The sequence below is a fragment of the Quercus lobata genome, chromosome 1 (genome assembly GCF_001633185.2).
Source record: "Quercus lobata isolate SW786 chromosome 1, ValleyOak3.0 Primary Assembly, whole genome shotgun sequence".
Classification (NCBI taxonomy): domain Eukaryota; kingdom Viridiplantae; phylum Streptophyta; class Magnoliopsida; order Fagales; family Fagaceae; genus Quercus; species Quercus lobata.
This window is the reverse complement of record NC_044904.1, coordinates 52,083,037-52,155,125: the sequence shown is the minus strand read 5'-3', so window position 1 is coordinate 52,155,125 and position 72,089 is coordinate 52,083,037. Positions and strand designations below refer to the sequence as shown.

Sequence of the window (72,089 nt, the reverse complement as noted above, 5' to 3'; positions counted from 1 at the left end):
TCAACAAAAAGTGAATGATTGCTGTGCTTTTTCTGCAACAATTAGGAAAACAACCATTTCCACTATACTCTATCCCTAGTTGAGTGAAAATAATAAAGATAGATAACATATCCTTCCAAATTCAATACCTTAAAAACAAAGATTTACTAAGCAGTAACTAAATTTGAATGCTTAAAACAACTGAAACTAAAACTCTTTTCAATTCTCAATGCATATGTTTGGTTGCATTAAACTAAAACAGAATAACGACACAGACTCAAAATGCATAGAATTCACCCCCTCACATCATAATGTAATAATTGTTCAACATCTATAGTCTTACATATAACTACAAAAAAAAAATCTTATTTTTTTATTATTCTATTTCATTAATTATTTATCCAGATTTCGGTCAACTGTGTTTCTTTTGTAAAATAACACTAAAACTAATCATAAATTAATCTCAAAAACCAAATCTTGCTGGACTTTGAATAGATATGTAACACCTGTCTCACTTATATTTAATTTAATTGCTTCTAGAGTGGAGTTGATGAATTATTTAATTTATTTTGGAAGTGATATTATTTTTATATTATGATTTTTTTTTAAAGAAAAAGGATAACTTGAATAGTTATTTTGTGGTTTATTCAGATTCAAGTTTTAGTGGGCTTTAAATCTCAGCCCAAGTGGAATCAGTTTTAACGTGTAAGTAAGTTTGGGTTTCTTGCTGAAAAAAAAAAAAAAAAAAAAAAAAAAAAAAAAAAAAAGACGGAGAGAGAGACTGTGAGATTACAGAGAAAAAAAAAAGTGTACTGCATCGGTGTGTTCAAGTATGCCTCTCTCACAAAGATCTATGGGATAATCTATAAAGGTAGTGTAGTATATTAGTCTTGCATGAACTTTTCCATGCAAACTCATGACTTAAGCTTTTAGATGATTTGTTATTTGGGGTTTACGTAGCTTAATTACTAGTGGTGCTGACTTTATGAACCTGGTAATCTATAACATGGTTTCGAGTTCCAAAATTTTTGTCAATACATGCTATAGAATACTAAGTCCTATGGTTAGAGATTTTATGGATGCTATATATTTATTTTGGGTTGATATGATCTACAAGCATATGATTATTTGGAAGCCAACTTGTATTGGGAGAATTAAATAACATAGAGATCTACATATTCGGCTCATTAGAATTGTTCACTAGGTACTGATTTTTGGAGTACTTGATAAAGCAATTAAGTACTAAATTAGCTGTAGTTTCAGAATGAGTAGTGATATACAAATTTTAAGAGTGAAATTTATATTTTCATTGCTGCCTTAGTGTATTCATTCTTATCAAGCCGTCTTGTCCTTATTTAGGTTCTAGTTGACATTGATTCAGACAATTGAAGTGAAGCTTGGTTTAGCAACTAGAGGTAAGTGGACTTCAAAACATGATGTCTCTCAAGGCGTGTATATTTATATATATTTTTCGTAAAAATATATTTATATATACATAATTGCAAAAGTGAAGTTTTCAAAAACTTATACCATTATCAATGCTTTGTACGCATACTTGAATTTTATTATTTCTTAAGTGTTACCTTGAAACTATATATGTTAAGAATGATTCAAAACTATATTTTTGAGAAAGTATTTGTTATACGATATATGATTGGTATTGACAATATTGAAATAAATTAAGAATGATTTCAAACGGTCAGCTAGACAATTTGCAACCTTTGCCAACACAAGTTTAAGTGTTGGTCTTCGGCCGATGTAGTGTTATCGTGGTGTGGTGCAGTGTTATCGTTTGCTCTTCGGAGCCAGTGTTATTGTTTGTTCTTTGGAGTCAGTGTTGCCTCTTTGAGGTTAGTGTTATTATTCCCCATGGGAATCACCCACCGAGTGTTTAGCAACTTATGTTTTTGTCTGACTAATGTTTATTGTTTTCCATATCAAACTATTGTTTTATTGTTATTGACCTTTACAAGTGGAAAAATTGTTTATTACTAATATATATTGGTTTTACCTATTTAGTGTATTTTGGCTAACTAAAGTGGTTATTATTTTATTTAATGATTATAGTGTTATAGTTAAACGTTCTATTCTTAACAATTTTATAGAATATATTATATATGTTAAAGCTATTTGTAAATGTTGTGTAAAGACTATATTTTGTCAATGATACTAATGTTTTGTTTTGAAAGACAACCTCATGTTATATAGTCTCTTACAGAGCTTCTAGCTCACCCCCCTTTCTCCACCCTTTTAGATTAGAGCAATGGAATATCTTTTGGGGGTAGATCATTGGAGCAATAGATTGAAGACTTCTTTTGGAGCTATGTTAATTGATGGACCATTTTAGTATATTTTCTTAGGATAGTGAGTTTGTTATTTGTGGAACTCTTTGAGATTGTATTTGGAGATTTTATTGTTAAAGTTTTTATTTTATGGATTTCATAGGAGAGATTTTTGGGTTGAAGTTTATTTGTGGATATTTAATTACACTCTGTTCCATTATATTAGTGCTGATTATTTATAAGACAGGTTATGCATCTAAATCCTTGGGATGGGTTAGGGTGTTACAAGATAGCCCAAATTAACCTCCTCCTCAACAAATGCTTTCAAATTTCATTAGCCAATCAATTGCAAAAATTCAAATTATGTAAATACAAAATCAACCATTTGTTAACAGAAGTATAAATTAAGATTCAAAAAAATAAAGAGGAAAATTCGTAAAAACTTACCTTTAATTTTGGTACTCATTCTAATGCATTTCATGCCTCAATCACTGTGATTTGTGAACGCTGTAGCCTTTATCGGCAACTACAGGAAAAACTTATTATTATAAGAAAGAGCACTCAAATAACTTTACAAAAATGATCCAGAGATGTTGGTGGGGGCCTTAGGAAAAGTTATTTTTTTTGTTTAACAGTTTGCCCACCCTAGAAACGGCTCAATCGGAGGTAGGGTCCAGTGGCTAGAAGAGCACTGCACGTCGAGTGGTGTCCAGTGTGCCCCCGGTGGCCCTTGAAAATTCGGAGGACCAAGTGCCTCCCATGCCCGATTGTACTCATAACTGTATCAAGTCTCCAAGGTAAACAACCTCTGGTCAATGGAACAACGTAGGCAAAGGAAGTTGGCAAAATGGATCTGTAACCTCGAGAAAAGGATTGGCTCTGAAGGTTGGGCACGGGTGTCCCAGTCTTGAACTTGTCAGCTGTCGGCGGACTATTCGAGTTGCTCCCACAGCGAGAGAGGGTCGTCGCGTGCCGGTTGGGGGATGGACTGGGAACGACTGCTTCGGCGGTCTTCCCTGGGCGTTGAATAGTTGACTCAGAATTGGTACTGAGAAGGGGAATTCGATTGTTTAATTAAAACAAAGCATTGCGATGGTCCTTGTAGATGCTTACGCAATGTGATTTTTGTCTAGTGTTCTGAATGTCAAAGTGAAGAAATTCAACCAAGTGGGGGTAAATGACATGAGTAACCTTGACTCTTTTATGATAGCCAAATGCCTCGTCATCTAAAGTGATGCGCATGAATGGATTAACGAGATTCCCATTGTCCCTGTCTACTATCCAGCGAAACTACAGCCAAGGTAACGGGCTTGGCAGAATCAGTAGGGAAAGAAGACTTTGTTGAGCTTGACTCTGGTCCGACTTTGTGAAATGACTTGAGAGGTGTAGGATAAGTGGGAGCCAAAAGGCGAAGGTAAAATACCACTACTTTTAAGGAAACAAAAATATAATGAAGAGGTAATGAAATATATATCAATAATAAAAACCCCAAATCAAACCTCAAAGTCATTTTGATTTCATCATAATTCAAGAATGTTCAGAAACTGATAGGCCACAAACTGAATGACCCCTTGTGATAGAAATTAATTAATTAATTAGCTAAGTTATTAATTAATCAATTTATCATGCAAACGTGTAGTAGCACAAACAAATCACCAATAAACTAAATATGCAGCGGAAAATAAATAACACGGTGATTTGTTTACGAATGGGGAAAACCTAACGACAAAAACCCCACCGGGTGATTTTCAGGTCACCATTCCCGAAACTCCACTATTATCACAACAAGTGGTTACAAGTAAAGGAATCCAAGTACCTTACCAACCTACAGTTGAACCCTTACCCCAATACCCAATTGGACTTATTCTGTAGTGACAGTTCCCTTTTCAGATGCATGACTCCAAGTACGTGACTAACCAATTGCGCGGATCCCAGTACGCAACTTCAATCACCAACTAAGAAGGTTGTTGCTTGCAAAGTTCTTCAGTTCATCCACACGATGAAGATTAAGAAGATGCTTGGTCACAAAACCCTACGGTGCACATACACAGTAACTTCTTTAAGAGAAAGAGATGAACTAGGGCAAGAACTTCGTCTTCGGTCACAATTTGCTTGAACAGAGTTTGCTTAAAACTTGTGCAACTTGTGAACTCTTTGACGGTGGCCTTAAACTGATAATTTTATATGTCTAGGGTTAAGAGAAAAGAAAGCCCAAAGAAAAATTCACGGATCCCAAGAAAATCATATTGAAATTTTGAAAATCTTAAATCTCGACAAATAGCAGGTGTCGAGCAGCTGTTGAGCAAGTGTCGAGCACATCGAATGTAGAATAGTTTCCTTAAACTCGATAGATGCAGCTGTCGAGACAGTTGTCGAGTTTTAATGATTTTTCACTCTGAACTTGTTTTCTTGAACAGACTTGAAGGCTTCAATACTTGATCTTGAAACAAGATTTCTTGAAGTATTTAAAGACATCCTAAATCTACCCAAATAAAAGTAAAGTGCATTTTGTCAAAGGATAAGCCAATTACATAAAATCATGACATATGTTCTTAACATGTGAAACACATATGTCTTAACAATCTCCCCTTTTGGCAATTCGTGACAAAACCACAACAAACAAATGAACATATGAGAGACGTCATAAATTACTCAACTCATATTCACTTGTTGAATACAATAAAATCTATCCTAACACAAACTCTTGAAAAACTTTGCAAGAAGAGAGTTTATGGTAAGTAGATTTTGACAACCTGTATTTCTGAAACACTTTAAACAAAACTCATTAAGGCATCTTTGTGTGAAACATAAATAATAGATTGCATATAAGTTTAAGAAATATGTGTATAAAGAGAGAAAAGAAACAACACATGAAGGGGTAGGTGAAAGAAAAACATACATTAATATAAAGAGAAAGATAAGTACAATGTATGTCTATAAATGGTCACAAAACCTCATGTACAAGAGTAATGTATCTAAAAAGAAAGAAAAGAAAAGATACATACTATCCTCACTACATCCCTCAAAATGTATCAACACTCCCCCTAACAAAATGGTCCTATACTAACTCTCCCCCTAAGATAGACTACTCTCATGCCAAAACTACTCCCCCTTTTTGTCACGAAGGACAAAGGGTAAGAGTGTCAAGTAGACATTTCATTGGTAGAGCTAGCATCTCCATCAACATCATCCGAAGCATCATCATCATCACCATCATCATCATTCCCATCCTCAGAAGCAGAAGTCACGGGAGAAGATAGTGAAGGAGTAGCCTCAGGAGTAAAACCACCCATGGACGCCTGTCGTCGTGCAATACGACCGACACGAACGTTCACCTGATACAACTTCGTAGAGAGTGTATCTAGGCGAGCATCCATGTGCTACAGCTGCGCCATGATGTCTCCTAAAGTCACATCGCTTGAAGAAAAGGGAGGAGCAGATGTGGATGGAGCAGAACGGGATGAAGCTGAACGGGAGGGAGGAGCTGCTGAATCCGATTGCCGCGACTGAAGCTGGGCCTCGCTACGAATAACGGTAGTGTAATCTATGGCACATATGACGGTAAAATGGTCGGAAGAGGGAAAAGGAATGGAAAAATGGAGTAAGATCCTCGTGATAGCGGAAGGAAAGATGAGCTTATCACGGGACGCCGAATCTAGATGAACATCTATAATAAACATAATGAAATGAGAAGGAAAGTCTATGGTAAGATGCTCAAGAAGAGACAACAAAAATCGAGCACGAAACTCTGTGATGGAGTTATAGTGAGAGAGGGGATGCAAAACAAAAGTCATCACCATGTTCATGAATCTAGGACCTTTAGCAAAAGGTCGACATGGTGTAAACAGACGCTCACCCCAAGCAGTAGGGCGCTCACAGAAAGCAGACATGAGCTCATCCCTAGACACAGTCCTCAGACGCTCACAACTAGGATAGTCAGGAAACTTTATCCTAGAGACCCGAAGCACATCCGCAACAAGTTGTGGTGTGAAAGGAATGCGCGTACCTCGAACGTGAGTGAAGAAAAGAGGTACTGACCGATCAATCCCGTGCATGTTGGAGTAGAACTCCTGGATAAGCACGAGAGGACAAGTGACTGAGACGTCACACAGTGACTTTCATCCCCTACTGTGAATGACAGAGGGAAGGTCCGTTTCGGCAAAGTCCATCAAAATGACTTGGCGTTCCGAATGAATGCCTCGTCTAGAAAAGTTCTCCGAAAATGCCTTAAAGGCATCATCATCACAGAATCGATATGAGATAGAGTAGGATCAGACGAAGAAGAAGCAACGGAACGAAGAGGGTTCCGTGCAGGAGTGGATTTACGCTTAGGTGCCATAGACACGACTAACGTAAACTAACAGAGAGGGAGAGAAAGAATGACAATCAGAAAAGTCCCAAGTAGTTTCAAATATATCAAGTATATTGAAATGAAGTACATATGCATGGGAAATACATGAACATATGACATGCAAAAGAAATTGCATCATGGGCTCAGCCAAATTCAAACCTATCAGTACACAAACATATAGCACACATCTAAATGCATGGCAATACCATTATTATGCTAATGTGATGCAATGTATGAGGTTTTAAACACATTTAAGTGAAAACCCAACCCAAAATTTCAATGAAAGCTCATCAATTTTGAAAAACCCCAAAATTTTTCAAAAACCACAAAACCTAGGTTTCAAAACATGAAATGCATGAATGAGAAAGGATTAGAAGCTTACCAAGTAAAGAGAAGCTTGAACAAGCTTGTAGAATCCTTAAGGAACAAGTTTGGAGTGAGATGAGAGTGTTTTGGGAGAGAAAACAGAGAAGTATCGAGAGAGAGATTGAAGAAAATGATTTCTGGATCGCGCAGAAGCCTTATATAGAGCAGCCAGTAAATCTTGACAGATGCAGGTATCGAGAGGTATCGAGGGATCTGTCGAGGAGGTGTTGAGAAAATGCTCGTCGATAGCTGAGGTGTCAAGGAACAACACATCAGAATCAAGAACAGAAGCTCGATCGATCCACCAGGTTGAGAAGCTATCGAGGATATAGACCCAATCTCGATCGATCCACCAGGTATCGAGGTGCAGGCGAAATTGCAATAAGAAAAAGCTTAGGAAGCTCAACAGATAGCTAGCTATCGAGGATGTATCGAGGAGGTGTCGAGCCAGCTTTTAAAAGCAGTTTTTCGAGATGCGAAAAACACAGACATGAATGCAATCCAACATGCAACTCAACTAATGATCCAATCAACATATTAAGCTTTCAAAATCATCTCCCAAATAAAATTTAAGCACATGGATCTTCAAAAACACACACACATAATAAACAAGTCTAACCAATTTTATATTTCAAAAACAAGTCAAGACAGTTTAGTAAGCATACATTAATGCATGTAAAACCTCGTGATGACCAAATCACATTGTACCTGTACATGTATCAAGAATAGCAAAGAATATTGCGTGTTGTGTGTGAAAAGTATCGCAAGATTGCATGAGTGTATGCATGTTATGATGATTTGAGATATGAGAAAATTACTTTAACTCACACACAATCATAACTGCTTGATGGGGACTATCACCTTTGAGGTACATCCTATAACTCCCACATCTCCTAGAATACACGCTTGCAATCATTTTTAAAGTATTTTTGATCTTTTTGCTTTTGATTTTTCTTTGCATATTTTTCTTTTAAGCATATCATGCATGGGCATATTAGAGAGAGAAAATAAATACCCAATGATATTTGACATTCTAATTTTGCTATGTCTAAACACACAAATGTCATTGACACTGCACTTTTGTTATGCCGAAGCATACAGGTGTCTTATTATGATTGGCGGGCAACAGTGGTGAGATGGTCATTTATGCCTTTCTCTCAGGATTTTTTAGTCATTCCCGTCAAAAAGAGTGATATGTGTGTTAAGTTTAAGAGACAACTTAATCGTATTCATCACAAACACGAGCCACAAAGCTCACTTACTTAGTTGTGCATAGAAATGTTCATCTAAGTTACAAATGATACAAAGTTTAGATGATTTTGTTTCAATGGCCATCTAAGGAACACAAGTACTAAAGTACACAAAACAGACACTATTTTTGTATTTTTCTGATTTTTCAAATTTTTTTACTTATTTTTATATCAAAAACAAAATAAACAAAACTGAAAACAAACAAACAAACAAAAACATGTTAAACAACCAAAGTATAAAAACTAGACTGACTCAAAACATGAAATCAAAACATCTAAGTAATGCACACACAAAAACAAGAAGAGAGAGAGAAAAGTGACAGAATCACTTGGAGCCCTTTTCCTTCCACACCTTGGAATAACTTTTCCGTCTAGAAAACCCTTGAACCGGCGGTGAAAGGGAAGAATTAAAACCATTCAAGTTTGAAAGAAACATGAGGGCTTTGAGAAGATCTCCAAGGGGAGCAAGAGAGGATTGAAACTGATTTTGGTTCCCAGATGTTATCATGCCGTTGCTCTGTTGAGTGGTAAGCCACTTGTAGCAATTTGGTCGAGTATGACTGACAGCTCCACAATGATGACAGAGATGCTGCTTCTTTTGTTTAGGCTTTTGAGAGTTAGCCTTCTTAGCGCTAGGGTTTTTAACATCTTTCTTCTCAAGCTTAGGGGGTGCTCCTAAGATAGATTTACCCTTATCTATGTTCTCACTAGTTAATTCAGTTTTAATCTCATTGTTCTCAATTTTAACATTATTAGCAGGAGGAACAAAAACAGTAGTACTAGAAGAAGCAGTATTACTAGAAGAAGTAGTATTAGAGGAAGAAAAGCCATACCCTAAACCTGTTCGATTTGAAGCAGATTTCTGAATGCTTAGCATCTCATCCAGCTTTGCGCTTGAAGTCCTTTCCAGTTGAGCTCTGACTTGACATAGCTCTACTTCAAGCTTCTTGGTCTTCTCAGCCAAGAAATTGTTTTCAAATCTCAGTGCCCCAATAGTCTGATTAGCATCATCAAATTTTGTGGAAAGCTCCTCACGGTTAAGTTCCACATCACTGAACTTTTTGGTGGTTAGCCTATACAGTTTCTCATGCTTCTCAAAAAGCTTGTACAGTTTCTCATAAGCTGTATGGATGTCATCTTGATCATCCATCTTCTTAAATTTGGATTCCATCAATTCCTCTTCTTTAACCACATCTTCAACAATCCTATCAGTAGGATTGATAGTGGTCGTGAAGGCATTTAAGATTCTGTCATCTTCATTGTCAGAATCATCCTCAGGCTCAGTGTCGCTCAAGGTAACAGCAAGTACCTTGCTCTTCCCAATGCTTTTGAGGTATGTAGGACACTCATGCTTCATATGACCGAAGCCTAGACACCCAAAACACTTAGGTCCTGAGGGAACAGTGTACTGACCACCTTCCTTAGCATCCTTCTTCCCTTTGTCTTGGCCTTTAAACTGAGAAGAACTGGATTGCCTGCGGTCCTTGTCAAAACCCTTTCCATTGGCGTTCTTCATAAACTTCTTGAACTGCCTGGTAATATAGGACTTCATCTTGGAATCTTCATTATCAGAAGATTCATCTGTTTCACTGCTCTTGGTCTTTAGTGCCATACTCTTACTTTTACCCGACTTGCCTATTCTTGTCAACCCTAGCTCGTAGGTCTGCAAGTTTCCAACCAGCTCAGTCAGAGGAATCTTGTCAATATCCTTTGATTCCTCTATTGCCGTAATCTTGGCATGAAATCTCTCGGGCAGAGATCTGAGCACTTTCCTCACAATCTTGGGTTTAGGAATGGTTTCCCCAAAATTGAAGGCTAAGTTCACTATGTCCTTTAGTTTGGCATAGAACTCATCGAAAGACTCATCCTCCTCCATCTTTATCTCTTCAAAGCTTGTAGTGAGCCTCTGAAGTTTTGAGTCCTTGACAGCCTTAGTACCCTCATAGGTGGTTTGGAGAATGGTCCAAGCCTCCTTGACAGTTTCAGTTGAGGATATCTTCTTGAACTCCTCATTGGTGACCGCACTGAACAATGCATTCAATGCTCTGCTGTTTAAGTTTGCCGCCTTAATCTTGGCATCATCCCAGTAGGCTGGCGCTTCTGTAGGCTTAGTCCAACCTATCTCCACAGTTTGCCACACTTTCTCATCTAAAGACTGCAAGAAAGCTCTTATGCGTACTTTCCAGTATGCATAGTTAGTGCTATCAAATAAATGAGGTATGATTAATAACTGTCCTCTATCCATGACAAACAGGGGTCAATGGATCAACACAGCAAAGATTAAACCCTAATCAGAGTGTGCCTGCTTTGATACCACTTGATAGGCCACAAATTGAATGACCCCTTGTGATAGAAATTAATTAATTAATTAGCCAAGTTATTAATTAATCAATTTATCATGCAAACGTGTGATAGTACAAACAAATCACCAATAAACTAAATATGCAGCGGAAAATAAATAACACGGTGATTTGTTTACGAATGGGGAAAACTTAACGGCAAAAATTCCACCGGATGATTTTCAGGTCACCACTCCCAAAACTCCACTATTATCACAAGAAGCGGTTACAAGTAAAGGAATCTAAGTACCTTACCAACCTACAGTTGAACCCTTACCCCAATACCCAATTGGACTTGTTCTGTAGTGACAGTTCCCCTTTCAGATGCACAACTCCCAGTACGTGACTAACCAATTGCGCGGATCCTAGTACGCGACTTTAATCACCAACTAAGAAGGTTGTTGGTTGCAAAGTTCTTTAGTTCCTCCACACGATAAAGATTAAGAAGATGTTTGGTCACAAAACCCTACGGTACACATACACAACAACTTCTTCAAGAGAAAGAGATAAATTAGGGTAAGAACTTCGTCTCCGGTCACAATTTGCTTAAATAGAGTTTGCTTAAAACTTGTGCAACTTGTGAACTCTTTGACGGCCCTTAAACTGATCTTTTTATATGTCTAGGGTTAAGAAAAAAGAAAACCCAAAGACAAATTCACGGATCCCAAGAAAATCATATTGAAATTCTGAAAATCTTAAACCTTGATAGATAGCAAGTGTTGAGCAGCTGTCGAGCAGGTGTCGAGCACACCGAATGTAGAACAGCTTCCTTAAGCTCGATAGATGTAGCTGTCGAGTTTTAATGGTTTTGCACTCTGAACTTGTTTTCTTGAACAGACTTGAAGGTTTCAATACTTGATATTGAAATAAGGTTTCTTGAAATATTTAAAGACATCCTAAATCTACCAAAATACAAGTAAAGTGCGTTTTGTTAAAGGATAAGTCAATTACATAAAATCATGACATATGTTCTTAACATATGAAACACATATGTCCTAACAGAAACCATGGAAACAAAAACCATAAATTATTCATAAGCATATAGATTAGGACAAGAGCAACAAAAAAGGAAGAAGATAAGGAAGATTGAGGATTCAAGCTGATCTGATACGTACCTGAAAGATTCAAAGCTGGTGGAATCATCTTAAGAAATTGAACCAGAAAAGAATCACACATATTAGGGCCTGGGTGTGCAAATTGTAACGGTGAGAGTTGGTGGTGTTAGTTCTTGAAGAGGTTTAGGGTTTTATCGGGTTTGATTATCACCTCTTTGCGATACAGTATTTTGAATTGAAAAAAAAAAATCGGAGGAATTTGAAAGGGTCAAGAAGAGAGATGAGGGGGAGAAATAGAGAAGAGAGAGGAGAAGGAGAATGGTGTTCAGAGTTGGGTTTTGGGAAAGGAGAAGAAAGATTTTTGGGAACTTTTTTTTTTAGTTGAAATTTTTGGGTATTGGGGGTTTTGTAATTTTTATTTGGTAGGGAAAAAAGAGATGTATTATTATTTTTAAATAATGCTGATATAAAAAAGAGATTTATTGGTTAAGTTAAAGGTTTCGGTTATATATATATATATATGTATGTAGAGAGAGAGAGAGAGAGAGAGAGAGAGAGGAAGTGTTATTCTGTAGCAATTTTAGCACTGCACGGCCCATTGATAGCTCTCCTAGATTTTCAGCCTTTGAGGGCGTTTGGGCTGGACGTTTTCTTGCTAACGTGCGTTTGCGTTTTCTGCGTGGGACCCACGCTACAGTAACACAGCAAACACCTCCCCCTTTTTTTTTTTTTTTTTGGTTTTCTCGCGTTTCAAGAGTAATAAGTTACTGTGCAGCCGTATATGTGGACTTTTTCAGTGTGAACAGTGCATTTGTGCACTGTTCACGGACCCACAAATTTCACTTTTCACAATTTTTTTATTAAAAATGGGTCCCACGGTACTATTCACATATTTAAAAAATATTTCGCTACAGTGTTTTCAGTTTCAGTTTTCAGTTTCAGCAAAAATAAGCTCAATCCAAACGGACCCTTTATCCTCTTGTTTCTTGGAGGCAATAGGATATTTTCCAATATTAAAACTATTCTCTTAGTACTGAAATTTAAAGGTGTTGTTTCAGAAGAACTGTTAATACTCACTGCGACTTCAGCATCCTTATCCCGCCACAGGACTACCCCTTAAAATCTTCTTAGGAACAATAGGTTCACCTCCCACGTTATTATTCTTTCTTAAACACTCTTCCTTAAATCCAGCGAAGCCCCCTTACCTTTTAAATTATTTTCCCCCATAATATTTTTATCAATATCTCCTATAAGGATGATTTTTTATTTTTAGACCCCAAGACACTAATTTATTTTTTGATGTAAATGAAATTGAAACCTCAGTCACGCTAGATCTCTTACTCGATAACATGAGAATTATTTGTTCAAACTTATTAAATAAAAAAAGGGAGAATAAATTTCTAAAGAAAATTCTGGAAATAACTTATTTAATTTTTTTACTGAAAATATAATAAAGTATACTTGTAAAAAAAAAATTAAAATTTTAAAAAGTTATAAAACTTACCCTTAAAAACTTAAAAAAGAGAGTAAACAGCTGGCTTAGCTCGGGCCAAACACATGTTTTTTAATTTTTGGTGACTTTTCCGTTTACTCGGTTCTAGTTTCTGAAGAAAATGAACTTTTGTCTTTATTTAAAAAAAATTTAGCACAGTGTCCCTGTTTTAAAATTATTAAGCGTGTTTCACTTAAATAAATTTCTTTTTTAATAAAATTAAGTGGCAAAATTTTTAAAACAATAAAGACATTGTGCTAGATTCTTTACAAAATAATGGCAAAAGCCCAAAAATTTCCGCTAGTTTCTGACTTCTAAGAAGCCTTGAAAAACCCACGTGTGAGAAACTGACAAAAGAGTTTTAGCGTGTGATATATATCTATGGGTATAATATAAAGCTAGAAAATGTAGCAGTAAACTAAAAAGTTGGTGTGTTTCTCTTTTCTCCTCAAAAAACCAGGACTCTCTATCATGGCGGCTGTGTCACCTTGCCCACCACCATTACGTACCCAGAATCCAAACACACGTTTAAGAGTGGATTTGGGAAATGGGTTTTCAAAAAGCTTGGATTTTGGGCACTTTAGGACACCCAAATGTAGGAACTTTGAGTTCAAGAAGCTGTGGGTTTCTGCTTCTGCTAGCAATGACAATGCAGCGTATTTAAGCGAGTCCACACCATCACTGACTCTGTCTAAGTCTGTTTCTGACTCTACTCTTTCGGATATATATTGCTTGTTGTTTTCTGGGTTTTCTTAATTTAATATATGTGTCTATGATGCTTCACTTTTTATTGATTAATACATGTGTACATTGGCTTCAAATTTGTTGCCTTTTCCGTTGGGGTTTGTTATATCTCTTAAGTCTTAAAGGGGTTTGTTTTATTCATTTGTTGGATTTAGTGGTTGCATGGAATTGTTTCATTGCTCTATTCTATTTATTGAATGGTGTGGTTTCTTTTCTTCTTTTATTCTTTTTAATTGGAATTTGGCTTTTACAAAACAGTTCCATTTTGTATAAAAGTTTTGTGGTTGATTGGTTGTATTTTGAATTAACTGAATTCTGTAGTTTGATGACCTCGTAACAAAGGGTATTTATTCTCATGATCTTGGTTTAGAAATGAAATTTTAAAGAGAGTAATACTAATATGATGGAGATTATTACCACATTGGGTTTCTAGTTATAACTTTATATGACTTCTTTAGGGACAATTTATATTATAAAATGCTTGGCATTTGTGAAGCAATGTACCAATAAAACGGGTTTAGGTATAGGAAGAACACTGAGATGGGTTCTTTTCTCTGGGAAATCAACAAGTAATATATTTAAAAATAATTTAACTTTTAAGTTTATTTTTTTAATTGCTGTATCCAATTTTGTTTTTTGATAAATTTAAGCTTATCCAACCATTTATTAGGGAATAAGGGCAATGAACATTTATCCAACCATTTATTAATTTTAGTTTGGCTATACAGATTCCAACCAAAGAGAAGCAATGATCGGGTACCAAAAAATCCTTTTAAGGTTGATATGGATATAAGCATGAACATGCCAATAAAGCTTTTGGTTTCTTTATCTTTTTGTTGATAACTAATTGATAGGTGGTTTTGCCTTCCTTTTAGAGATTGCGATATTTTTAAAGACTTTTAATGATGTCAAAGCCTACTTATGAACCTCTTTTCTTTCCCATTCTGATATGCATATCTACTATGTTTTATTTGGTTGTAATGTGTTATGTTGATTTATTTTAGGGTGAAACGTCATACAATCTCAGTGTTTGTTGGGGATGAGAGTGGAATAATAAATCGAATTGCTGGGGTTTTTGCTCGGAGGGGTTACAACATTGAGTCCCTTGCAGTTGGCTTAAACAAGGACAAGGCTCTCTTTACCATAGTTGTCTCCGGAACTGAAAAGATTTTGCGACAAGTTGTTGAACAGCTGAACAAGCTTGTGAATGTCATTAAGGTTATGGCTCACCCTTAATCTTGAATATTCTATAGGAATCAAGCTTTCTTGTGTTGTTTCCAGAGTTGCTGAAGTTTTATTTATGTATTTTTAATATTATTTCGGGGTAATTCAGCAGAAAATAGAAGCTTCAAGACATTTATTTCTTTCCATCGCATTAACTCCTCTAGTACCAATTTTTTGTAGTGGCTCATTGGCTGTTCCCTAGATTTTGTTCTGTGCTTTACTTCTTGATTAATATTTGATATACCAGGTTGAAGATATCTCAAGGGAGCCACAAGTAGAACGTGAGCTGATGCTTGTAAAACTTAATGCAGATCCGAGTACCCGTCCTGAGGTAATGATTTGGATCATTTAATAGTGTTGAGATCCCTTTAAATTCCTTTGGTCCATGTTTGTAAGATCTTTGTAAGATTGGATGATTGCTTTAGACAATATACATTTTTTATTTTATTTTTTGACATCTTTAATTTTAGGTTGTTTGTAACTTTTGGAGACCCTCTTGCACCCTTTATTTAAATTTTTAATGAATTTATTACCTAATAAAATTAAATTTAAATCATTCAACCATTGGTCGAGATATCGCCACCTGGATGGAGTACTATGAATTTCAGTGGTTTTCATTTCATTTTAATGCATTGAAGCACCTAATCTATTTCTTTATCCTAAATCTCCAGATCATGTGGTTAGTAGACATCTTTAGAGCAAAGATTGTGGATATCTCGGAAGATTCTCTGACCATTGAGGTGAGTTTTGTGAAATTCATAGCCTTTTCTATTCTCTAGTGTGTTTCAGTTAGGACGCTTAGCTATCCATGCGATTTTTTGATATGAAGAAAAATATTTGTAATATAATAGAATGAATTCAAAAATAGCAAAAGTAAAGAGAATAATTTGGGACACATGTTTAACATAGTATTATTATTATGATTAATGAAATAATTTTTTATTTTTTATTTTTTATTACTGTGATTGTTATTTTTCAATATGATAAAACTCTAGTGTGAAGAGACATTCATGGTCATAACTGTGGGAAACTTCCCATCATCAATAATAATGAAATTAGCCCAAACTTTGAAAAGAAGCCAAGATCGCTTACCACAAGATAGTCTTATGTATCTTTTTATTTTTATTTTTTATATGTCAGTTTTTGGCTCAGATGTTGGGGTGCGATAACAAGTTTCTTCCACAAAAGCGATAGGTAGCGGGTTTGATTTTTGGGAATCAGTCTCCAAAAAAAAAAAAAATCCCGGTAAGGTTGCCTATCATGACCTCTCTCTTATCTTGTAAAAGTGAGAGTTTTGTGCATTGGGTACAATCTTTAAGTAAGTTTTTCACCTCAATGGGAGGGGGGAAGGGGAGATTCGAACTAGTGACCTCCACTTTATGAGGCACGGTCTCCAATCAATTGTGCTACCTCTTGAGTCTTCTAATGTACTGCTTTCTTTAAATTTTCTAAAACCATCTCTTCTCTAGCTACCAAGGGAGCAAGAGAGGAATAGTCTCCTCTCTCCCCTCCCACCCTTTTTACTATGAAAAGAAACCATTAACGATGTCCCCAAGAAATGGCAATATTTAGAACTTGAATTTTATCAATAAGTAGGTATGGCTACAGTGGAGGGCCTCGCATGCCTCCCCCAGCACAGCTTCTATTTCGTTGGTAAAATTTGTTACCTTAGATAATCCTAGAGGGTGGGGGGTTATTGTGGTAGATTGGTGTTATCGTGTAAGAAGGATGGAGAGTGTCGGACCGTGAGCTATGCCATTCCATCTCAAAACCATTTGGTGATGAGGAAGACACCCTTAAATCTTTTATGGTCTTCGACATCACACTACGCGAGCCGATTTTTAGAGTGGTTGTAGAGAGTGAAATTGTGATCTCTTTAATAATCCCTCCCTCACAATGACACTTCCGTGACTCGAACCCATGACCATGGCTTTGATATCATTTGTCGAACCTTGAGTTGTGTCATTTTACCTCAAAAACCAATTGGTGATGAGGAAGACACATTCAAATCTTTTATGGCCTTTGACATCACACCACGCGGTCTTGTTTTTAGAGTGGTTGTAGGGAGTCAAATTGTGGTCCTCCCATCAAAGAGATTGTAGATCATATATTGTTGCACTTTGATTAGAATAGAGTGTTATGGTTTCTTGTGTTTATGTGGAGTGCACTGGGTCATGCTGTTCTGGGTTGTTGATTTGTTGGCATGTTGGATGGGGTGGTTTTCAAAGTATCAGAGTGGCCATAGTTGGAATGTTGTCCCTTTGTGTCTTATGTGGGCCATTTGGCGTGAGCGTAATAGCTAAGCTTTTGAAGGCTTCAAACAATCTATGACAGAGATTAAGCTCCTTTTTGTATGATTGGATGGCTATTTACCAGGCCATCCAAGTTCCAATCTTGTAAAGTTTCTAGACTCTTGTACTTTGTCTTGATTTTGTCATTTCTGTACATGGTGTCTCTTACTCTTAATAAATTTTTCATTCAAAAAAAGTGCCAATGTCCCAGAGCTTGATTGAACAATAGTTGTTTTGAGGGTTGGTAAAAGTTGTTCCTTATCAAACAAGAAGAGAAAGAGTCACTTTGTATAGAAGTTCTCTCATTTCAAGAAGCTATTTTATAGAGTGAGGAGAACTGTTTTTTTTATAAGTAATAAGATTATATTGATATAAAAAAGGAACACCCTAGTACACAGGGAGTGAACAAGGGATAAGAAATCAAATACAAAAATTGCAGGAGTCTAGGAAATCAATAAAAGAAGGGAATGATTGATTTTGTAAAGCAAACAACCAATCCCTTAACACCCTGTTTTCAACTTCTTATTACCTGGAGAATTTAAAACTTGAGGGCAATGGGGATAATCTCACACAGAATTAATCAAAAAAATTATAGATCCATTTTGCATGAGCTCTCTCTCTCTCTGAGTTGAGAGGAGGCCCGGCTACCTCGAATTAGCCACAAATTTTGTTTTAGTTTTCATTTCCTAGGGCCAGTATGGGGGGATTTCGAAGTTTCTTTATTGAATCTAAGTTGTTTCAGTTGGTGATTGAGGAAGGAGGGAATTTTTTCTCCCTTAAGATTTTGAGAGCTCAAGGATCACACCCACCACATTGGAGCACCTTGTGATGTCACCGAAGGTATCGTTGGGCATGAATTCTTCCTTAGCACTTACGGAAGTGGTGGGTAAGGGCGGAGAGGACAGCACGATTCCACTAGCTTAGCCACCTACTGCGTACGGAGAAATTACAGAGACATTTTCTGTGGAATGGGATTGGTAGTGAACCTAAAATACATTTAGTTAATTGGGCCAAGGTATGTAGGCCGTTGCAGGTTGGGGGGTTGGGGAACTTTAATTCTGCCTTGCTAGGAAAATGGTTGTGGAGGTATGGCATGGAGACTGATGCTTTATGGAGGAGGGTTATAGAGGCAAAATATGGGAACATTTGGGGTGGTTGGTGTACGAAAAAGGTGACAAGTCCTTATGGGGTCAGCTTGTGGAGATACATTAGAAGTGGCTGGTTGAACTTCTCTAAACTCTTTGTTTATGATGTGGGGGATGGTACTAGAGTGAAATTTTGGAAGCATGTGTGGTGTGGGGATTGTACTCTCCAAGAGGCCTTTCTGGAGCTTTAGAGCATGTTTGGTAACTATTTTTGTTTTCTATTTTTGTTTTCTTGTTTTCAAGAGAAAAAGAAAAAAACAAATTTTTTCTATTTTCAAAATGAAAAACACGTTTGGTTAGTTGTTTTGAAAAACACATTTTTCAAAAACAAAATTCAGGAAATTTGTTTGGTAGTTGTTTCTGAAAAAGTTAAATTTTGTGTTCTTTGGTTAATTTTTTTTTTTAAATTATATTTATTCTAATTCAAAAACACGTGGTGATTCAACCTAATATTTGACTATTGATAGGCTGGAATACTAGAATGATTCATGTTGCTATTCCAACAACTAAAGAAGTATTTCTGTTACAATATGCTAAGCAATACTCCTATGGATATTACAGCTTTGTACTGATTCATTTCTTTTTCAGCTTGGTTTCACACAATTCTCACAATTATAATACTTGAGCATAATTTGCACAGTACTTTTGAAGAAGCAAAAATTGACAAGAACTATGTTGGGTGCAAGATGGAAAAATTCTAAGATGATAAATTGCCACAATTCAATTCTTTTATGAATTTCTAATGCACTTGAGGTACAATATACTGGCTTGCCTTAGACTGTCAATCATATGTGTAACTTAAGACATCCTTTGCCATTTACTTAGAAGGTCTTTGGCATTGCTGCAATGATACAACTATTTAGCTCATAATCTTCAAATGATTAGAAATACAAATTGAGTGCTAGAATTCTTGTTGAATGACAAGTTTATTAAATTTGCATCTCCTTACAACAAAGTAACCGCCTCAGACTATTTGACTTGCAAGTTATTATATTTTTGCTTACAAATTACATCTCTAACAATCTAAAGTCCAGCAATGCAAGATCCTTTTATTTTTCTTTCTCCAAAACTCTAGAAACAAAACCCAAAAGTTTGTTCCTTTTCAGCTATCAACAGAGCACAGAAAGTCAGAAACAATGACCAAGAAACAATGAGAGTATTTGCAATATATGTCCTAAACTATAAGAGCATTTTTAATATGCACAACTAATTTGAATGATTAGATATCACAAATTATTCTCATATTATGTTGCTGATTACAAAATTTTGAAGTTTATGATACACATTATATATACATATTCATATATGAGATGGGTTCAAGTTACACCTGGTGTAACTCTAAAGAGTTACACATTTTTTAAACCATTAGATTTAAATAGATCCAACAGTCAAAAAAAGACTAGTATTAATGCTAATATTTTAATTGATCTCATTTATTATTCCTTATTTAATACATTCTATACTTATTTCTAAACCCAAAAAGATTTGTACGGCTGACTCTATCTCTCTTTCTCCTCCATGGCTCTTCCACCCCCACAACCATGCCAGGTTGCCGGCAGCAAAAAAAAAAAAAAAAAAAAACCACAGCCTGCCGTACATGTTGTTCTCCACTGCATTTCTGTCTTTGGTCCTTTGACATGTAGATGAAAATTATAGTTGGAAAGTATTACCATCCTTGGTTCTCTTTGATTCTAAGGAGATTGAATTTAACCATACTTTTAAAATTATAATAGGTTGGAGACTGTAATTACTTTGATGTGATTATATAGTTTTTTTATAAGCTAATGTTAAGTTCTTTGAATTTGAACAATGAAAAGAAAAATATATCTCAGTAATAATCATTACTTCAGTTTTTTCTACATTCACAATGGCACAAAAGATTTTGAGGATAAGACCTCAGAATATGCTAAAAAAGAGAGTAAAAAAAGCTAATAACTGAAGCTAAGAAACATTTTATACTATGTGCTAATAACTGAAGCTAAGAAACATTTTATACTATGTGTCCAATGACAAAATTCAATGCGCTACCATGCCAATGACAAAACATTAACAAGTATTGCTCCATCTGTTGAATTCGTATCCACTCTTCCTCTGTGATGTTGACGCTATTTCCATCCATGACCAATTGCTTTTAGGCAGACAGGTTCCTTTATTATTCTACACCACTCTTGTTTAGCCTTGTTACCATTAACGAGTACTACACCATTTGTTGAAACCATATGTGGCTTGTTTTTTTTTTTGGTTGCTGGCGATTTGACTGTGGAGGTGGAAGAGCCTTGGAGGAGATAGAGAAAAAAATGTGCAGAGAGAAAGAGAGAGAGACGTGCAGTGGAGAAAGAAAGAGTCAACCGTATAATTTTTTTTGGGCTTAGAAATAAGTATAGAATGTATTAAATAAGGGATAATAAATGAGATCAATTAAAATATTAGCATTAATGATAGTCTTTTTTTGACCGTTGGATCTACTTAAATCCAATGATTTAAAAAATGTGTAACCCTTTAGAGTTACACCAGGTCTAACTTGAACCCATCTCTTCATATATATATATATATATATATTTTTTTTTGAGATAAAAGATAGAACTTTATTGAAATTTAATCCAAAAAACCATTTACACCGTATAAGTGTATACCCTGTTCAGCCACTACCAGAACAGGGGGAGAGACTACCATTCATTAATAAACAATAACACAGTCCAGTCAAGCCGAGGTTTGTTGCAGCTAGCTTCATGTGCAAATATCAACCAAATTTCATTAATTAAAGCATGACCACCATATATAAACGCGTTTAATTGACCATATATTGTGTATAACCAAGAGTTGGCAATTTGGAAGTTTCCTTTGAAATTAAAATGTTATTAGACTTTCTTCCTTTCTCTCTTTTCTCCATTGCTCTATTTTTTTTTTTTTTTTTTTTTTTTTTAAATTTTCAGATGTGAATGTGAAAACATGTTCAAGCATTGATTACTAATTTCAATTTGAATATGGCATTGTAGACAAGATTCTATATTTGAATTAATATTAGATTATATCATTGTGGACTGTTTCTCATTGTTTACCTCACACTTGAATAAACTCCATGGGATCAAGGACTTTCTCAAACCTTCAATTCGGAATTTATACTTATATATATATTGGACAGTTTTTGATTAAACATAGCATATTAGATAGCTAAAGAAACAAAGTGAAAACATGTTCAAGAAACAGGGGATGTAACACTCAAACAGGGAAGAAAACAGGAATGCAAGACACACACAAACCCAACACCATAGAGCCCACAAGCTTACCAACACAGCCAAAGCAAACCCAAAACCCCCAAAATCCTAAATCAAACACACAAAAAATACCCATTCTGAATAAACCCAGATTCAACGCACATGCAGATGCAGTCATGAAGGACAATCCGGTGAAGACCATTCACTTACCTTACAAGTGGTTCACTCAGTTCACCCAAAAAAGGATGTCTAGAGTTCTTTCTGACCACTTTCCTATATTGTTGGAGGGTGGGAGGCAGCGAAGAGGAAAAATTCCTTTCCGTTTTGAAAATATGTGGTTGAGGGTGGATAATTTTGTCGACAAAGTGAAGATGTGGTGGGCTTCCTACTCGTTCCAAGGAACCCCAAGTTTTATTCTTTCTAAGAAGTTGGCTGCCTTAAAGTTGGATTTAAAAAAGTGGAATGAGATCGAGTTTGGCAATGTCACTTTTAAGAAACAAGACCTTTGGAACAAACTGAATGGTTTGGATGCTAAAGCGGAGACTCTTAGTCTATCTGTTGAGGAGAAGTTAGCTCAAACTAATCTTCGTACAGATATTGAAAAGTTGACTCTTATGGAAGAGACTAGTTGGAGGCAAAAGTCTAGGGTGTTGTATTTGAAGGAAGGGGATGCCAATACCAAATTCTTTCATAGAATGGCTAATTCTAACAGAAAAAATAATGGTATTGAAAGCCTAATGGTTAATGGTACCTTGTCTTCGGATCAGGGTATAATTGCAGACTACATTACTCATTCCTTCATGAATCTATACTCTGAGCAACAGGTTGAGCGGCCATTTCCAGAGTCGTTGGTTTTTCCAATGATATCTGGTGAGAATGCGGATTGGTTAGAGAGGCCTTTTGAAGAGGCAGAAATTTTTGATGTCATTCAAAGTTTTCATGGTGATAAAGCCCCTGGTCCAGATGGTTTCCCTATGGCTTTTTTCCAAGCTTGCTGGGGGATTGTTAAGCCTGATCTCATGGCTGTTTTTCATCATTTTTATGCCACTGGTCAGTTTGAGAAAAGTTTAAATGCAACTTTTATTACTCTCATTCCTAAAAAACATGCGGCTAATGAGACTGGAGATTTTCGGCCCATTAGTTTGGTTGGAGGGGTTTATAAAATTATTGCTAAAGTCTTGGCTAATCGTCTCCGCTCGGTGATGGGGGATTTAATCTCAGCTTCTCAAAATGCTTTTGTGAGGGACAGACAGATCCTTGACCCTGTTCTTATTGCTAATGAATGTCTTGACAGTAGATTGAAGTCTGGGATGCCGGGGCTGATTTGTAAGTTGGATGTTGAGAAGGCCTTTGACCATGTAAACTGGAATTTCCTGCTGCAGATGTTAGAAAGAAGTGGTTTCTCTGCCAAATGGAGACAATGGATCCTCTTTTGTCTATCCACTGTCCGTTTCTCCATCTTGATTAATGGCTCTCCTTGTGGATTCTTTGGTAGCACTAGAGGCTTGAGGCAAGGTGATCCGTTGTCTCCTTTCTTGTTTGTCTTGGTGATGGAAGCTCTTGGAAGAATGTTGGATAAAGCTGTTCATGAAGGTCGCATGTCGGGTTTCAGTGTGGGTAACTTGGAGGGAAGATCTAAGGCGGTGTCTCATCTCCTTTTTGCGGATGACACTCAAATCTTTTGTGAGGCTGATTTAGATCAGATTTTGATTCTTCGTATGATTCTTATCTGGTTTGAGGCGGTGTCAGGCCTAAAGATTAACCTAGGCAAGTCAGAATTGGTTCCAGTTGGGGTAGTCAATCATATAGACCTTTTCTTGGTTGTTCTTGGCTGCAAGCAAGGCTCTCTCCCAATGAAATATCTTGGTCTTCCTTTGGGTGCTAAATTCAAGGATAAGACTATCTGGAATCCAATTCTGGAGAAAATGGAGAGGAGATTGGCGGGTTGGAAACGCTTATATTTATCCAAGGGAGGTAGAGTCACCCTAATCAAAAGCACCCTTTCTAATTTACCCACTTATTTTCTATCTCTATTTTCTATTCCTGCTAGTGTGGCTAACCGAATTGAGAGGCTCCAGCGGAATTTCTTATGGGGCAGTTTTGGAGATGATCCTAAAATTCATTTGGTTGAATGGGCTACTGTTTGTTCTCCTATTTCTTCGGGTGGCTTAGGGATAAGGAAGATTAGACTCTTCAATGAAGCTTTGCTTGGGAAGTGGCTTTGGAGATTCGGGATTGAGGAAGATGCCCTTTGGAGGGAAGTGATAGAGATAAAATATGGATGTATGTGGGGGGGCTGGTGTACCAGAGCTGTGATTGGCCCTTATGGTGTTGGTTTATGGAAAAATATCCATCAGGGATGGCCTTCCTTCTCTCGCCATATTCTATATGATATTGGTGATGGGTCTAGAGTGAAGTTTTGGCAGGACCGGTGGTGTGGAGAGACTTCTCTTGCTGTTAGTTATCCGGACTTGTTCAGATTTTGCAGGAATAAGGATGCTAGTGTGGCTGAGTTTATGATGTCCACCAATGGTGTCCGCTTTTGGGATGTGAGATTCGTTAGGGGTGTGCATGCTCGGGATCTAGAGGCTATGTCTGATTTCTTGGAAACCATTTATGGTTCTTCTATAAGGGGGCTAGGTGAGGATTAGGGCTGTCCACGGGTCGGGCCGGGTTGGATTTGTGCCCAACCCGGACTCGACCCGCTCAGGTCGGGTGGGAGAGAATCAGACCCGCAACCGACCGCCGATCACCACGGGTCGAGTCGGATCGGATTCTGAAAAACGATCGGTCGGTTCGGTTGAAACCGACGAACGGCGCAACGAGCGGAGGAGAACGAAACGTCGTCGGATCTAGTTGGAGGAGAACGAAACGTCACCGATCTGAGCTTAAACATCGCCGGATCTAAGCCAAAGTTACCGATCTGAGCTTACACGTCACCGATCCGAGCTTAAACGTCTCCGATCTGAGCGATTTTTTGAAAAATATTGCCGGATCTGAGCCAAAATCATCGGATCTAAGTAGACCTGAGAAAAATCGTCGCCGGATCTAAGCAAAAGATGGCTAATCGTCGTCGGATCTGAACGGAGGATGGTTCATCTGAAGTGGTGGTCGGGCGGGTCGGGTGGCTGCGGTTTTAGAGGAGAAAACCCGCCACTCGACCCGTCGGGATCGGGTTTAGAGGGTTGAGACCCGCCGCCGACCGCCAGAGTCGTCGGATCGGGTGGCGAGCGGGTCGGTCCGGGCGGGTTTCTCGGTTTGGTCGGGTAAACGGGTCACCTGGACACCCCTAGTGAGGATAAATTGTGTTGGATTCCTAGCAAAGTTAAGGGTTTCTTGGTTAGTGATTATTATAGAATTTTAGCTGGCTCCGCCTTCTTTGGTTTTCCTTGGAAAAGTATTTGGAAGCAGAAGATTCCCTCTAGAGTTGCTTTCTTTGTTTGGACTGCTGCCTTAGGGAAATGCTTGACGATTGATAATTTACGTAAAAGGAAGGTATGGATTTTGGATTGGTGCTACATGTGTAAGAGAAATGGTGAATCGATTGACCATCTATTCCTTCATTGTCCTTTTGCTTCGGATCTATGGTCTATGGTTTTGGGTCTTTTTGGAGTTTCTTGGGTTATGCCACACTCTGTTTTGGGGCTACTGCGTTGTTGGCAAGGCAGCTTTGGTCGTCATCGAAATGGTTTTATTTGGTCTATCATTCCTCATTGCTTATTGTGGTGCCTTTGGAGGGAGAGGAATAGTAGATGTTTTGAAGATTCTAAGAGATCTATTCCGGAACTCAAGCTTCTCTTTTTTAGAACATTAAGGGATTGGTTGTTTGCTTTGCAAAATAAATCTTTCCCTTCTTTTATTGTTTTCCTAGACTCTTGTAATTTTTGTATTTGATTTCCTATCCCTTGTTCACTTCCGGTGCACTTGGGTGTTCCTTTTTATCAATATATCTTATTACTTATCAAAAAAAAAAAAGTGGTTCTCTCAATCAAGGTTTTCTCTGTGAGCAAGATGGAGGCAGTGGAGGCGCAGAGGAAGATATAAAGGGTTATCAGATACTAGGCACTAAAATATTGAGTGAAAGAAAAAAAGAATCGAAAAGCTTTTTGTCAGTCATGTGGGTCGAACCAGTGCGCTGGTTCATTAATTGGGTGTGTTTCAGCATGTTTTAGCGTGTTTTCTAAGGTGAGGGAAAACTGAAAAATAAAAACAGCTCAAGATCTGTTTTCAGTTTCCTTCACATTATGAAAATTGAATATAGTTTTTGATTTTTGCCTAAAAACAGTTACCAAACAAGTTTTTTGTCTTAGGAAACAGAAAATTGTTTTAGAAAACAAAAGACTAATGAAAAAAATAGTTACCAAACATACTCTTATTGTCTTAGTAGGTCAAAGGATTCCTCGGTGGCTGAAATTATGGGTTGGCCTGCTGGGAGGTTTCATTGGAATGTGCAATTTCGTCGTCCACCATAAGATCCACCACAAGATTGGGAAGAAGAAGCCTTTGACCGGTTTATGGGGTTGGTCTATTCTTTGACAGTGCGGGGGTTTGGCCCAGATAAGGTTTGTTGGAAACCTGCAAGGAATAGAGGTTTTCAGGTTAGAGGTTATTATAGCTCCTTCTACCCTCCTACTCTTGTTTCCTTTTCATGGAGAATAATATGGCAATCGAAGGTTCCTCCAAGGGTGGCTTTCTTTTCTTGGTCTGCTTTCTTAGGTAAGATCTTAACAGTTTCGTAAAAGACGAGTGATAGTGCTTGACTGGTGCTATATGTGTAAGAGGTGTGGGGAGTCGGTGGATCATCTTCTACTTCATTACTCCATAGCTTGGGAGTTGTGGTCCTTGGTTTTTTGCTTGTTTGGTATTCAATGGGTTATGTCTCGTATTGTTTTTGAGTTGTTTGAGGCTTGGCAAGGAAAGCTTGCGTGACATCGTCACATTGATGTTTGGAGATTAGTGCCTCATTGCTTGATTTGGTGCATTTGGCGTGAAAGGAATGCTAGAAGTTTTGAGGGTTATGAACATTCTTTGTTGGAGATTAAGTCTTTCTTCTTACACACTCTCTTTGAATGGAGTGTGGTTTTTTCTCATTTTTCTTGTTCTTCATTTTCTTTTTTTCTTGACTGTTGTTCTTTTGTTTCCTGATTTGTGCCCCCATAGTACATTCCCAATGTACTCGGTTTGGCATTCTTTCTATTATTAATAATATTCTTACGTTATTTATCAAAAAAAAAAAAAAAAAAACTTGAGGGTGTTTATAGTGTTTTGAAACAAATTCATAGTTTGGAAAGGAAGAGCAATTTCCCATCTTCATTGTTATAGGGAAGTCCAAATATCTTCCATTTCTACCTATTTTATGTCACTCTTTACAATGTCTTCTCATGTGGTCAATAAGTTGGAGATACAAAGGGATTTCTTATGGGGAGGTATTGGTGACACTAAACATTTAATTTGTGGAAGGGTATGCTTATGAAGTTCACATGGGGTTAGCTTGTGGAAGGGTATGCTTACGGTATGGGAATCTTTCTAATTTCTTATGGTTTGAAGTTTGAGACGGGTGTAGGGTGAGGTTTTGGACCAACATTTGGTGCGGTGCTTCTCTCATAAGGATTTGTTCCTAGACCTATTTGACTTAGTGGTGGTCAAGGAGGCTTTAGTGTCTTCATGTCTACCTGGCCTGTCAGAGGGAAAGGGACAACATTGGAATCTTCAGTTCATCTGGCATTTTCAAGATTGGGAGTGAAAATATGCTGATATTTTTATTGAGGTGCTATATGATAATTTGCCTGCCTCATTTGGTCAAGATCAAGCAGTACGGTTGCCATCAAAGAAAGGAGTGTTTGAGGCAGATCAAGCGGTGTGGTTGCCATCAAAGAAGGAGTGTTTGAGGCAAGATCATTCTATAGTGCTTTTAGGGGTCCTACATGCTTATTTTTCTCTTGGAAGAGCATCAAGATGGCTAGGGTTCCATGAAAGGAGGCATTTTTTGTGTGGAATGCGGCCCTTGGGAGAATTAAAACTGTTGATAACCTTCATAAGCGACACATTTTAGTAGTTGATTGGTGCTATACGTGTAAATGTAGTGGGGAATCTATTGATCATCTGCTTCTCCATTGCTCAATGGGAACAAATATTGGGTCACCTGTCTTCACTTTTTTTGGGTTGGCTTGGGTGATGCCGAAATCAGTGATTGAACTATTAGAACATTGACAGGGTTGATTTCAGTGCCACAGAGGAGCCAAGGTGTTGCAAGCCTTGACCTTGTGTGTAATGCCATAATTTGTGGTATGAAAGAAACAAAGAGTCTTTGATGGAATTGAATGTTCTGCCCATGTTATCAAAGGGCATATTTTGCGGATATTTTTTGATTGGATGCATGCTCTTGGCAGCACCCTTTCCGTGTCATTTGCTTTTCTTTTTCTGATAATTTTTTACTATATGTATATATAAAATGGAATGTATCTAATTATTGTTGAAACCACACAAAACTTTTCTACTTATATTTAAAGTAGTTATGTTGTTCACATGTTGTCAATCTGTTTTTCTTTTTAAAACTATAAATATTTGGCTGATGTGTCCTGAATTCCCATCAAATCTTGGATGTAGAGATATACTATAAAATTTTCTCTTAAAAAATCTAGTGCTGATTTGGCATTTATGACTTTAGGTTGAGAGATAAGGTTCTGTTACCTATAAGAAAGGTATCCAAATCATGAAAATTGTTGATTTGTTTGTTTTTAATTTATCATTTTTATACATGTCGATGACTGAAATTCAATGTATATCCATACTCACATACAGAAAATGCATTCTTTACTGATCTTTAGTGCATAAGGTGCTTCAATACCCAGCTTCATCTATAGGTGTTGGACCTTTTATCAAACCTTTTTGTGAAAGCTTTTACCTTCAATGGAATCAATGCAAACTTTACATTTGAATTTTGTGGATCAGATTATTTTCTTGTCTTATGATGTTAAAAGTGAGTTCCACATGGAATCTCAGGTCACTGGAGACCCTGGGAAGATGGTTGCCGTTCAACGAAATTTAAGTAAATTTGGAATCAAAGAACTTGCGAGAACTGGAAAGGTAAGATGTGCATGTTTTTGAGTGTATTTATGCCTATTAGTTTTAAGGGTTTTTTTTTTCCCTGAATGATAAAAATGAATTTAATTTCGAACTGTAGAGGAGTGGGCATTGCTTATTTAGTTACTTATAGACCAGAATACTACAGAAAGTGATCTTTGGTAGGATGGGGGTGCTTGAGATCCATATGAAGAAAATAGTCAGTTAATTCAAGCTGTAAAGGTTGTATACATTTCATGCAATGAAAAAATTGATTTTGGAGAGCCAAATAATTAGGCTAGATAAGTTTCTAGCTTGCCTGTTTTTACTATTAATACTTGATAAGTTGTCCACAACAATTGTCCAATCAGAGAAGCCACTTTCAGTGGTATTGGAATAGGTGAAAACCTCTGAGAATTAACTGTCATTATGCTACATTGTTTGAATGTGAAAGGATTGTAAAATGAGATTCCGCGTTTATTACTCGTAGGACTAGTAAACTCAAATCCTTGATGCATTTTTGAGTACTTTTATTTGTATATGAGAGAGAGAGAGAGAGGGATCTCTTTCACACGTTTGACGTTTCTCATTGTATGCACATTGCAAAAGTTTGCAATTGTGGAGAAAATAGTTTAAAAAAATCTAATTAAATTATCTTAGTAGCTTAAGCATCTATGAGTGTGCTGCTCATTAAATTTCCTAAATGAATCAAAACAAATATTTGATGCTCATTAATGTATTAAATGAGGTTCTCATCTGATGAGTTTTGAATTTGAATCTATTTGTAGATTGCCTTGAGAAGAGAAAAGATGGGTGAGACAGCTCCATTTTGGAGATTCTCTGCGGCTTCTTATCCAGACCTTGAACGGCCACTTCCTGCTAAAGGTCTTGTAGCAAATGGAAATCAATCACATAATGGCAATGTCAGTACATCCACAGGGGTATGTACTTTTGTTCTACCGAGGAGTGTTTGCATGCTATTTTCCTTTCTCCAAGCCTGCTTCTTATCTATTCTTTTCCTATATAGAAGGAACTGCAGTATGCAGCTATAAGGTTTTATCTTATTAGAGGTGGGTGCCGCATTTTCAACAACAAAGTCTTAGTCCCAAAACTTTAGGGTTGGCGGATGCTTCATTTTCACATGCCAATTTTATAAGGCTTACCATTTTAGATAATTTTTGCATATATTTTGCTTATGCTTCAGACCGAAAAAATTAAATGTTGATTTAACCATTCAAACATTCTTATTAAATGCAATTTTAGATTCAGGAATCCTGGGGGAGGTCATTTGTGATGCCCTCAATCTGATTTGGATATTGACCAAGTGTGTGTTTTATGGATGGGTAATGAGTCCCATATTGGGCATTTATTGGGTAGATATGGGCTTTACTAACAATTAAAGGAGCTTCAATTGTGAGTAGTTCTTTTGGTGTGAGCAGTTCTTTTGGGGTATAGCGTAGATGTGATTAGTGCTTTTTCTTAGGTCATTACATCATTAGAGTAAACTTTCTACAAAGAGAATATATACTCGTCATATTTTCCTTCTTGAATATGTCTAATTTCTGCAATGCTTCCTGCTAGTCAGCATATAAGATCCCTTTATTCAGTTTTTATTATTATTTATTATTATTATTATTATTATTTTTATTTTTTAACCTATGGCTAAAGAAGGTTAGGTGAAAAAGTGGTTTGTAGAATTTTAAATTTTAAATTGGTTTCATGGTTTGGACACAGTGGCCACAACTTGCTTGGAGTTTCTTATTGAAGATATCCTGATTTTGTGCTTCTACATGCCGTAGTTTCTGCATTATTGGGAAACTTTGACCTGTGAAATAAATATTAAAAAATAATGACCATCTAATGGTGCAGCTGTGGAAAGAAATGTGAAATGATTGTTGAGGCTGGAAGGGATCTTTGGTGGGACTTTTCTGAATAAGTAAGATAGCTCAAGAATGAAATTCATTGAGGCTGAAATCAAGCTCAGCTTGTGCCCCTTAGGATGTTATTCGGCTATACAGTTCCCTCCAAAAGGAGAACCTGGATTCAAAACCCCCCAAACCCCCCCTTGTTGTAAGCAAAATATTATTTGGATCTATAGAAGCTAATTTAGAAATCAATATAACAAATTTCTAATCAATGTCCAGTGTGTTTTGAACTGTGTGTGAATAGAATCAAGTCAAGTTAGCTCAAGTAGATTGTCACGTAGAACTCTATATTTTTATTTTCTGACTTTTACGTAATTCTTCTGGTGTTTAGTTTTTAAGATATTGATAACAGTGCATGAAGTTATTAATTTCTTTCTAGGATGTGGTTTCATATTGCAATGAGTTTGTAATCCAACTCTTAATGGCATGATATCAAAATTTTATTTGCTGAAGTTTGGAATTGGTAGAATTGAAATGAAATTCCTTATTGCTTTTTGTATATAAGCTTTCATAATGAATGTTCCTGAAGTTGTTCACTTATTGGTCCCTTTTATATGAAATTGGTGGCCTCTCCCCCGGTCAAGTAAAGGGGGAAAGAAGAACTCATCATTTATAGGATGTTTGCCTTGTTAGATCATGGTTTTTTGTTTTCTTTTCTCTGCCCAAGGATGGTTATAACTTATAAGTGTTTGCAATCGGATTCCAAAGTTTTGAATAATCATTTCTCAAGACTTTTTTTTTATTGGTTAATTACAAAATGCATTCAGTGGGTTTGAATTCACGACCTCACATGCCTCCTATTTTTATGTGAGAAAAAAGTGTCATTTGAGCTAGAGCCCATTGGAATTTCTCAAGGCTAATCTTCTTTCTTACTTTACTGAATCCGCATTATATTCCTTATATTCATTTTTAATTTCCGTGCTGAAAGGTTTCACATTTGTAAATTTTCATTTTCATTATTACAGGGAGATGTTTATCCTGTGGAGCCATATGATGACTTGTCAATGAAAAAAGTTCTTGATGCTCATTGGGGTGTTCTCTATGATGAAGATGTAAGATATTTTTACATGTTTGAATATATTGTATTTTAATCTTTCTTGAAAGATAATTGATGCAGGACAATTAATAGAAAAATAAAAGAACAAGAAAAGTAAAGAATAAACCTAAGAAGCAGCAATTAAGTTGCTTGGAATCAGCACCAAGCTAAACCCTTAGGAATCAGCACCTAAGGACCCTTGGGAATCAGTACCTAAGGCATTAGGAGTTAGCACCTAACAATTGGAAAAATATCCTATATGAATTTCATTAATCACGTCTATTTTCCAATACAAATAAACCAGTCTCTTATATAGAACTAGAACTGGAAAATAAAGAGATAAAGATAACAACTTACCAAAACTAATCCTAATTGGACTCAAATACTAATTCCTATCCAAATAAAAGTCTACAATTATACAATTTCCTATAAGATAAATACAAAAATCTGAAAATATAAAATCGAAAATAATTTTGATTTTGCTCCTGCATCAATACTCCCTTGGTTGGAAAAAAAATCAATCTTGAGTTTTAAAGCGTTGAAGGATGAAAACTTTGGCATGTAATGCTTGTTGCAGTTGAGGAATCATCTTTGGGAGCATTGAATATAGATCAACCTTGTATTCCACCTCATGAAACTTTTTTGGAATTACAAACTCAAAGAGTGGAATTGGAGTATCAACCTTTTCGACTTTATCAAACTCTAGATCTGCATGTACCATGGATGATTCTTCAAGTATAGAGGCTTCTACTTCTTTGTCAAAATCAGGATCTGGCAGTACTTGATCTCCCTTCATTACCAATATTATATTACCAACATTATCTTCTATTTGGGAATTAGTAATCTCATTGTGATCTGTCATTTTTGATACCCCCACTAGATCAAGTTGAATCTCCTTTTGGTTCATCTGAAGAGACAAGTCGTGAACCTTTTTTATTAGACCTTCTAAGTCTTGGTGTATGGAAGATACTTCGTGAGTGAGCTGAGCATTGTTGCACTGCCTCATACTTGTTCTCTGATCTTGTAAATTGCCATGAGAAGGTTGTAGATCCTTGTGAAAATACTGTGGGAAATATTCAATACAAAGATCTTCTTTCATTCTTTCCCAAGTAATTTGAGACCAATGAAATCTAAAGTGAAGGCGCTCATAATAATTCCAGTACTCTAAAGCTCTACCAGCAACTCTTGTTTTGGAATACCACATCCTTTGTTTGTCATTTGATAAATGCACTTGCGCAAAGAATTTTTCCGTCTCAAATACCCAAATTTTAAGAATCCATGGATCTTGATTTTTATATCCATAAAAAATAGGTGATTTTACTGCCACCATTGTGCACAAAAAGGACAAATCTCAACAGAAAATTGATAATTGAACCTGAACATGCAGAGTGGAGGTGTCACTGGGACTGGCCATAGACTTGCTCTATCTTCCACGGCTTCAAACTAATGTAGTGGGCTTTACAAGTTGACCTCTAGGATTGATACGCTTTGTGCAGTATATTTTTTTCCTAAGAAAACTCCAAGTTGTGGGATACGGATCAATGAATCAGGTCTTCTTTAATACCTCTGTTACAGCCTTTGGTATGAACCCGTGAGACTATACCAATATCTCAGGTACTTGAAGACAACTCAGTATAGGATCAGCAATTGGGTTTGCAGGTTGGTGATGGAGGCTGATGGTGGGACTGACTGTGTGGATCTGATCTGGCTGTGTGGATTGTGGGTTTTCTGGATCTGGTTTCCTTTATGGTGGTTGGCTTTTGTGTGGGTATTGTGGTTTGATGGGATGAGAAACATGACAATGAATTTTTATTTTTTTTTGTTTGTTTTTGTTTTTGTTTTTGAATGAATCTGTTAAATTACCAATTGTCCCAAAAGCTTAAACTATTGAGATATGATATATTTAATCATTTAATCACATACTTCTAACACAATCGATTTAGCTCTGATACCAAAATTGATGCAGGACAATTTATAGAAAAATAAAAGGACAAGAAAAGTAAAGAATGAGCCTGAGAATCAACACCAAGCTAAACCCTTAAGAATCAACACCTAAGGCGTTAGGAGTCAACACCTAACAATTGGAAAAATATCCAATTTGAATTTCATTAATCACGTCAATTTTCCAATACAAATAAACCAGTCTCTTATATAGAACTAGAACTGGAAAATAAAGAGATAAAGATAACAACATACCGAAACTAATCCTAATTGAAATCAAATAATAATCCCTATCTAGTCTCAAATTTAATCCCTATCCGAATGAAAGTCTACAATTATCCAATTTCCTATGAGATAAATACAAAAATCTGAAAATATAAAATCTAAAATAATTTTGATTTTGCTCCTGCATCAATAATAATGGAATTCATTAAAAAAAAAGGGGCTGGTAGAAGGCGCGCCAGGTATGAATACATTAAATTATTTATTATTGTGATTTTGAGTAATCAACCCGTATTTATTAGCAGTTTAAAAGTGAGGTCATCTTAACTCAAACTGATGTAGGATGGAAGTGGTGGAAAGGCTGTAGCCACCACCTACAACTAGTTTACCCTATAAATGTTAGGGGCTTTAAAATCCACTAGGTAAAACCTAGTATCCACAAGGTTAAGAGAAAACTCTCAAATACTTTGTTAAATAACCCAAATGTACCTAACTGATGGTGAAGAGGTCGCTTAGGCTTTATTTATAATAAACCCTGACCCCTATCCTAACAAGGAAAGAAAAATTGAATCAAATCTTACCTAACCAAATAAAATAAAATTCTCATAATTACTAAAGCCCTAAATTAACTAAGTCAAACACTGTATAGGTTTCTCTCTTGAGAAAATCATCTAGAATCAAGGACAAAATTTATTGAGTTGCCTGCATTCTGCTTGATCTTCCATTGGTCCTTGTTATAAACCTTGCAGCTGTCCAGTTTGGTGCTTTATACAGTTTCTGCTGATATTGCCTATGATGAACTCAATATAAATGGGCTTTTGTATTTTATCTATATGTTCAATCTATCAGTTGGTTCTCAGGAAATAATTCCATTATGCTATTTTTTCAATTTTCATGAGAAATGTGGATAATATTAACTTGATCTGAAATTCAACTAGGTAAACTTGTTAAATTATCATTTGAATTGTAAGTGATCAGTGTCAAGAATGGCTTTGGTTGCTGTATTATAGTTCTTGTTTTGCCTTTTTACATGTACCACACATTGTAATGTGCTGAATGTAATGCTACAGTCAAGTGGGCTTCGGTCACACACTTTGTCTATGCTTGTGAATGACTGTCCTGGAGTTCTCAACATAGTTACTGGGGTTATTTCTCGAAGAGGTTATAACATTCAGGTCAGTTTGGTTTTTACTGGTGGTTGTCTTACTAGCTTTTCTGGCATTGATGATCTTTTCTGTTGCCATCATTTCTTTTCACTTTATGTTGCAGAGCTTAGCTGTGGGCCATGCTGAAATAGATGGGCTTTCTCGCATCACAACTGTTATTCCTGGTACAGATGAGTCAATTGGCAAGTTGGTTCAACAACTTCACAAGTTAATAGATCTTCATGAGGTAAGGGGTACTGTATTCCATGCTGCAATGGTTGTCCTGAGATTAGACCAATTTAAGTTCAATTAATTGAGGTTCTCAAAAAAATAAAGGAAAAAAAAAAAAAACTCTAAACCATGTCCGTTATAGAAATGCAAGCAAAGCTCTTAACATTGTGGGTAGTTAAGAATTCAAATATTTTGCTCATATTTAGGATTTGTTGCATTGGGTAGTGTTAATGTTTGACACTACACGACATAGGTTTTTATGAGTTAGGGTCATAAACAGGCAGACCCAAAAGCGACACAATAAGAAATGTGTTATAAGCGGATCAACCCTTGCGATCCACAATTGACATGTCTGACACGCCAATTTATTCGTGTCAACCCCAAATGACCCATTTAACATAACCCGTTTAACTTGTATAACAAATACATATTCATTTTTATTTTAAATTTGTCAAATACCTTTTATATCCAACATATATTTTAAACTTAAAAAGAAAAGTGAATAATTGCAAAAATTTTTAAACTTAAAAAGAAGAGTGAGTTATTACAAAAATTTATAAGTGATATAATTGTAAATTGAAATTGAAATTTTACAAACCCTAAATCTCTAAACCTTCATGTAAATACTTAAAAAGATGTTATTTTTTTGTTGAACTATGTTCTTTTGATTTTGGGTTGAAATATATGCACTTCTTTTGGGATGTAAAGAACTTATTTCTAGATGGATGGTAGTACATTATGGACTTAATATTTATTAATTACTTTGATGTTAATTTGAACTTTTGTATGATGTGTTTCAAGTATTTGATATTATTATTAACTTTCAAATTGTATGCTTAATAGGTATTTTGATGTTATGAGTTTGTATTATATTTATAACAATATTAATAAGTTGTTTTTCTTTAAGCGGGTTAAATAGATTGAATTTGTGTCAACCCAACCTGCTTAAATCAAGCAGGTTGAAATGGGTGGTGTCACATCAACCTAACACGACCCGTTTATTAAGTGTGTCAAGTGGGTCGTGTTGTGTCAACCCACTTCATTAATAGGTCGTGTTAGGGTTGAAGGGTTATGACACAATTATTAAATGGGTCAGGTTCGAGTTAAGCCATTTAGCTGAATACCCCTCCCTCGACACAATGCGCACACGACACGCTAACCCAAATTGACTCCATACAACCTTTATTTAGGGATTTGTTGGCAATATCTATAAGTAGCATGTGACTTACTTGTTACTATGTTGCAAGATAAAATTGGGTGTACACGTAGCTCTATACATTCAACTAGAAAAGTAGTCTCTAGAAGACAAACCAACGTATGTGAAAGTAATCATGTGTTTTCTCTATTATGTTTCACACTTGAAAGTATTTGTTTTCTGATTTGGGGTTGACGGTGAATACTTCCCGAGGTGGAGAAAAGAGATATTCAACAATAAAATATTTATATTGGAGTTTTAAAGTAAAGACGAAAAATTTATTTAAAGAGAAATTTCTATTAGATTTGGAAAAGCATATATTCCACTAAGGGTTGAAGGATTTCTTTCATATCCATTATAAAAAAAATACGCACGTGTAACTATTTTTGCACCAGTCAAAAGAATTTCATTGAACCAAACAAATATAAAAAGGTTTTCCTAAATCTAAATGCTGGCTAAAACAAATGAATTTTGGTAGAAGAGTAGTTTTCAACTAATGCTCTTAATTTGAACTAATGGTCGAATTTCTTGCCAAGAATGAGGGAAAAAGAAACTAATGCTATTAATTTGCCTTATTATCAAAGAGTGCATTTAATTGAATGGTTTCCATTAATCCATTTTCCTTTGCATATGGATAATCCCCTTAATCCCATGAATGGGTTGCCTCTTGTTGTAATTTGTTTGAGCAAATGGTTGACAAAAAGAAACGGTGGTTTTCCATCAGGTGAAGGATATTACTCACTTTCCATTTGCAGAGAGAGAGCTTATGTTAATAAAGATTGCCGTGAATACTGCTGCTATGAGGGATGTCCTCGATGTTGCCAGCATTTTCCGGGCAAAAGCTGTTGATGTGTCTGATCATACCATTACCCTTGAGGTAGGAATTCTTTCCATTCTCTCAATTAGCGTTTTATTACTTTTTAGTATACTTCCTCAAGGATTCTAAGAGCAGGTTTGGGTACTGAATCACTTAAATGTCATTTCTTCCAATAGAAAGAAAAAGGAACTACCCTATCTAATTGTTAATAATAATTTAAAACTGTGTATTATGGATGGGGTATGGAGCTTGCTCTAGAAACCCTTAATTTGTTCATTTGGACATGCATTACACTAACACTATTCAAAAGGTAAGAGGATAGAAGAACACAGCACAATCTGAAGAAAGGTTACTCGAGTGTTGGAAAAGTGCCTTTGTAAAAGAATTTTAGCAGTGCTATGTTCCATACTTTATTTGGCAAATATAACTTTATATATGTCAACAGGAAAAAAGGAATGGGCATGTCGGCCAGTGATCTGTGTGCTTGTTATTCTTCCCCTGGACATGCATGAAAGTAGTTTTATTTCCCTTCTTTTGGAGGAATTGGTTCTGAAACAAAGATCCAATAAAAGTCCCTCTCTTATCTTTTACCCAATCAAGATCAATTATTCTATAAGAACACTAACCATGCAATAATGCTCTTACAAAAGCTTGAAAGTTCATTATGTGTGTTTTCTATTATGGGCTAATCTGTATGAATAATTTCATCGTCTATTGTTCTTAGTACTTTATCTCACCACCAATCACATTTTTCCTAATGTCGAGTGATGTAGGACAAATTAGGGTTGTCTTCATTTAGTTGTGGTGGGTTTAGGGTAGGAAAGAAGAAGAATTAGAGGGAAGTTAAGGCTGTTTAGGGGCTGTGTGAACAGTAACCCTAGAAACAAAGAAGAGCAAATAAAGAAAAGAGAGAGAGAAAGAAACAACAAAGGCCAACGTGCCTTTGCTCAAAACACTCAATTTTATTAATCAACTCATTCTATTTTTTGAATACATTGAGCACCATATATATAAATATATATATATATATATATATATATATATATATAAAGACTCTTACTTGTACTAGTAGTATTAGGATTCCTAATGGTACAAGGACTACTATTTAACCCTAATAAATTAAACCAAAGCCCATACATAAAGACCCATAATTAAATAAGACTCATTAATAAAACATATGGCCTATAACTATGACCCATACCTAACAATTGTAAAATTACTAAAATACCCTTGACTCAAGAATAACCAAATAAAATATAAAAACTTAATTAACTACCATGGACACTTATTCTTGGGCTTTGCCTTAGCCTTAGGCTTCCAAAGAGAATATCCTTTCTTTAACCATGTTATGATTCCACCATCAATTCTCCCTCTCTGAAAATAACTCGACTCCGTTGAGTTAGGAACTGGACCAAGAATGCCATTAGAAGGCACAATTTTCCGAACAAGGAAGGAACTCTTCTTTCACTTCAAATTTGGCATGTCTCTTGCACATGTGAGAGTGTACTTCTTGTTGCCTTCAACAAAAGAATAAGTATTGGCACGTCTAGCATGGTGTGCATCGCGATCCCATATCCATGGCCGACCCAAAATTATTTGACAAGGCTTAAGGGGCAGCACATCACACATAACAGTCTCCTTAAGCCTGCCAATTTCAAAGGTGACTAGGCACTGCTTATCAACCTTCAACTGTGTGTTTGTGACCCATGCAACATAATAAGGATTTAGGAGTGGCTCTACTTTTAATCCCAATTTCTGCACCGCATCCTCAGATATTGCATTAATACAACCCCCATTGTCAATTACCAAAGAACATATTTATTTCTTGCAATTAACTCGAGTTTGAAAAACCTTTCCCCTATGATTGCAGTCTTCATTTACTTGAACATCTTGGTTAAATGCTGTAAGAAGTGGACGAATGATGCCTAGCATACCCTCATCATTAAGATCAAATTGACAATGTTCAGCATACCTACATCAGCTAGATCTGGGTTTTCAACATTCTCTTTCAAGTTAGCATTGAGAGGTTCACAAATCTCTTCTTGAATTTCGAGTTGCTTGGATCCCTTGATTGCCTCTAGATTAGGACTATCCTTTTCAAGCTTAGCAACTAGTTTTGAAGGACATTGAAAAGACATATGGCCAAAACCTCCACAATTAAAGCACTTTGCTCTAGAATTAGAACTACTCCCTTGTGATGTAGAAGTATTAGAACGAACATTCTTGTTTGGTTGGTAAGAATTACCTTGAGACTTATCAATAGACTTCTCCAAATTAACATCCACAATTGTTCTCTCACCTCTAATATTGCTTGCCATTGGAGCTCTCATTAAGGCCTTCTTTTTAGTCTCCTCTTCCATTTGGTATGCAATCTGAATTGCATCTGCCATGGTATAAAGCCTACTTGCAGCCAAACCCAAAGAAATATTAGGATTCAAACCTTGGGAATACTTAGAAATCATCACATCTTCATTCCATGGGAATCCCGATCTCATAGCCAAGCTATAGAATTTGTTGGTATACTCTTCAACTGAATAACTTCCTTGCACCAATTGTGTAAATTGTAAGTGGGCTTGCTGCTTGTAATTAGGTGGTATAAAGTAACGAGTCATAGCACTTCGCATGTCTTCTCACGATCGAATGGCAATATAGTGAGTTTGTTGATACTTTTCCCACCATATTCTAGCCGTCCCTTTGAGTTTAGCTTCTGCAAAAAAGAGTTTTCGCTCTTCACTTGAGCTATACCATCTGAAAAAGCTTTCAATACTATGTAGCCAATCAAAGAACACCTCTGGATTGCCCTCCCCATAAAAATCACTAACTTCTAGTTTAACACCTCTATCTGCATCCGTTAATTGAGGCTCCCCATAAGAACGGACTGATGATGGACGGTAAGGCTGATTTCCTTCCATATAACCAGCACCTTGAAGAGGAAAAACAATATTGGGTTGTGTTTGCTGTGGGGGCACCTGACTAGTGCTTGGAACAAAGGAATTTGTGGAAGAAAAAGGCCTTGAATTTGAGGGCAATACAGGGGCTGTACTTGGACCTGATTTGGGGAACTTGGGGTCTTGGTCAAAGGTAGTTTCAGTAGAAAATTTGCTAAGAATGATTGCAGACAGCTTATTGAATTCACCTCTCATGGTGGGTAAGTCTTCCAATTTTGTCTCAATGGAATTCACCTTCTCACATAACAGATTCAAAGTCTTCTTTGTGCCTTCGTAATCTTGAGAAAAAGCCTTGAATAGAGACTCTAATTCTGCATTGGTCACCATAATTTATTTTATTTTTAATGAATTCTATCAAGCAGTTGGCTGAAGAAGATTTTCACAAAGAACTTGCGGTAGGATTTTCGCTCTGATACCAAATTGATGTAGGACAAATAAGGGTTGTCTACGTTTAGTTGTGGTGGGTTTAGGGTAGGAAAGAAGAAGAATTAGAGGGAAGTTAAGGCTGTTTAGGGGCTGTGTGAACAGTTAAGTGAACAGTAACCCTAGAAAGAAAGAAGAGAAAATAAAGAAAAGAGAGAGAGAAAGAAACAAAAGCCAACGTGCCTATTGCTCAAAACACTCGATTTTATTAATCAACTCTTTCTATTTTTTGAATACATTAAGTACCCTATATATATAAAGACTCTTACTTGTACTAGTAGTATTAGGATTCCTAATGGTACAAAGACAACTATTTAACCCTAATAAATTAAACCAAAGCCCATACATAAAGACTCATAATTAAATAAGACTCGTTAACAAAACCTATGGCCTATAACTCTGGCCCATACCTAACAATTGTAAAATTACTAAAATGCCCTTGACTCAAGAATAACCAAATAAAATATAAAAACTTATATTATTCTTGGGCTTTGCCTTAGCCTTAGGCTTCCAAAGAGAATATCATTTCTTTAACCATTTTATGATTCCGCCATCATCAAGTGAAATGGTCTTGGAGAAATGAACCTTATAATATTGGGGAACAAATATTAGCATGAGAAACACCTCTGGTCTAACTCATCAATCTGCTGAAATTGAACAACACCTCAACATCATCTACAACCCTGGCTACACACATTCATCATCTTTCTTTCTTTCTTCGTCTTCTTCTTTATTTATTTTTAAATTTTTTTTATATAAATTTTAAGTCAATAATAAAATTAGAGACTTATGTCTATTTGTATAATACATCATGTGAATGCTGACAGTTGATGAGGTTTGATGAAAGAAATGCAAAATTGTAGCAGTTATCAAAATGTCTAGTTTTTTTACCTGATTTCCAGGAGCTCCACATTCAGTCACGTGTTCTGGATAGCTCGCACTGGCTGTCTGTCTTCACTAGTTCCCCTTTTCTCTTTCTTACTGTCTTACTAACACTAAGCCATTGTATGTGCTCCAGCTTACAGGTGATTTAAACAAGATGGTTGCACTACAGAGGTTACTAGAGCCATATGGAATTTGTGAGGTATTCTTGACTCATGGTTCTTATAGCTAAATTTGTTAGTTTGCATATGGATTTCCTGCTTTTTTGTTGAAGAGCCGAAACTTGGAGTTGCCATATGAAATTAATTGGAAGTCTTTGTTTTGAGTAACTTGCTTAGACATTTCACATACTGCTGATATGATTGGTTAAAATTGTGTTACCCAAGTCGAATTTTCTTGTGCAGACTATGTCTTATTAGGGATTTTGGAAAATTCCATAAAAAATGTATTAAACAGGTTGAAATATCTGGCATAAATTTGTTATGGAAAAAGGTTTGAAAAATTAGGTAGATATGAAATTTGGAATCCATGAAAATCAGACAGTTTAACAAAACCTACTTGAGTTCAATGGTTCACAAAAAATCCACTGGATTTGCTGGGTTTGATTGGCTCATCTGCTTAAACTATATGATTAAAGACTTGGACCTCACTTTGATAATTTGCATAGCTTTATTTGTTCTATGAGAGGATCTTTGGGGGAATGGGACTTTGTCATTTGTGGAGAGGCCCGACTACCTCAAATTAGTTAGATAATTATTCGTACAACTTTTTCTCTTTTTGATTAGTATGGGTGGGATTCGTAGTGTTTTCATTGAATTTAAGCTTTTTCAATTGGTGGTTGAGGAAGGAGGAAATTTTTTCTCCTTACGTATTTTTGAATGGGGCAAACACTTCATGAAGTCAGTATTCATGGGCAAGAATGCAGTGTTATGGCTAATGAATAATATAGAACACACTCTGGTCGGAGTCAATCCCAAACAGTTTTTTACGCTCAGGGAAGGAGATACTGCTTACACTTTGTAGTGGGGATCGAACTCTTTTGGTCAGTTCCTTTTAGTGTCTGAACTCAAAGTTGGCGGGCGTTGAAGGTCTGTCATAATCCTTGGAGGCAAAGCACAAAATGGTTGGAAGGTTTTCGGGCTTGAATTGAGGAAGATGTTGGAACTTAACTGATATGCTTTAGGTGGTTTAGGCCAGGCAAAATTTGTTTCAACGCCACAGAGGAGAATTTTAGGGTTTTATCCCTCTCAGTCTTTTGTCGAGACCTGAAGGGTTAGGTGCAGTCAAGGGTTGTGATTTAGTCACACCATCTTACACCAAGGATAAAGGAAAGAGTCTGACTCAGGAGGAGTTGGTGGAGAAGCAGCAGAATCGGTCAAGGGAGTTGTTGACAATGAATCCGAAACTTACAAGTGCTAAGGTGGGGGATATTTCGGTGAGCAAGCTTGGTACGACGGTGGTGTGAGAAGGGGAAAGAAGGGAGTAGTACATTAATGTGGATGCTAATTTAGGAGAGAAAATCCGGTAGAAAATAGGAAACGATTCCCATTATGTTTTAGTTTGAATTCAAAAACAAATGAAAATGGGAAGGGGAGTGATATTAGGAGATCATGTTGGATGGGGAGTGGATTAATTGTGGAGGTTGTTGAGAAAGGAAAGAGGCAAGTTTCTTGGGATAGCACTAATCCCTCGTTTGGGAGGAGTGAATGGAAATGAATGAAAAGAATAATTTTCTAAAATTCTTCCCTTTCCTTGTTTGAGATTTTTAATGGAGGGAATGGAAAGTCCTTTCCCTTATTTGGGAATTTAAGTGGGAGGGAATGGAATGGGTAGGAAGGAACACTCATTCCTTTCTATTTCCTTAAAAACTCAAATTTTCATTCTCCCAAATAATTGGGAGAAATCGGAGGGAATGAAATTAGATTTAATGAATTTTTTACTAAAACTCCAAAAATACCCCTATATATCCAGCCTTTTAATTTAAAATAAGGGTCTAATAGCAATATTGTCATAAAATGATTCTATTCCTTTGCCTCTATGTTACTACTAAAAAAATTACTTACATTCTATTTATTTCCACTCCTTCATTTTAAAATATCCAAACAAGGTCACTTAATTCCTTTCCGTTCATTTCTTTTCCATTCCTTTCCTTTATTTAAATACATTTCATTCCTTTATAATTATTCGTTTCTATTCCATTTTATTCCTTTATAAGCTCTCAAACGAAGTCTAAAGGTGGAGTAAAAAACTTTAAGTGGGTAGCATGGGCCTCTTCAAAACATGGTAAGTATAAGTCGGGTTTGGGCCCTAGCCAGTCGATAGCCCAACAGACATTCAAGCCCAACAGACATTTAGTAGTTCTAGTTTAGGGCCAAGTCCCTTAAGCCCAAGCACTTTTGAGCCAAGTGAATGCTCCAAAGACTCTGTAGGGCCATGTTCCTTTGCCCCTAGTGTCAAGAAGGCTGGAGAGAGCCCTTTGGTGCCTCTGATGAGTATTGTTTTGCGGCACAGGTGGTGCGTTGTTTCGTGATGCCTCAGAAGGCTTGGGTTGAGGTTGAGAAGGCTAGAGAGAGTCTCTCGGTGCCTCCGATGAGTAATGTTTCGCCAGTATAGGTGATGTGATGTTCCGTGACGTCTCAAGAGGCCTATGGTGAGGCTGAGAAGGCTGGAGAGAGCCTTTCGGTGTCTTCAATGAGTGCTGTGTTGCCGGCACAAGTGGTGCACTGTCTTGCTAAGCCTTGAAAAGTTCGAAGTGATGCCGAGAAGGATGAAAAGAGTCCTTCAGTGTCTCTGATGAGTATAGATTTGCTGGAACAGGTGACACATTGTCTCGTGAAGCCTTAGAAGTTGGTAGAAAGTGTCATTTGCGATGGAATCTGCGCTTTTGGCTTCAAGTTGATGAATGGAGGGTCGGTTTTGACAGTTCAATGGTAGTCGAACCTCATCCCTTTGGCGCGAATGGTTAGCCTTTCTTTCTCCAATCTTCTTTTGGGGTTGTTGAGAGCTGGTCCTATGGGCTTGGGAGATATGGGTGGGGAGGTGAATGTAGTGTTTCATGTTGATTCTCTTAGCCTACCTAGGGAGTTCTTTTCTGCTGAAGATGCAATTGTTCTCTCAGTAGGTTTTGGTGAGAGCGAAGAATTTTCAGATTGTGCTACTCTAAAGATTATTGCTCTGAATGGGTTGACTACTTCGGTAGAACAAGAGGTGGTCACTAAGGTTTTGAGTCTTGAGGCTAAGTTGAATATTTTTGGATGGATGAAACACATAATTCCCGGTTTTAGTAAATTGGTTGAGCTTTCTATGAGCCGTCATGAGAAGCTATGCATCGCTCTTTTACAAAGACTAGAATCTGAGATGGAGGCAGCCAATGTGTTACATAGGGAAGTCACTGGTGGTTGAAAAGTTGTTAAATCTAAGAACAAGGGAAGAAGAGAGCTGAGAAATTTGGTCTCTTCAGTGAATTATGGTGGGAGATAGAATGTTGAATTGGTGCTTGTGGCAGTAGTCGGGAGATTTTTGTTATTATGAAGCTAAAAATGATTTCATTGAATCTAAGAGGTTTAAATGATCCTCAGAAACGTCTGGTAGTGAAAAATTTGTTATGGGAGTGGAAGTGTGATGTAGTTTGTTTATAGGAGACGAGGATTGCTAGGATGGATAGACAGATGGTTTGTAGTTTATGGAGTTGCCTGTATGTGGATTGGGTTGCTTTGGAGGTGGATCAGACTACTGGTGGGGTATTGATTATGTGGGATAAGAGGGTTTTGGAAAAGATGGGGGCTATGGTTGGTACTTTCTCAGTATCGGTTAAATGGCAAGGGGTGGTGGATGGTTTAATATGGGCATGCTCAGTGGTTTATGGCCCTAATGATAACAATGAGAGGGGACACATGTGGGATGAGTTGGTCGGTATTCAGCAATGCTAGAGGATACCGTGGTGTTGTTTTGGGGATTTTAATATTGTATGGTTTCCAAGTGAATATTTGGGTGGGACACATTTGACTCTGGCTATGGAGCGATTCTCTGAATTTATTGAGGATCTTAATTTGATTGATTTGCCACTGGAAGGAGGTAACTATACTTGGTCTAGTGGTACAAATCAACCATTGATGTCTAGAATTGATAGAGCTTTGATCATGCATGATTGGGAGGAACACTACCCAAATGTTATTCAAAGGATTTTACCTTATCCCATTTCAGATCATAGTCCAATTCTTTTGGAGGTGGGGGAAATGGTGAGGAGGAAGATTCCTTTTAGGTTTGAGAGCATGTGGTTGAAGATAGATGGGTTTGTAGATAGAGTTCAATCTTGGTGGAATTGGCATTCATTTGTAGGTACGCCTAGTTTTGTGCTTGCCAAAAAATTGAAGGCCTTGAAAGAGGACATAATTCAGTGGAATCGTAAAGAGTTTGGTAATGTAGATTGTCATAGGAAACAATTGCTGGAGGAGTTGAAAAATTTAGATGCTAAGGAAGGGGAGCTTGGGAGCTTGGACTCCTTGATGGGAAGATATTTTATAGGGTAAATTTGAGGTCCAAGGTGGAGCATCATCTTTCTTTTGAAGAAATTTCTTGGAGACAAAAATCTAGGATGTTATGTATTAAGGAAGGAGATAATAACACCAAGTTCTTCCACAAGATGGCAAACTCCCATAGGAGGTATAATCATCTGAGGATCTTGGAGGTGGATGGGGTGGTTTTTGAGTAGGAATCTGAGGTAACTTCTCAGTTAGTACAATTTTATAAACATTTGTATCAGGAGCCAGAGGGGTGGAGGCCTTTTGTGGAGGGTTTGGAGTTTGATTGTATTGGGGATATGGAGAGAGTTTGGCTTGAAAGGAAGTTAGAGAGAAAGGAGATTTTTCAGGTTGTAAGAGACTTGGAAGGGGACAAAGCTCTAGATCCGGATGGTTTTACTATGGCTTTTTATCATCATTGTTGGAGAGTAGGGGAGAAAGATGTCTTAGTGGTCTTTGAAGAGTTATTTCAACATTGTATGTTTGAAAAATCTCTTAATGCTACTTTCATTGCATTAATTCCAAAAAAGAATGATGCTTCTAATATTTGAGATTTTCAGCCTATTAACTTGGTGGAGAGTGTATATAAAATCTTGGCTAAGGTTTTGGCAAATTGTTTGAGAGTGGTTTTAGATCAGTTGATCTTTAAGACTCAGATTAGCTTTGTGGATGGGAGACAAATCCTTGATTCGGTTCTTATTGCGAATAAATGTGTTCGAGTGAAGAGTAGGGTTCCGAGGGTTATACGATCATGTGAATTGGAAGGCTCTCCTGAATTTGTTGAAGAGAGTGGGCTTTGGGGAGAATTGGTGTAAGCGGATTTGCACTTGTATATCTACGGTTCAATTCTCTATTTTGATTAATGGGTCTTTAGCTGATTTTTTTAGTAGCTCAGGGGGATTGAGACAAAGGGATCTGCTCTCTCCTATGCTGTTTTTGATTGTGATGGAGGTTTTCAGTAGGATGTTGAGAAGAGTGGAGGGTGCTGGCTTACTCCGTGGTTTTAAAGTTGAGGGTAGGAGGGGTGGTGGGGAATGTGTTTCACATCTATTGTTTGCAGATGATACTATTCTATTTTGTGATGCGGATGTGGAACAAATTCTTCATATTCGATTGTTACTCTGTTTTCAGGCTGTTACAGGTTTGAAGGTCAATATGCTGAAAAGTGAAATGGTTCCAATAGGGGAGGTAGATGATGTGCATGCCTTGGCTGAAATTTTGGACTGCAGGGTTGGAATTTTGCCTATGTCTTATCTGGGCATGCTGTTGGGGGGCCTCTCATAAATCTCCTTCAATATGGAATCCTATTTTGGAAAAAATCGAGTGGAATTTGGCTAGGTGGAAGAAGTTGTATTTGTCTAAGGAGGGTAGATTGATGCTACTCAAGAGTACGTTATCTAGTCTTCCTACATATTTTTTATCGCTCTTCACCATTCCTACTTATGTGGCTAATAGAATTGAAAAGTTGCAAATGGACTTTCTGTGGGGTGATGGCAAGACTCATTTGGTAGGATGGGATAGAGTTTGTGCGCCTATGGCCAATGGTAGTTTAGGTATAAGGAAACTTACTACTTTCAATAAGGCCTTATTGGGGAAATGGTTGTGGCGGTTTAGGAGCGAGGAGAATCGGCTATGGCAAAGGGTGACAACTTCAAAGTTTGGGGAAGAGTGGGGGGATGAACTTTTAAGCTAGGTAGAGGAATTCATGAGTGTGGTTTGTGGAGAGGTATTCATATGTCCATGGGTTGGGAGGAATTTACTAAAAATACTTAGCTTGTTGTTGGGATGGGGAATAGAGTGAGATTTTGGCAGGATGGGTGGTATGGGGATCAACCTTTCCATTTGGCTTTCCTGAGGCTGTATGGTATTGTTATTGACAGGGAGGCATCTATGGAAGCTTCTTTGACAAGGCTGGGGGTGGGGGAGAGAAGAAGTTGGGATGTTCGTTTCATTCGGGAATTTAATGATTGGGAGATGGATGTAGGGCTGAACTTTCTTCGTATTTTGGGAGCCAATATTCCTTCAATGGACGTTGGAGACCGAATGAGATGGAAGTTGAAGCCTAATGGGGATTTTGACTTCCAGTCGTATTATAACAAGTTGTGAGATTCTCCCTCAGTTGTCTTTTCTTGGAAAGGTATATGGAGAGTTAAGGTCCCTTGACATGTTTCTTTTTTCGTTTGGTCTGTAGTGTGGAATAAGATCCTAACGAGTGATAACATGAGATTGAGGGGCTTGGATTTTGTGGATTGGTGCATTATGTATCGTCGCTATGGGGAGATAGTAGACCACTTACTTCTTCATTGTGAGATTGCTCATCGGTTGTGGAGCTTTGTTTTTACAACTTTTGGATTGTTGTGGGTCATACCTTGATCAATTCTAGATTTGCTTTTTGGCTGGTGGAATTGGTTGGGAAAACATTTGTCCTAGATTTGGAATTTAGTTCCGTTGTGCCTACTATGGTGTCTTTGGAAGAAGTGGAATTGGCGGACTTTAGAGGATTTGGATAGTTTCGGTGATCAGATGCTTGCTTCTTTTAGTGGAACTCTGTTTGATTGGTCTCGGGCTTGGGTATCACGACTGGTGATTCTCTCCCTTCTTTTCTTAGCCCTCTTCTCTTTTGTAATTAATCTGTTGCTTGGTTCTCTTTTATGTCTTTTCTCATTTTTCCTTCTTTTTTGTTGTAATTTTTGGGTTTGTTTTGTGCTTTTCATGCATAGAGTAGCCTTTCGTATATATATCATTCTTACTTATCAACCAAAAAAAAAAAAAAAAAGACTCAGACCTCTGTTCTAAGTAATTGGCTAAGGTTAGCGTCAGTCTAGGTTTAGTAACTATGATTAGAGACAATCTAATTCTCATTAGTAATTTAAAATGTAAATAAGCCACTTAGAAGTTGGTCAAAATGTTCTTTGACTGTTGTTTGTAACTTTAGTTTTTTTCTTTTTTGAAACAAACACACACACAAGGGAGAGTGAAAGAGGTTCTAACACAAAGGCACACCACAATTGCACTCAAAAGCCACGGTAACTTTTAAAAGATGTAACTTCAGTTTATAGTTTATAGTTGGTAAAATCTACGAACTATACCATATATTATACGTACTATAACTCTACAAAAGTACTCTGAAAACATACAAAATTTCTATGATTAAATTTATCCACTTGACTTAACTTTTATTCTTTTATTGATATTATTAATGTTTATTTTGTAAAGGTTATATACGACAATGTCCATGAAATTACAAAAATTAATATCAGGTTTTGCTATTTATATAAACATCACATTTTCACATTTTTATTATAATTTTGAATTCTTTTATCTGCCACATTTTTTCTATAATTTGAGTTTTTAGATCTTATTGCCATATATAATATGTATATTTATATTACATTTAAACTAAAAAAAAAAGATTAAATCATTTTAAATGATAATAATATGGGACCATAAATACTTTTTGTTATTTTGATACATATACTTTTTGGCTAAGTAAGCGAATGAATTAATATATGAAAATATCATCGTTTTCAATAACTTATTATATATTTTACTTGAAAACACAGCTAAATATGGGAAAAGAAGCTAAATATATAAATTGTTTTTATTAATCTGTTTTTGTTTTTATTTTTATTTTATAACATCTTATAAAATTATATTAAGATACAAAAGTATGCTATTAAATTGGAATAAAATCAAAGAAATAAGTTGCCCTAGGAGGGGTGGCCCAGTGGTGTGGGATCTCGCGTGCATGCTCATGGTCCCTTGTTCGAGTCGTGGCGGGTACCATGTGAGGAAGGGGGGGGGGGGATTTTCATGGCATGCATTGCGCCCCACACTCTGGCTCTCTTGGGGTGCTAGCGTGAGGTCTGTGGTACCCCGGTCACAGTAGATATGGCTCAGTCCAACATTCCTTAGCGGGGGGTGCTCCTATTAGGTTATGCCCTAGGGGCTAAGTCACATATGGTCGCCCTCGCCCCCTCTTTGATTATCAAAAAAAAAAAAAAATCATAGAAAGAAGTTGGCATCGATGGTCATTTTTTATTTTGTATTTTGCACCTGTACATACGTTTATTTTTATTTTTTTCATTTATGTTTTTTATGCCATATTTTTAAATGTGTGCATTTGGTACTATACATATTCTATCCTGCATATTTCTAACTATGATTTAGTTGAACTAGTTGTGGGCACGAAAGTTTTAATTAATTATTTAGATGTGTATAAAGAAAGTTTTTTTTTTTTTTTTAAAGAAATTTATTATTAATATTATGTTTTTTTATAAATTTAAGTGTATACATAAGAAGTTAAGAACAAAATCTTTAGAATGTAAATATCTTGCAATAGCAATTCTAATCCTTTTTCAATTATTATAAAGAAGGCAATCCTTGTCCCATTTGCAATGGCCCAAGTACAGCTAAAATGAAGAATCCCAAAAGAACATTAAAACCAGTTTGAGAAGAAACTAAAGAAGAGATTGAGGAATTTGTGGAGAAAAAGAAAAAGAAAGAAGAAATAATAAAAGACTGGCTAAATAAAAGTTTTGTTTTTTGCCAAAAGTCTTGTAACTCAACTAGTTGGCACTTCCTTGGTGTTTCCGATGGAGACATTTTAGGGATCAAATCCCCCTTCCCTGTTGTAACTATCAATAATTAAAAAAAAAAAATTATTAACACAAGAAAACCATAAGTCAAAATTGTTGTGAGAAAAAGAATAAAGAGTTTGAAGGATTTGTAGATTAAAATAAATGGAAGTAAAAAAAATAAGAATGTAGAGTAATGAAGATGCTAATAAAAGGGAAAAAAAAAAAAAAGGATAACCAAATGTCAAATGGAAAGATAATAAATTAGAGTTTGAGATATTTGAGGAAAAAAAAGTATGAAATGATAAAAGTTGGAGTAATAAAAGAGCAGCTAAATAAGTGAAAGAAAAGATAAATAATACGAGTAATGCAGGAGCATGTAAATAAGGAAAGAAAAAGATGGTATACAATTTATATTGTAGATAAAAGGGGAAAAGAAACAAAAAGGATAACTAAATGTCAAAAAATTATGCCTATGTTATTATATTTAATTTCCCTCTCTCTCTCTCTTTGGTCACAAGTTAATTTCCTCTTTCTTGAAGGTGGCACGGACAGGGAGGGTGGCATTGGCACGAGAGTCGGGCGTAGATTCCACATACCTCCGTGGCTATCCTCTTCCATTGTAATGCTTGAGTTGCTGAGTTCTATAATATAATATAATATAATATAATGGTGAAGCATCGTAAGCAAGTTTTTCTCCTGTTGCCTTTTAATGGATTACTCTTTTCTTGCTGGCCTTTTATCTTTTAATTATAATTAGAGAGTAAAGGAAAAGATGCGAATTTGGCTTCTCCAGCGTTTAGGTATCTTTGGAGAGCAATCAACAGACAAATATGGTGCTTGTCGTAACTTAATATTTCACGGGTGTTTTACGAAACTAAACATATGTATTGTGATATGAATGAAATGAGTAGATGTTCGTTTACCTCAAAGAACTATCTTTTTATTTATTTCTTAATGTATGTCTTTTTATCATTGAAGGCTTCAACCTTTCCCCTGGTAGCCATATCATCATATTGTACAAATTTAGGCTTAAGGCAACTGACCTGAATTAATTTCTTTTTTGGTGTTTGATCCATTCTGGCATTGATTTGTTTGTAGATTCCTTTCAGAAAACACTAGTGTTTTCTAAGACATTTGCATTTTCTCTTGCTTTGAGCTCCACCCACTTATGGGATTCACACATTGTGAGAGATGTTGCATGTAGCTGATTAGATACAGAAGATACTGAGGCAGTAGTCGTGGTGTGAGAGGTCAATGGTCAATAATTGATTCTCCCTCAAACAAACAGTTGTATCAAGATCAACGGCACACACTGTGGTTCCTCTTATGGAAGTTAAGAAGGCATGTGCACAGCCCGAAGTAATGCTCAAATCCCTTTGTCTTTCAACTAGTGGGAGTGCTGCTTTGTCCATTTATTTGGCGTATTTATTTGGCCTATTACTAACAATTTGTTATTTTAAAATTTGTTGTGAATTTGTGGTGAAAATATTGTGTTTCTAGCATTATTCATTCAGTTCTTGTCATCCAACTTACTACATGTCCCTCTCAAAAGTGGGCTTTGTTCTTCACAAATTCCTTGGGGAAATGAATATTACAAAGCAAAAATAATACATATAAAATACAACATTGTGGTGGGTTCCAAATAATATTATCAACAATATTAGCAATCCAAAATAACAATCACACACAAAAACACAAATATTTACGTGGAAACCCCTTTTTCTTTGAAGGAAAAAACTACGGGAAAAATTTTGAATAATTTTTCTATTATCAAATCAATTACAATAATTCTTATGTATGTCTCACGACCAAAGAAAAATATCTTATTTTTCTTTGCTCTCACACACTAATTATTTCTCTCAAAGGCGGCAACGCTTTACTTTTTCCTTTTTATTTTTTTCTCCACACACAACTATCTCTTGGCTGTCTTCTTTTCTCAAAGCGGCTCACTCTTGGTTGCTCTCTCTTTTTTCTTGTGTGGCTTCCTCTTTCTTTGCTCTTGGTCTTTTCGAAGGAAGCAGCCCCTTACTCTCTCCTTCCTCGTGTTCCTTCCAAATGAAAATCCCTTTTATTCTCTATTGGTTTCACACTCTATTTTTCCTCTCCCCAAAGGGAGGACCCTTGGGCCAAAGCCAAAGTCATCAAATTCTTTGTATCTTTGTTTATTTATAAGACTCTTTTTCTGTTCCCTCTTGAATTAAGAATATATTACTTTTTTAATAAAGAATAGACTTTTCTTCTACCACAAGGAATAGTCCTTCCTTCATACCAAGGAATAGACTTTCTTTCCTCACTAAGGAATAGTCTTTCCTTCCACACTAAGGAAACCTAAATTAATGTTTCTTTTTTTAACTAGGAAACCTAATTGACTTTTCTAATCACAATTGGAATTTGAGGCAATTTCCCAACATATTGGCCATACATTAATATGGAAGTTGATTTTACAGATACTCTTTTTGCTAAAACAAGTAGTGCCATTTGGACGGTGACGACTTGATTGCCGTAATGGACATTGACAATAACAAATAAAATACATAGCTAGATACAAACTCTAAATGAAATCACAGATATTTATTTTAAATGTTTCAATCATGATTCATACAAGGGTATTTCAATTAGAGCACTGTTGAATGTCTCATTCATGATTCATCGTGAAGCCTAGAGCACATTTCACCTTTGTCATGGAATGTCACATTAACACATTTCACCTTTGTCATGTAATGTCACATTAGGCAACACTCATTCGGAGGCTACTCGAATGACTTGCTTACCAACATTTTTTCCAGAAAAGAGTCCAGCAAGGGCAGCTGGAGCACTTTCCAAACCTTCGTTCATGTCTTCAATGTAAAAAATTTTACCTTGCTTGTAATAACTGATAACATGTTCCATGAAGCGTGGGTATAGGTGCAAGTAATTGTGTTGCAGGAATCCCTGCATTTTGATGGACTTTATAATGAGACTGTACAAGTTGTGAATCCCTTGTGGCTTAGAGAGGCTCTGCTGGGACACTGCCCCACAAACTGCAATTCGGCCATTAATCCTCATGTTTAGAAGTGCTGCATCAAGCATCTCTCCACCCACATTATCAAAGTAGATGTCAATGCCTTGTGGAAAGTACCTATTAGATAAGTCAGCCAGAGAAAATAGAAAGAAAATTGTAACCATATTATTTCAATGAGAAAAAGAAAAAAAAAGATGACATATAGAATGAAAAAAAACTAATAATTAACCTTTTCAATGTTGCATCAAGGTCTAGTTCTTCCTTGTAGTTAAAAGCTTCATCGAATCCAAGCTTATTCTTGAGAAGGTCAACCTAAAATGGCTCATTTAAGTTATTTTGTTTGTTGGAGTTGATTAATCATATAGTGAAGAGTCTATCTTATCTTCAGAAAAGCCTAATAAAACATATTTGTTTAAAATGTTTTTACTAAAAGAAAGGAAAAGAAAAGAAACCTACTTTTTGGCTTGTGCCAGCACTTCCAACTACATGGCAACCATGCAACTTCGCAAGTTGGCCAACAAGCTGACCAACGGCTCCAGAAGCTGCAGAGACAAAGACATATTCCCCTTTCTTAGGGGAGCAGACCTCAAAGAATCCTACATAAGCAGTAAAACCTGGCATGCCTGTATCCAATAAGAAATCTTCTTAGTACTACTTTAGATGACTGAAACACGATCTTACTAAGAAATAATTTATCTTATCTCCATATTTTGAAGAATAGAAAATCTTATTACACAATCGCTATTGTACGCTTTGTACACACTCCCTTTGAAATTGGGTTTTTAAAACATGATTTCAGTTAAAATTTAAATTATGATTTCACAATTTTCATTGAAATCATGTTTTAAAAACATGATTTTCAATCCATGTGGCAGTGTGTGTACAATGAGTGTGTAATAAGGAGTGTGTGATAATCGTTACTCTGAAGAATTTTAAATTTTTATTTCCAAAAAGGAATTATAAGGGCAAGATTTGGTGCCCAGACCCAAATGTATGGAGTCTTGGTCTAATAAGCCTAATACAATGAATTTTGTAGAGTATGAGTCAAAGAACTAGATCTTAATGAGTTGGGCAACGACTAATATGGAGTTAAGAGACAATCAAGTACAAATAAAAGACATCAGTGTCAATGGATGTTTAGTCCGAGGAGGCCAAAGTCTAACGTATACTGATCACAATTGAATATTAAGATTGTTTAGTATGCTCCAATGTTCTCTCTCCCTCCTTTCTCCTCTTCCACTCATGGGGGCTCTTCCACATTATATAACTCCTTTTTGATCATCTAGACCTTATACTTGTTGATCATCTGGATCCCCACTTGAGTACCCATCCCATCAGACACCCTTTTCAGCCTTTTGTGAGTTGTGGCAGCCAAGACACCACTATTTAGGGGTCCTCTCCACATTAATGTGGTCAGAAAAGTAGCTGCAGTACATTTAATGTGGTGGTGTGGTGGTAGCAGCTTTTCCTTAGATATTTTGAGTTTCCTTCCCTTTCACATGTTCATGAGGTGCATTTCGATTGCTAGAGTACACACTTGGTTTGCATTTGTTGTGTCCGAGGAGGAGTTCCTCCTCGGACCCCCTTCCCTCCATCTCCCACTGATGAGACTTTTAATGTGGATCATTTAAGTTATCTTCTTCTCCTCGGACTTGTTAGTGTTCTCGGACAAGGCCCAAGACACAATACATTATTTTGGACCCTAGCCCCTACAGGAATATCTAACTTTTTTATTTACAAAGTACAGAGTTTATACACAACAATTTTGAGAATCCCTTATCAACTAATTGTCGTGGCTTTTCACAGCATCAACAAGTAAGCAAGTAACTTCTTTTTTGAGCAGAGGTTTTTTGGTCCATGTTAGAGTTATAGTTAAATGATTAAATTTTTCCTTTCCCATAAGCTTAAGATTTTAAGATCATTAGTAATATATCATGGTATTAGAGAAAATTTTTGAGTTTGAACTTGTCTACTCTCTATTCCTCCATTTCAATAAAATATTTTAGTGTTATGCTCCACTAATTTGGAGGGAATCTGGTCTAGCATGTGAGGATCAGTGTTAGAATTATGATTACTGTAACTCCTAATTAAGCCAAAGGGTTGACATGAAGCCTCACCGCAACACCTTTCTTTGGGCAGAACAAAATTTGGAGAGAACCATCAAATATTAACTATGTAAGAAAAACATACCGAAAAAAACACTTGCTAAGAAATTTGAATCAAATAGAAAATCAATGTAGTATCTTCTATTGCAAAATAGAAAATGTGAATTTGAAGCTGCCCTGGTTGTTAGAAGTGGTCCAATGATGCCAACCCTCCCTGGAAATTGATTTTATCCATTTTATAAAAGCAAACATCATCACAATCATATGATAAAGGTTATGTTCAGCATATGAATTATTATTATTATTATTACTACTTTAAAACAGCTAGATCAGTCTGACTGTTGAAGTGTCCATGATAAGAGCTGTCCTGTTGATATAAAGAATGAGGATTCTTGGCCAAATTATCTAGGTCCTTTAGGACTCACGTTAATAGGCAGAGCCATAGTTAATTTGAACAATTTTGTTTAGGGCCTAAGACATAACCATGTTGAAAGTTTCTCTACTTGTTTAACTACTCAATCAACATAAGTAAAGGTGCCATAATGGGTCATTGTGTCAATCAAGGAAAAGAATTCACAAATTGAGCAAGAACCATAGACACGGCACACAGAACTAGTGCTTCACTAACATATTTAGAAAAGACAGATTGTGTAACGCAGGACAACTAGAACAAAACTGAAACAACAATAAAATAAAGGGATATGACCTAGGAGTCAGCACCAAGCGGGAAAACCACTAAGAGTTGGCACCTAGGGTACACCTGGAGTCAGCACCAGACCAAAGAGAGACCAAACGACCATTTTTCATTAATCAAAATATCAACTATCTCTCAAGGAGTACAACAGGTTGCTTATAAAGTATTGCTAAACCCTAATTCTAATTGGCTAGGAAACCCTAATTGCGTTGTTACAAAAATAACCTTGCTTCTAAATTAAAATACTAATAGCTCAATAAACTAATAGGACCTAAAGCATAAAAATACAATTGGCTTGCAAACATAAATAATACTAAATAATAATCTTCTTGCGTCTCCCGCATCATTCTCCTTTGGTTGGAAAAAACTCGACTTTGAGTTCTAAAGCGTTGAAGGATTAGGATGCTGTCAAGTAACACTTATTTCAAGTCTGGAATCACCTTAGGGAGCATAGAGAAAAGAAAAATCTTGAATTCCACCATGTCAAACTCTTCTGAAATAACAAAATCAATGTGTGGAATCAACATAATCTTATCTTGAACCATTGGAAGTATTATGTTATCCACTTTCTCCACTTTAGCAAAGTGTTTGTCTTCATGCACCATGGAAGGCTGATCAAAAGTAGATTCATTAGCTCCAATATCACATCATGTGCACCCTCTAACATAATACTCTCTTTAGAAACCATCTCTTCACCTTGCTGCTCTTCAATAGATTCATTTCCTTGCACGCATGTTAAAGCAACACTTGTCAAGGCATGTACGTCTGTATCAACATTAGGCTTTGGTGTTGCTTGAGGATTCTCCACGACCAAGATATCATTATCAATGTTGTCTTCTATAAGGGCAGCAATAAGTTCATTGTGATCAATTATCCTTGGTTTCCCAATTGAGTCGGTTTGAGTCTTCATTTGCTTCATCTGAGCAATCATGTCTTGAACATCTTTCATGAGCTTTACAGATAATTCCTTGGTAGATAATTCCTTGATAGATTGTTCAAAAGTGTGCTAAGGACATGAAATGGGATGAGGATTCATCCTATGTGCTACAACTTGAAAAGTACCACATTGAGATTGTGGTAGATACTTAGCTCGAAAGTATAGTGATAAATACTCATTACAAACCTTTTCTTTCATATCTTCCCTTACACTAATGGTAGGTTCATACTTTAGATATCGGAAATACTCAAGATTCTCCCAAAACATTTGTGCTCCATCTTTTAACTTCAACTTTGCATACCTAACCTTTTTGTTTTCTACAAAATTTACTTGCTCAAAGAATTGCTCCATCCCATTCATCCAGTTGACAAAATCCCGTGGATTAGTTTTACAACCATCAAAATAAGGTGCTTCTGATATTACCATGATTCTCTAAAATAGTTGGAAGTTAGAATAAGAACCTAGGTTGCTGTGATGTTCTTTGGACAGATCGTTGGAATAGGCTTCTAAGACTATTCTCTCAAATAGTTGCTGGGACTGGGCTGGTTGACAAGTTTGGATTTCGTGGGCTGGGTCTTGTATTTTTTTATTTATTTTTTATTTTTTAAAGAAAACCGGTGTTGTAAAATGTGGGCTTTAGGCTTGTTAACAAATGGGCCAGATTAGGTAATGGTCTGGGTTATAAAAGTGGGTCGGGTTAGCTTGATGGTTTAAAAAATAAAGAGATTGGGTTTAGACAAGGCTAGTGGGTTACCTCATGACATCTAAACGATGGAGATTGATTAGATTGCAGCTTCGTACACTAGGCAAAACTGAAATCATGGCGGCGCGGAAAAAAGGTGATGGTGAGGACAACCAATTGAAGCGACGGCTCATGGAGGTGGTGGTGGTGGCATGCGTAGCAACTGCTGTGAAAGGATTCGACCTGATTTGAACATGGTGGTTTGTTGGTGGTAGTGTGGCACGATTGCAGCAATGGGCTCTTATTTCTCCTCTCTGTCTTTGTGGTTGCAAGGGATTTGGAGACTTGATTATGGGATTTTGGATTAGAGTCTTTGATTGGCATGAATATCTAGTCTTCTGATGGGTAGCACAACTATAGGACAGCTTTTTGGTACCAAGCAGGAAAATGACAAAGATAACTTTCTAGTGGTGAAAAACACGGTAGTGATGGGAATTTTTTTTTTTTTTTTTTGGTGTGTGTGATTTTTTTGATTCTTTCTAGTGGTGGTACTTCAGCAGATCGGTGTTTGCTCTGATACCAAAAATGACGCAAGACAATCAGAACAAAACTGAAACAACAATAAAATAAAGGGATATGACCTAGGAGTCAGCACCTAAGCCTTGCTTGGAATCAACACCAAGCAGGGAAATCACTAGAAGTCGGCACCTAGGGTAGACCTGAAGTTAACACCAGACCAAAGAGAGACCAAACGGCCATTTTTTTTCATTCATCAAAATATCAACTATCTCTCAAGAAGTACAATAGATTGCTTATAAAGGATTGCTAAACCTTAATTATAATTGGCTAGGAAGCCCTAATTGCCTTATTACAAAAATAACCTTGCTTCTAAATTAAAATACTAGCCCAATAAACTAATAGGACCTAAAGCATAAAATATAATTGGCTTGCAAACATAAATAATACCAAATAATAATCTTTTTGCGTCTCCTACATCGTGTGTCGTGTTTTATCAAATGAACAATCAATTTAACGTGCCCCTATTTAGAATTAAAAAAAAAAAAAAACTATACCTTTTGCAATTATGCATTTGTCATAATATGAGCCAACCAGTTCCCTAGAATGAGTCACTCAAATGACTTGACAAAATGGTTAATGTTGAAAACTATTTACAATAATAAAAAAGAACACTAAATATATTACTTCAGACAGATAAGACCATACTCCCTTTTAACGAGCAGATAAAGTGTTTTGGTGTACTATCATCATCAGTGATCAGACTACAAAAATCTAATTACAATCATAAAGAGTTTACAGGGAGATAATATTGAACTTGGACAGTCGAGAAGCAGATAGGTCCTTGAAACCCTGACCATCAATACTAAATTGAAATGTTCCATGGTTTGATTTCAAAAGATTTTCATAAAGGAAAAGGCAAAGAATGAAGTTATATGATGGGCAATGGCAGATGTCATCTATTAATTTATTTTAATTTTTCAATCCTTTGCCAATCCAGCATTAACCACCCTATATAAGCTTTATCCTAAAGCGGCATTTAGGATCATAACATATAGCAAGAAAAACCATTATGATTATCATCTGTTGCATGAAACTTCTAGGCATAGTAAGCGAGAAAGCGTAACTGAGACTAAGAAATCATTGTCAAAACAATTGGAAAATATTTAAATGTTTCTTGTGTGCTTAGGTGAAAGAGAAGCAATATCAAATTTAGCAAGTTATTATACCGAGAAGGCCAACATGGTATGAAAGAGGAATATTATCTTGCTGAATTTTCCTAAACTGCTGTGGTCTGCAAATTAAGCTGTATTCTTCCCACCCAGTAAGTCCAGAAAATAAATCACCAGGCTTGAAATCTGAATTCTCGGAATCTATAACTTTGTATACGCCAAATCCTTCCAAGGCCTTCATCAAAACATAGCATTGTTGAGAAATTGTAGAAAATGACTTTTATAAAGAAATTATTTTCATGTTAAGTCAACTACTAGAAACAAGAGAGACTATATGGAAGCTCAAGCTCCTATATTCTTTCATGCTATTATAAGGACAAGTACGAGAAAAAATGATCAACAGTTTTTATTTATTTTATTTTTTTAAACTTATTTATTTTGATATAAGGAAGTAGTGTTTTAGCATTTAACTGGATTACTAGTGTGTAGTCCCGTGCATATGCACGGGTATAATTAAAAACAATCACAATTATATAATTAAAATTATATATATATATATATATATATATTTAGAAGAGTTTTAAATTATACATGGTATTAGTTTACACTTTTTTTAAACTATACATTTTTAAAATATGTAATGGTTTCTCATTATATATATATATATATATGATTTAGAATTTAATTGGTTTTAAACTCTTTGGTTTTTGCACCCAATAATTCACTTGCCACAAAAATTAAAAGCTTATATATATAAACACATGACAGAAAATTAGAATCCAATTGAAATCTAATTTAGACTCTAATTAGATCTAGACTCTTCGATTTTTATTTTTTACACAATAATTCACATGGTACAAAATTAAAAATTAAATGGGATACATAATGTAAAATTGAAAATCCAATTAAAATCTAATTTGATTTTCTCTAAGTTTTGGCTATTAATATATGGACAAAATTTAGCTATAAAACTGGTTAGACTATAACTTTACTCAATATCTTTATCTTTATCTTTTTATTTGAGGTTCATTTTAACAAATTCACCATTAGATTACATCTTCTTCTTATATCCTCCATGCTTGCAAAATTTCTAGAAAATTAAAGATTAATAGCTATGTCATCAATAATTTTTTTTATTGTAAATTTTTATAGTTTAAAATTATGCATAATATATAACTTATAGATCATATAGTAAATAATATCCGATTGACATAAAATTTGAAATATGTATTAAGAGTGTAAAAAACATGCAATTCAATGGTAAGATTTTCAAAATATGCAGTAATGTTTATTTTATTAAGTAATATTGTAATCTTAGGTTACAATTAGTTTTGTAACTAAACTTTGACCATTCAGTCTTTACTCGTGAGACATCGTAATATCATAAATAGATTCTATTTGAACATAATCGTAAAAAACAAACATTATTTGTAAAATACAGTTACAGGTGAGTCCAATTTCTTGGGGATGTGACTTTAACAATAATCTCATATGTGTTTGAGTTCCTAACAAAGGTCACTGGCAATACGAGCTTCTCCTGTGCAAAATCTTCTAGAGTTTTGGGTGTTATCATAACAAATTAAATTTAATTGAACAATGAAACTTCCAAATGAGATATGCATGTGGGCAAAATTGAATTTCTCAAACAATGGCTAGAACAACATCAATATCACAACAAGAAATAACACAGAATTCCAAAGCAAATGAATAAAGGGGGTAATGTAATTAAGTGCAGTAAGAGTAGTGGAAGAGATGATGATGACGACCTGACCAGGAACAAAGGGGGGAATGTAAGAGCCCTGGAAATCACGCATACGGCCCCTCATGAAAGGGTCACAAGATAGGTACAGATTCTTGACCAGAATAGCTCCTGACCCTTTAGGAGCCCTGAGCTTAATCTTGCTAACCTTGATTTCCATATCTGTCTCTTTTGGTGGTCTCTCTATGTATCCTTTGAATATAACTTGCTTGTTGTCCACTTCCTCCATAGCAAATTAACAATGACTCAATATCTCCTCACACACCCCAGACCTAGATGATGAAAGAGTAATATGGAATTGATGGAGAAACTGGGTTTTGCTTTATGCTTAGTTTGTTGCAGTAGGCACTGTTGGAAAAGCTTCAAATTTAATTTAAACTAATGGCAGTTAGTCTCTTACTCTCTTACCCACACACAAGTTGAACACTATTAAGTAGAGTGATAGCCCGGTAGTAGGTGACAATTAAACTAACCTACCATTCACGTTTGACTTTGAACACTGGATTTTTTTTGCCATTTAGCATCATTTTAGCAACAATTTCGTTAGTTAGCATGTTTTTGAAACATTTTAGCAAACTAACATCTCGAGTTTGTTAGACTCAATTTCAACGTATGAAATCAAGTCTCATGCACTTGAATTTCATGCTCTAAAAGGTTGATGTGGAAATTTTTATACACGTAGAACTTGAGTCTCATGCACTCGATTTAGTCTTACTGATCTAAGAAACGAAGAAGAAGAACAAAGCAGAAAGAAGGAGAAGAAGAAGAAAGAAGGAAAAGAAGAAGAGGAAGAAGAAGAAGAGACCCACGGCAAAACCAAACCCACCCATGGCAAAACCAAATCCATCCCTTTGTTTCCGTCTCTACTTGCAAAACCAAACCCACCTGCAAAAAAATCTTTCTTCTTCTTCTCCGTGTTCTTAAGATCAGATGTGTAATATTTGATATTTCTTCTCCAAAGCATAAATCGAGTGTATTAGACTTAAGATCCACATGTACAAAAGATCCACATCAACCTCTGCTAGAGCATAGATTGAGTGTTTTAGACTCGGTTTCTTTAATTGCAATTGAGTCTAACAAACTTGAGATGTTAGTTTTTTAAAATGTTTCAAAAACAAGCTATATAACGAAATTGTTGCTAAAATGATGCTAAATGGCAAAAAAAATCCTTGAACATTAGGTATGTTGGCATTTGTTTCCTTTAAAATTTCTTTAGCGGACCTATATAAAGTCCCTCAGTCTATTACTAACTCTATTACAAATTCCTACAACTTTTGTGCATTAAAGCTTTGGTTTGTGAGTGCACACAACCAAAGCATGTTTTTGAATCGTGGGGTGATCATCAGCGTCAATTTTGCACCGATGATAAATTTTAACCAGTGGGATTAAATCACTTCTTAGAACAATGAATTAAGCTTCAAATCTTGCTTTTCAACAATCACTAAGTTTTTCTTTCTTTGCAAGTTTACTCTTGGTTGCTTGATTTAATTCATCTTATTTATTTTTTCTAAGAGGTACTTCTACAGTAGTAGGAATCACTTACGCTAAGTATGAGTAGGGAAATGGTTTTTGAGCCCAAGTAACATTGGACCATGGATGAAAATAGGTCAAATGTTGACCGGTCCATTCCGATAACAAGTCTCTTTGAAAGGGTCAAACATTAAACCACAGACCAAACTAGGACACTATTCTCATTGGAGATGCACCAAGGATGATGTACTCCCCAAGCCTCTGAGGAAGGATTCTAGGATCTGCGGAATCACCCAAGGAAGCTTGCTGAAGCTTCCTGGTAAAGCAACAGTCACCTCCATATTAATGGGGCTCACCTGCTTGGCACAGTCATATTTATTGATGAATGACTAGCCTGAACAGTGCAAGTAGTCCCCAAAAGTCTTCAATCATCATGAAAGTAAGGAAGGAAGAGCCTAATGCGAGGAAGCCTTCCAACTGTACAAGGACAACATATCCCTGAGAATAAAGTATGGTAAATATAAGGGAAGATGAGAGCAAAAGGAGGGGATTTATAAAAATTAGAGAAACACTTAGACTAAGAATAGTGGAGAGGAAAACAGAACCTGAGAGCACCTTCAAGACTTGTTCTTGAAAGGAAAATTGTATACATATTTTTTTGTTCTTGAATTATATCACCTTTTTACGTGGTTTTACGTATACACTTGTTCTTGTTCAAATATCCCATTGTGGATTATCATTAGTCTCATAATATAAATTAGTTGTCTTTAACTGGGTTGGTTGTTTTTTACCCTGCACAATTGGCATTGGTTGTTGAAAAATCCACTAAGCAGTAGGTTTGAAGGGAGCTAAGTTTAGAAATTTCAAATGGAAACAAGCCTAGGTATTCCAGGTCCCGTGGATCTGTAGGATCAATTGCTGGACTTCATTTTGTCCAGCAGGGACGTAGGAGGGAGGAGCGTTCTGACTCCAGGCGGGAATCTAGTTCCACTCGGACACCATCCCCTCCACTTAAGAGGGAAAGGTTGCCTTCCAACCATTTTAGCAGGTCTTAAGCTAGCAGTCAGGATAGGGAGATCGAAAATCTTTGGGAGTAAGTATGATCCTTACAGCAGGAAGTTTGGAGGAAAGGGAAAAAGAAAGAAAGGGCTAGAGAGGACTCTTGTTCTAGTTTGGATGGAGACAGCCATCATGGCATGAGGATTGGTAGTTGGCATGTGCATTGGAATTTGGAAAGGTCAAGATCTCCAAGGGGAGAGGGTTGAGAGCTAGTTCACCGTAGAGAAGAATCTACACCATAGAATTTAGGAATGGATGCCATGAGCCAAGCTCTACATAAAATCTCTAGATCCCCTTTTTTTGAGGAAATAGAGAATTTGGATCCACCTCGGAGGTTTGTTCATCCAGCCTTTGTTATTTATAATGGGAAGTCTAACCTTGTTGAACAGATGAGTCATTTTAATCATAGTATGGCCTTATACACTCGGAATGAGGCTCTTATGTGCAAAGTATTTCCCTCTAGTTTGGGACCCACTGCCATGAGATGGTTCAATAGTATTTATAAGGGGACAATCCATAGCTATGAGGAGCTGACAAAGGCTTTCAGTTCGGGGTTTGTAACTTGTAATGGATCCCCCAACCTATCAACACCCTTTTGACCTTTTCAATGAAGGAAGGGGAGACTCTATGATCCTATATAGACAGTATTGGGAGCTGTATAATGAGATTGGGGGAAGTCATGGTGGTGTGGCAGCCAATACTTTCAAGATAGGGTTGCCTGTAGATTCTGAGCTAAGGAAGTCTCTCACTAAGAACCCAATCGAGGACATGGATAACCTGATGGAGTGAATAGGGAGTACAAAAGGTTGGAGGATGATTAGCTCGAGGCTTAGACTAAAGGAAAATTAATGATGCCAGAGAGGAAGGAGAGAAGAATGGAACTACTACCCCCACAACCGATGAGGGATTTCTTTCCAATGAACCCCAGACCAAGTTCAGAAGTGGTGAATTCAATCTTCAAGGAGCCAATCCATCGAATATTGGAGAAACTAAAGCATGATCCTTACTTCAAGTGGCCGAGTAAAATGAACAGTGATGCATCGTGGAGAAATCAGAGCCTGTAGATATTGTATTTTGTCTACCCTCGATTTGCGTATTGGACCTCTAAAATTTCAAAAATATTAATTTTCCACCATGGGGCCATGGAAACACCTAGATTGACGTGGTACAACCTGTTCGGACATTGGAGCACCTAAAGTGCCATTTTAGATCAAAATGACCAAAATGCCCCTAGCAAACCCTGGGTTGACCAAAATTCAAAGTTGGTAAAAAATCATCCCAAAACTACATTTTTCATGCTTTTACATCAAACTTAAGCTATTCAGATATTTTCGTCAACTTTGACCAACTTTAACCAAGTTTGACGTAAGGTTGACTCCCGAGGGCACCAGAAACCCTAATTTTGATTTGATTATTATAATGGATTGAAACAAATACCATTGAAGAGATTATTAAATTCCCTTTCCAAAACTATTCATGGGTCGAAATTGAAGTTAAAATGGTTGAGATATCTTGAAAACCGTGTTGGGCACATTAGATCTCTTCTCGAGGCCATAAATTTTGATTCGATAGTTGGAATTTTATTTTCTTTAGTTTTCTGGAAACTAGACATCCATACCTTTATAGGGACACCAAGATTAGCTTAATTGGAGTCCGAGAAGGCCTTTAAATGTGTGTTCGAAGTCAGGCGGGAGCATGACAGAATTGCTGATGTCAGCATGTCAGCCCCGGCACACCCTAAAGGGTCACTGGAGCTGGCAGGCGGCCCTTTAGCTGGAAGGTGAATAGTCATTTTTTCAGCATAAATACCCCCCCCAAAAAAAAAAAAAGCGTATTCTGGAGCATTTTCTGGGAGATGCTCTCTCTCTTTCTTTATAAATTCTCTCCTAAACATACATAAAAACTCTTGACCCCTCACCTTTTTCTACACATCAAGAGGTAGTGTTCTTGGTCTGTTTTTCCTCTCCTTGGTCTTGGTACCTTGGATTTGAGGTTTAGGGGTGTAGATGTAACTTTTTAGCTACTATCTACACCCATTTAATTTCCTAGCTTTTATTGCTTTATTTTTGCTTCATAGATTGTTTTATAGCTTTTCCTAGTGTATCTCTTGCTTTATCTTGCTTTCTAGTATGTTCTATAGCTTTTCTAGCATGTTTGCTTGTTTTATAACATATTTTATTACTTTGATGTTGTTGTCTTAGTGTGGACACAACAGGGGAGTCGCCACCTATTTTTTGCAATGGTCTAGGAATCATATATATAGTGTCCTCTTGAGGAAGGACCTTTTTGATCTTACTATCAAAGATATGGGTTCGGAGTTTAGGTACGGTTTTGAGAGGTGTTAGGCACCTAAAACCGCCCAACCCTAATGTTGGCTTCCTTTCATTGTGTCTTATGTCTTAACCCTATTAAAGGCATATTCAATATTGCATTCTAACTCTCACACACTCTAGCATACATCTAAGCATACAACATGGCATCAATCATCTCAAAAAGACCTAATCATTCATCTATCATGGCATAGCCTAACATCATGGCATCTCCTAACATTCGTCTATCATGGCATCTCATATCAACCTAGCATTCATCTAGCATCATCTCATATCAAATTATATCTAATGCAGAAGCATATAATCATTAAGGTAGAAACATAGGCATTAAGTAAATCTTGTTACACAAAGCATAGTATATACCTACATACCTACATGTTCATCAAAGAAAGATAAGGCTTTTAGAACAAACAAATGCATGTTCATATGAATGCATGAATTACCTCCTTACCTTATTGCATCACAGAACCTATGGTATCAATGCATAAACATGTAAATGAGTGTTAATGGCATCAAAACAAGAAAACATAAGGTAAACCCTAGTTTAACATGTGAAAAGCAAGCAAACAAACAAACATGTGAAAAAGAAGCTCAAACCATGAATATATGGAAAAAAGGATTTAAAATAGAAACATTACATGTGAAATAAGAAACAACATCAGGAAAACTAGGGTTAGGGTTTCTGGGCAGGATCATGCGCACGCATGAACAAGCCTGCGTGCACAGGCAGGATTATGCGCATGTGGAATCCACCCCAGAAACCCAAGCAACACAGAAAATAGAGCAATGCTTCAAAATAATAAATCTAACATCCTAACGTGCTTTTAAAACATAAGATTACACAAACCTAAACTACATAGACATATAAAAACATATAATAAAAATAACAGAAAGATTAAAGCATAAAAAGAAAGAGAAAGGAAAAAGAAAGTTTAGACTAATACCTCAAACACAAAACTTTCCAAGTTTGATTTTTGATCGTTCCCCTTAGTCAAATCTATTCACAATCAATAAGAAACGTGATTAGTAATCTTAAACTCAAAGATCAAGGTTAGAAAAAGCCTTAATCAAAAGAAAATTGACTTGAGTATGTTTGGTGAAAAAATCCCTCATTGATTCACTATTTCTAGTGAATCCTAGTGTTTTCCCTTAGGATATATGTGTGTTTTTGAAAAGGTACCATGTATGGCTATATATATTGAGAAAATAGGGGTTTAAAACGACTCCTAGACGATGTGGGATTTGTTCCAAAATTCAGTTTTAATGCAGAAAATTTTCCTTTCATAGTTTCTGGAATCCACCATGCGTGTGCAGGTTTGAGCCTGCGTACACATGCATCATGGCCCCGTGTACAGGTTGGTTCATGTGTGCGTAGGCTGAGGGTTCCTTTGGTTCTTATTTTCCAAAAATTGATTTATTTGCTAATTAAAAGTTATATTTTCCATTTTAACATTCCTTAAGTCAATTTAACATCTGATTACACCCTAAACCAACCTCGAGTCTTAGAATTTCAGCATTATTGGGCAACGAGGGTCCGAGTCGTAATGGGTACAAAATGCGGTGTCTACACCTAGCTTTCGTAAGCTAAGATATGTCTAAATACCTTGCTTGTGCTTAGATCTACATGTTTACGTGCTTCTTGCCATCATTATATGTTTGGATTTACATGTTCATATTCTTAAAGCTTTGTTTGGATGCTATGCCTTTATAGCTTAATATCTCTTGTTTATACCTCTTTCTTGTGTTTGGTGGGTAGGATGTAGATCCATACATCCAAGTTCATCAATAAAGGGTTTGGAATAGTTCCTTTATGCATGCTTATGATTTGTTTTCCCTTTTCCATGTGTTTGTGTTTGGGTCCATGCTTGTTTGCTTAGATCTAGGCTCTTTGCCATGTTCTTGTTTGTTTTCCCTTGGTGGGTTTGTTGCTTGATGGTCTTTGGGGCCACTTGTTTGTTTGGTTGCATCTATCCCTTTTTGGTGGCTTATTTGGATGTAACCATGTGTGAGAATACATCTTCGTGATGTTTGGCTTGCTTGTCGCTCGCATTTCTCTCTTTTGCTTGGCTTTGCATGTTAGGGTTTCTTATGTTAGCCTTTCTATATGCCTTATAACATGTTTACCCTTCCCCTTCGTGTGATAACATGCTTTGCTTCCTTTGTGCTTGCTATGCTTGTTTTGTGCCATCTTGTTTGGCTTTTCTTTGTTTTGTTTGCATCTTGACATCCTTGTTTATGTCTTCATACCTGTGTCATCCGTACTCCAATATAATGGAACTACGGACACCAAATCTAAACCTACATTTGTCTTTCTAGGACACCCTTTTTTGTTTGATAACATGCTTGTTTGCCCCATTGTGTGCTATTCTTTGTTTGTTTCCCCCTTTGTGTGCTCGCTTTGTTTCTGTGGGTGCAACCAGGGGAGTATGCCTCGGCCGAGTGGATTGGGGCAAAGAAGGGAAATGGAGTCACCACCTAGATTAGGTCTAGGAACCATAATTATAGCGCCCTTTCATGGAATGATTGATCTTACTATTAGAGCATGTGTTCAGAGTTTAGATATAGGGATGAGAAGGTGTTAGACACCTAACCCCACTTGACCCATGGGTCGGCTTCCACTCATTGTATTCTACATCTTAATCTCATTAAAGACAAGTTCAATACTTATCATTCTTGACTTACATACACACTAGCATACATCTAGCAATCAACATGACATTTTGATCCCAAACCCTAACATACATCTATCATGGCATTGCAAAGTATATAAACCAAGGGCAGAAACATCATGGTAGATCCAAACATCATGTTATTAAGACAGAAATATAAACATGGCAGCAAGGTATTAACATCAAGTATATCCAAAAGATCCAAACATAGTATCAAGGCATCAAACAAACATATTCATCATGCTCATCATGCAAATGCATGTTCCTATGAATGCATGCCTTACCTTGCTGCATCACAGCACCTATGCATCAATGCATATTTATATCATATGCATGTTCATGGTAAAACAACAAAATTAGAAGATAAAACCCTAATCTAACATGTTAAGAACAAACAAACAAACAAGCAGAGAAATAAAGACTTACAAACAAAAAAAGGAACAAGGTAGAAACATATTATGTAAACAGAATAAAGAAAACAATAGCAGAAAGACTCGGATTAGAGTTTTTGGGCATAAGTATGTGTGCGCATACATAGGGCCTGCATACGTAGCGTAGTTGTATGTGTACACATACTTCGAGTATGCATATGCATACACGCCCTAACCCTAACCCAGAAAACAGAGAACAAAGCAGAACAAAAACTTAAAACTAACAACCTAACATGCTTAAGATGATAAAGCAAAGAAAACCTAAGCTAAACAGGCACATTATAGCATAAACAAACAAAAGAAATAGGGAAATAAAGATCAAAACAAAGAAAAGAAAAAGAAAAGGGACTAAGAACATTATACCTTAAAACACAAAACTCCTTAGCTTGATTTTGACTGTTCCCCTTAGTCAATCTATTCATAATCAAATACAAAAGTGATTAGAAAGCTTGAAACTCGAAGATCAAGGCCAGAAAAGACCTCAATCAGAAAAATATTGACTTGAGGATGTTTTGTGAAAAATTCCTTTTCACTATTTCTAAATCTTGTGTTTTTCCTTTAGGATTTTCTGTGTGTTTTTAAAAGGTACCATGTGTGACTTTTTATAGTGAGAAAATAGGAGTTTGGAATGGCTCCCAAACGATGCGGGATTCATTTTAAACCTCAGCTTTAATGCAGAAAAACTTTCCTTTCATATTTTCTGGAACCCTAGCATACGCTCGCAGGTTTAGGACATGCATGCACATACGCGTGTATGCGTACGCATGCCCTAGGGTACCTTGCTGAGGCATACCCTTGGGACATTGGCAATGTCTATTTTATTTTCTTGCTCTGTGTGATAGCATCATGCATGATGCATTTATATATATGTTTGTGTGTGTGTGGGTGATCGTGCACTTTGTATGATGGACCCTTATATAAGCAACCCTTTCTAGCCATGAGTTCTCTTGACATTTTGGTATGAGTATGTGCTCAAGGCATTTGCTGTAGGTGCATATTCATGTCATACTGTGTGCATGGTCACCACGGTGTGACCGTCTCGATCCATGTCACTTAGTGGCATCAGTTTCCCCATGTATGCGACACGTATCAATATGCTTGATGCTTTTAGGGGCTCCGGCTCGTCCTAGCATGGGCATGTTGGCACGTGTCGTCACATAGGCGTGAAACCCTGCTGATGCGCAATAGCACACCAAATGTGAAACTCTGTCAGATTTTCACCGTGAAAATGGGGCATCCCCATTGCTGTATTCTTACGACGAAAGCTTGGTGAGAATAGCATTTTGTGTGCTATGACGCACTTGAGGCGAAGCGTTGCTAGATTTTTGCCACGAAAATAAGGCGAAATGCTGCCAGATTTTCATCGTAGAAATTTGGCAACGATTCTAAACACACTAGGGAAGCATCGATCGAGACCACACCCTTTCCGAATCCAAACCTCAAAGTACAATTCTCTTAAAACCCCAAAAGCTAATGCCAATAACTCGTTTTCAACTACTGATGTCCTTAAATTACAATTTTACCAAAACAAAGGACTGTTTACGGATAGGCATTGTGGGGGTGTCTACCAAATTCCTCACACATAACCAGACATCCGAACACAAGAATCAAGATTTTTTACCCATCCAGATTAAATTAGGAAAAATGATATTTGTCTTAACCTAGGATCGGTAATAAAATCAAATAGAGTTAGGTGACCAATCACACCTTAGAAAAACCCAATGATTGGTGGCGACTTCACTTACCCTTGGTAATTTCCTTAAAATTGACTCATATTCTAGTCACACACCCGAGGTACAATCTTCCTCCACAGCACCTGAACTCCGAGCTACGTATGCACGTGCATACCCTATCCTCCAGAAAAGGGGAGAAACGGGCGAGCATCGCTGCAATAGGTGGTCGAATTGCTGCGAGGCATCGACACCTACCTTAAGGTTTTGGCTAACACTAAGCAGGTCCAAGAATTTTCAAAATTAACCAATTTAATCCTTAAGCACAACATGATCCCTAAACGACGTTAGGGACTTTAGTATCCACTGACTTTCTTTTTTCTCTCCTCCCTCTCTCACTCTTTCTTAGACCTCTACCACCACCTTGACAACTAAAACTCAGTAGGTGAGACTCACAGCCACCACACCATAGCCCATAGATATCGCAATTCACTCCACAACTCGCAATTTTAAACCCAAATCGTGCCAAAAAAAAAAATGCACTACAACCCATAGATCCAATTGCCGAGACCATAACCACCACCTCACCACCATTGTTACAAAGCCCACCACCACAAACCAAAACCATAAATTGGAACTTAAACCACCATAGACCCACGCTAACAGCCACCCAAATCAAACCAATCCAAAAACCCATGGCCAAACCGAACCAAACCAATTCCAGCCACCAAACCACCAAACCCACGCACCACCACTGTCGAAAACTAAATTTGTCATCATCAACGCCATAAGGAGACCACACCACAAGATCAATGTCATTGTTTCCTGAAGAAGACTGCCCATATCAGAGAAGTATCCAAGTAAAGGAGAGATTAGGTTTGAATTCATACCCATAAAAAATTGTTCACATACACTAGAAAATGCAACACCCAAA

The 72,089-nt window shown here is 36.5% G+C and overlaps 2 protein-coding genes across 2 annotated transcripts; one reads left to right on the top strand and one right to left on the bottom strand.

Annotated features, from left to right (window-relative positions):
• Window positions 1-13,445: 13,445 nt before the first annotated feature.
• On the top strand, window positions 13,446-52,173 carry LOC115992055 (acetolactate synthase small subunit 1, chloroplastic). The gene is made up of 12 exons (XM_031116101.1): window positions 13,446-13,809; window positions 14,863-15,076; window positions 15,330-15,413; window positions 15,754-15,822; window positions 28,736-28,819; window positions 29,584-29,736; window positions 31,686-31,772; window positions 34,990-35,094; window positions 35,189-35,311; window positions 37,215-37,367; window positions 41,697-41,762; window positions 51,200-52,173. The coding sequence occupies exons 1-12, from the start codon at window positions 13,586-13,588 to the stop codon at window positions 51,281-51,283; spliced, it is 1,446 nt and encodes a 481-aa protein (XP_030971961.1). The 5' UTR covers window positions 13,446-13,585; the 3' UTR covers window positions 51,284-52,173.
• Window positions 52,174-53,203: 1,030 nt separating this feature from the next.
• On the bottom strand, window positions 53,204-61,957 carry LOC115992047 (2-alkenal reductase (NADP(+)-dependent)). Its single transcript, XM_031116090.1, has 5 exons — window positions 61,534-61,957; window positions 59,825-60,002; window positions 54,118-54,284; window positions 53,891-53,973; window positions 53,204-53,778 (listed from the first exon to the last, which is right to left on the bottom strand). Exons 1-5 carry the CDS (start codon window positions 61,753-61,755, stop codon window positions 53,400-53,402), a joined length of 1,029 nt encoding a protein of 342 aa, XP_030971950.1. The 5' UTR covers window positions 61,756-61,957; the 3' UTR covers window positions 53,204-53,399.
• Between the last annotated feature and the right edge of the window lie 10,132 nt (window positions 61,958-72,089).

What these genes read in the sequence shown, in the direction of transcription:
- LOC115992055 (XM_031116101.1), top strand. Translation starts at nt 13,586, where the DNA reads ATGGCGGCTGTGTCACCTTGCCCACCACCATTACGTACCCAGAATCCA. An exon ending in AACTTGCGAGAACTGGAAAG is followed by an intron (nt 28,820 to 29,583) that starts GTAAGATGTGCA and finishes ATCTATTTGTAG; the next exon opens with ATTGCCTTGAGAAGAGAAAA. An exon ending in GTGTTCTCTATGATGAAGAT is followed by an intron (nt 31,773 to 34,989) that starts GTAAGATATTTT and finishes GTAATGCTACAG; the next exon opens with TCAAGTGGGCTTCGGTCACA.
- LOC115992047 (XM_031116090.1), bottom strand. Translation starts at nt 61,755, where the DNA reads ATGGAGGAAGTGGACAACAAGCAAGTTATATTCAAAGGATACATAGAG. An exon ending in CCCCCTTTGTTCCTGGTCAG is followed by an intron (nt 60,003 to 61,533) that starts GTCGTCATCATC and finishes GTTTTGATGAAG; the next exon opens with GCCTTGGAAGGATTTGGCGT. An exon ending in ATACCATGTTGGCCTTCTCG is followed by an intron (nt 54,285 to 59,824) that starts GTATAATAACTT and finishes TATTGGATACAG; the next exon opens with GCATGCCAGGTTTTACTGCT.